This window comes from Syzygium oleosum, unplaced genomic scaffold (genome assembly GCF_021117445.2).
Source record: "Syzygium oleosum isolate NSW1041296 unplaced genomic scaffold, Sole_v2.1 Sole_v2.15, whole genome shotgun sequence".
Classification (NCBI taxonomy): Eukaryota; Viridiplantae; Streptophyta; class Magnoliopsida; order Myrtales; family Myrtaceae; genus Syzygium; species Syzygium oleosum.
Window position 1 is genome coordinate 1500832 of NW_026607499.1, and position 61819 is coordinate 1562650.

At 40.3% G+C, this 61819-nt stretch overlaps 4 protein-coding genes across 4 annotated transcripts; 2 read left to right on the forward strand and 2 right to left on the reverse strand.

Moving 5' to 3' along the window:
• The first annotated feature begins 13642 nt into the window (after positions 1 to 13642).
• Positions 13643 to 17494, forward strand: LOC115687168 (LRR receptor-like serine/threonine-protein kinase GSO1). The gene is made up of 4 exons (XM_030612643.2): positions 13643 to 14320; positions 15123 to 15383; positions 15499 to 16359; positions 16756 to 17494. The coding sequence occupies exons 1-4, from the start codon at positions 13873 to 13875 to the stop codon at positions 17235 to 17237; spliced, it is 2052 nt and encodes a 683-aa protein (XP_030468503.2). The 5' UTR covers positions 13643 to 13872; the 3' UTR covers positions 17238 to 17494.
• A 1891-nt stretch (positions 17495 to 19385) lies between these two features.
• Positions 19386 to 21758, reverse strand: LOC115687170 (pentatricopeptide repeat-containing protein At2g45350, chloroplastic). The gene has a single exon (XM_030612644.2). It carries the CDS (start codon positions 21641 to 21643, stop codon positions 19730 to 19732), a length of 1914 nt encoding a protein of 637 aa, XP_030468504.2. The 5' UTR covers positions 21644 to 21758; the 3' UTR covers positions 19386 to 19729.
• Positions 21759 to 22958: 1200 nt separating this feature from the next.
• LOC115687171 (probable protein S-acyltransferase 14) lies at positions 22959 to 27984 on the reverse strand. The gene is made up of 7 exons (XM_030612645.2): positions 27501 to 27984; positions 26796 to 27015; positions 26609 to 26700; positions 24964 to 25087; positions 24801 to 24886; positions 24310 to 24375; positions 22959 to 23537 (listed from the first exon to the last, which is right to left on the reverse strand). The coding sequence occupies exons 1-7, from the start codon at positions 27708 to 27710 to the stop codon at positions 23412 to 23414; spliced, it is 924 nt and encodes a 307-aa protein (XP_030468505.1). The 5' UTR covers positions 27711 to 27984; the 3' UTR covers positions 22959 to 23411.
• A 2118-nt stretch (positions 27985 to 30102) lies between these two features.
• LOC115687201 (vestitone reductase-like) lies at positions 30103 to 32105 on the forward strand. Its single transcript, XM_030612680.2, has 4 exons — positions 30103 to 30342; positions 30458 to 30991; positions 31548 to 31743; positions 31867 to 32105. The coding sequence occupies exons 1-4, from the start codon at positions 30216 to 30218 to the stop codon at positions 32006 to 32008; spliced, it is 999 nt and encodes a 332-aa protein (XP_030468540.2). The 5' UTR covers positions 30103 to 30215; the 3' UTR covers positions 32009 to 32105.
• Positions 32106 to 61819: the final 29714 nt, after the last annotated feature.

Genomic DNA, 61819 nt, shown 5'->3' on the forward strand with positions numbered 1-61819 from the left:
AGACTTGCACTAAAACATTAGTACTCCCAAGAGAATTGATTGTCCCGATCAACCTCTAGGTTCTACAAGCCATAATTGACATCTAGCAATATGTCATGGCTACCCAGACAATGTGAATGTTTTAAGAACATAATGAACCTGTCAGCTTTGGTTACAGTGTAATTCAATCCCTCTGCCTTACTATGTCCCGATCGAACAAAGACCATGGAATATTTGTCAAGTCACCAATTCGATCATATGCACAAATCTAATTGACATGCACTTTATATGAGACATGAACAGTTCATTCTCGGTTACAACCCCGGCCGAGGATTTCAATGCAATGTTAAGATTAGATTGCATAGGACATCATTATTGTACCTTGCATATAACAAGGAGACAGATTCCATTTTGCGCACACGTGTAACTTCGTATGTGAACGAACTATGGCCATCAAGTACAGAGACGAATCAACGAAGCGGCAATATGCGCACCTGTGAACCATAGCCATCCAACATACAAGTCAACACTGTACCTCAGGTCTAAGGATTATCCATACAAGACCAGAGCACGAACGATTAGACATTGACCACGCTAAAAGTTTCCATGTTGCCAATCGTTCTATGCATGTCACGTTCAGTGAACTTGTTTGATACAAGCACCTGTGTTCTAACTCGGGTATCGCAATATCCAATGACCCGTGACTCGTCATTCCCTTAAGTATCCAATACTTATTGGTGAAGTTACGAACACACCGGTCTCAACAGGATCATTAATATCCACTCAATGATCCATCGACCAAGAACAATTTAAAGATTCAGTCTAACTGTGAACCTGTCACACATATTCTTAACGTCTCAAGAATAGATCCAGTCACAATTGATCTTATGAAATCATTCATATATTTAAATAATTGGACAAATGAATGAAAGCGTCCTTGCCATTAAATAAATAATGTAATTGAAAGTACAACTTAAATCCCTAACATGTAACTATTACATGGTAACTTTAGGGCATACATCTAACAGGCCGACCTCGCCGTCGCGACCGACGGCGAGGCTCGGCCTCACCCGATCTAGGCGAGGCCGCCTCGCCCTCGCCGGCGAGGGCGACCCTCGCCTCCGCCGGCAGCCGGCGAGGGCCGTGACGCCCTCGCCGGCCCTGGGCTGTGGTTTCCGGCCGCCGGTCGCCGGCGACCGGCCATGGCCAAAGAAGAAAATGGGTAGAAAGAAAAAAAAAATTTAACAATTCGAAATATTATTAAAATATTATTTGGGAACAGAAATTTTGTGTTGTTACCAAACGCATTTCTGTTCTTTTCTACTCTAGGAATAGAAATTTTGGACAGTTTATCAAACGCCTTCAAATACTCAGAAATTGTTTCCGGGCACAGAATAAAAAAAAATCATTTCTGTTCAGAAATAGTTTCCGGACACATAATGGTATTCATGCGCACCCTAAGTAACTAAATTAATCTTTAATAAGAGCCCGAACTCACCGATAAGCGCTATTTTATGCCCAAAGGATATATTCCCAACAGTGTTCATCTTAGACATCCGGAACTCGAGCACTGATTTATGCACAAAAGGGTTTTTTTGATTTTTTGGGTTTTGGCCGTTCTTCAATTGATCAGCACAAACACTAGCTTCAATTTCGGTAACAAAATTGCACTTACTCTAGCCACCGGAACAAGTCGACCGGTGAAGATTTGGCTAGCCGGCAAATTTGGGCTCTTATTTAAGGTTAACATGATCATTTCGGACTATTATTTGAGATGAGGTCCACTTTAGACCTTCTTTTAAAATAACAACTCTATTTCATATCTTTATTTGCAATTTTCCCTTACATGTGAAGTCGTGTGGCAATATTTATATATTGACAATTTCAACTATTTCGAATATAAAAAAATCGAATTAAGAAGAAATAGAAAATAAAATCCCGACTGGCCGAAAGTCCTATGGGGAAGGAAAGGCCAAAATTACGTATAGCTGCCAAAAGGCCCCAAGGTTTTGGGCCACAAACTCCACCATGCAAGCATGAAAAGCTTTGAGCACCCAATAGTAGGACCACAAGAAATGACATCATAGTGATTTTGAGCTAATGCGTGATAGAGTTAAATATGAGTTAGGGGCACATGGTAGAAATATGAGTTTGGAGGACATAGGGTTTATGCATCGACGTGAATTGCGATTAATGATATTGCATTACGTAGTAAAAAGATTGGTATACAATCGGATGGGTATGCTAGCCAAGCATCACCACGTCGACTACAAGTGGGACAGTTGTGTGGGTGAAAATGGACGGAATGTTAATGAAGGGTAAATTTGGGATGGTGGTATCATTTTGGGGGTTTCTATGGGTTGAAAAATAGTTTGGGTAAATATATCTGAATGATATTAGCCCCAAATAAAAATGTACTAACATGATGAATTGCTCGAGCCAATTCAACATGATAAGAATTCGAATATCGTTTTGATAAAGGACATATTCGAACTTTTGACTCTACCAATTCCTATAGATACAAACAAGCTACCTCATCCATACGCATCGTGCACAGCTCTACCAATATTGGGCGGCGTACGTGGCCCACAAGGTCAAGATTACTTTAAATGGGAGACACCATGATTTGAACACGAGATCTACTATCCCTAAACCAGGCGTGCAACCACTTAATCAACTTATTGAAGATGGGTTTGCTGCGTTGATGTGGCCATGGCGAGCTTTCATGCGCCTCGACTAGTCCAACTTTGCAAATGATCTTAAGGGTGCACTCCGCTACATTGATCCGGTACCTTCAAAATTTTACTCTTGGAGCACTCTCAACAAGGCTTAAAACCAAGATCACAAAGAGAGGAGCATATTCTCTTGCCATCTAGGTCAAAGTTACAATGACATTAGTATGGATGTCATGTCTCCGTAATGTTCTTATGAACGAGAGTGAAATCAGTCGACGTCCAAGACATATAACTGGTAGAGCACCCTCCTTAAAGCCAAAGACTTCCAAAGCTTGTTGCACAAAAACATCATCATATCCTGCAAAATATACTTCAGCCTCGCCAGGATTTAACTTCAATCCAAACATGCCAAAAAACCTGGAAATAAGCTGAAGAAGGCCCCTAACAACAGCAATACCACCCTTAGAAAACACTAACACACCATCGGCAAAGCATAAATGTGTTAGCTTAAGTATAGAGCACAAAGGGTAATAAGAGAGCAATTTCTTCTCAGCAGCATCATCCAACATCTTGCACAGAACATTAATAACCAAAACGAAAAGATTAAGGTGACAAAGGGTCTCCTTCTCATAAACCTTTCTCTCCTTAAAAGTTAAAACAGCCTTCAAGTCCACCGTTAATCATAACAGAGAACAATGGTGAGGCGATACACAGCTTTATCCACTGAATGAACAACCTGAGAAAATTAAGATCCTCGAGTACATTTAACAAAATGTTCCAATTCGCCGGATAAAAACCTCTATGATAAAGAGAAGCTATTGCATGATCTATAAACCATGTGGACCAAAACCATCGTGATCATTAATTATGTGGGTCTCATCGCAAGACTCACATGATCAGCTATTAAGATGGACTCGATCGGTATTATCTATTGACTAAAGATTTGATTTTTAGAAGTAAGTGATTTGCATCAACTAAGAAGAGAAGTGTAAAATTATGTGTTTTTGCAACTATTCTTTCGGTAGACCTTCAAAATTACAGTACATGAGACATATTTTACTCGACCTTTCACTCATAAAAAGACAGTCCCTAGGTCTGCCTTATTAATTAATTCAGCTTATCTTGCTTAAAAAAGAAAAGTAATTTCCCTGTTAACCTAGGGCTCAAGCGAGCTTTTGACCTTTTATGACTGTAGTCTTTCCCTTGGACTTTATAAAGCCTTCCGTTTTAACCTAGGGCTCAAGCGAGCTTTTGACCTTTTATGACTGTAGTCTTTCCCTTGGACTTTATAAAGCCATAGTCTCTCCTACAAAACCCTGGAAACGACATCCTCGAGAACCAACACGATCACACGAAAATCAACTTGGCGGTATCCCCATTTCTTTTTCATGGATACGAGCGACAACGGTCAGAACAAATGGCATCTTTAAGTCCCTTATTTGTCGGGTTTTCCTACAGATTTGCGTGCTTCACGAGCTGTTGCGCATGGAAGAACCAGGTAGGTTTCCAAAATAATCATCGTCGGTCTTAGCGGTACAGAGATGTTCCCTTGAAGAGACGGGATTTCACAAGTGCCTATTTCTAAGCGCTTTCTTTCTGTAGCAAGAAGTTTGCCTCATACGAGACATGAATCTCGAACCTATGAAATAATTTATAAAATCTTATGAACCATATAAGACGGGATCCAACTCTCGGGTGGTGGTCCATATATGAAATTATTTACATTTAATAGCACGACAAATTGAACCTTTCCTGTATGTTTAATTCACACACACTACAGTCCACACTAACCACTTAGTCCACCCTATATGATTAAAAGAACTCAAGGTTCGCGCAATCAGTTGAGGCATCAGGGAATTTTTAGTTTAGGACCTGGAGGTTACATGTTCAAATCCCACAAATCGAGTGCAAATTTCTCCGAGTTAAGGCCACCAATGTAGGCCAAGGGCGACCAACTTCACCGGTTCATGGAATTTGCAAGGTATTCGATAAGTCTCCGAGTAGTCGAGCCTTTATATTTGTGCCTTTAGATTATCAAATAAAAAATGATTAAAAGAGGATGAATAAAGGTCCTAACCTAGGTCGAACCGATGACATCTTGATAAGTATGACGAGTTTATTTGTTAAGGTTATCTCGAACGCGCCCTTTCTCAAATAAGTGTTTTTAAATTTGTGTACTATCAATGCTGCGTATGGGTTGTTGCAACAAGTTATTCATTTTATTTATCCGTCAATATTTCCTTTCATCTGTTTTTTCATTTACATCACTTAAGAAAAATTAGCTTAATTTGTTCTAAAGGACTTCTAACACTAATCCCCTTACTAATAGGAGCGGCCAAATGAAAGTATTAACAATCTCTCAATGCCGGAAAAGAAACAAGGCATCATGCATCACGAGATGGAAAGAGAAAAAAATATAAAGTATTTAAAGCAACTTGTCAGATTCTCTAGCTGGAATTCTCGAAATGATGAAGAAAGAGTTAGTCATTTTTCATCTGCTGCATTGAGTGTCGCGCAGACACTCGAGTGTAGTTTATTTAGACAGTACTAACATCATTTCTTTCTGATCTTCCACTCCATGATGAAAGAAAGCAAGGAATCATTGTTTCTTTTCTTCAATCAACAACTTAATCATATGCTTGGTGCTCAATATGTTCATGTCCATATACTCATTTCAAAATTACCATATGCTAATTTTCGTTAGGGCAACTTTTTCCTTTTTGGGGCGTACTTGAACAAGAGAAAACGGAAGAAATCATGAATTTACTTGAACTTTACACTCATCTGGATGATGATGGGATTAGGAGAGAAATGGAAAGGATTAGGGTGATGATCTCGGGAGTTAAAGGGGACACGATTAGATTTTATCATTATTTTCATGCTTACGAAAGAAAAAGAAAGGAAAGGAGAAAGGACAGGAATGGAATTTTTGACTTTTTATGTTTGGCTGAACAAGAGAAAAGAAGGGAAAGGAACTTAATTACATCTTCATTATCATTTTGTCCTTGTACTTCTTTATAGATAAAGGTTCGGTATCATCAACAATTAACTCATGTCATATTTGTTTGGAAAATCATCCGGACCATATAGCATGCCCTTTGAATGAAAAAAGTTTGCATCCTTTCACTTTATCAGAAACACATACATCACGAACATAAGTTTAGAAAAGCATGTCGTATTTACAAACTAAAAAAACATAGAAAAAATACTTTAAAAAACGAAACAAATGAAGAAGGAGAATAAAGTGGCAGAGATGCACTCTTCACGGCAATGAACATAGATTGCCAACAAGACAAATAAAAAGAAGAAAATACATATAAAAAAATGAAAAATCAACAAGAAAATGTGTGTTTTGCCCATTAAAAGAGAACAAAGGTTCGCATGGCAAGTTACTAAAGACAATTAATTTTATAAATTATTGTTAGGTTCACTGCTAGTATAAAAGCATTCTTATTCATTCATCATTGGATGAGTGCCAAATGTTTTTAGAGTTAGCATTGTGACTAAATCATTCCACATGTAATTATGTTAGTGGTGAATGCGTAAAACATATTCTACAATAGTAGTGGAGTTAATGAATAATCATTTATTTATTTATAGTCAAAAGAAGGGGCATACACGGATCAGGGAGAAAAATATGTGTGGGTTTCCCAAAATCCCAAAATTTAAAGTGATTTGAGAAGATTAAATAAAGTAAAAAAAACAATATGAGATTGTAATCTTTCCAAATGTCGAGAACTCAGTCTCTCCTATCAAAAAAGGAATTCTTATTTTTTAATTTTTTTTTATCTTCCTCTCTATTCCCTCTATATCACTCCGTCAAGCTAAGATGTTAGTTTCATTTCAAATAATAAACAATTTATTCTGAAAATGAAGAAGATAAGATTTTAGACTAATATAGTTGGATGGCATCATCGATCGTGAATAATTTCATAAAAGTTTTTCTTTCACAATCCGAAGTTGTTTTGTACACTTTCCCACCCACCACCCCCCACTAGGAGTGAGCGGTTCTCGGTCCGCTCCGGTCCAACCCAAGAATCGGGAACCGGACCGGGAGAACCGGTTCCAGTTTCTAAGACCGGAGACCGGACTGGCTAGTCTTGGGACCGTAGACCGGATCGAATCATCGGTCTGATCCGGTTTCAATGGGACTAATATTAAATATTATTTGTTAACCGGGAATCAATTGTTCCGTTCTTTTCTTTGTAGTTCTGATTTGATCCCATAAGGCCATGAAAAAAATTGGATAAATATATATAATATATGAAAAAATTGAACAATCGGTTTCAATGGGATCAATATTAAATATTTTTCATATATAAATATATTATATATTATATATATGAAAAAATTAGAAAAATATATATTTATCAGTCATGTCCGGTCTGGCCTGGTTCCCACCCTACAACTAAAAATCGGACTGCCTGAAAACCGATTCCACTTTTAGGAACCGGAAACCGGACCGATATTCCTGAGAACCGGACCAAACCAATCGATCTGGTCAAGTCTGGTCCGGTCCCGATTTGGACTGTCCATCTTGCTCACCCCTACCCTCGCACCCCCTCTCTCTCTATCTAATTTGGGGAAGCGACCATGGTTGTTTTAGGTCAAGGTTGTGCGACCCTAGTCTTACCAAGCACAAAAACCAAGCATAACAATATAATTTCATATGTTGTCTCATATTCGATGAGTGAGATGGGACATAAAAATATCGTAGATTGTTTCGTTTATGTCATATCACAACTCCTCGAATCAAATGATTTAGATGACTACAGATAGTAAGGTAGCGAATGATAACCATTCTGTTCGAATGAGTTCGAACAGTAAATAGATTTTTCTATTTTTGGTTCCTAGATGAGTTTCGAGAAAAAAACCCGTTTGATAATGACAAAAATTTCTATTTCTAGTAAACGAAACCCGTTTGATAACAAAGACAAAATTTCTATTTCCCGAAATAAAAACCCGTTTGATAAACAACGTAAAATTCTATTTCCATGAACAAAAATCCATTTTTTTAGAAATGGAATAAAAAATCCGAAAAATTCATAAAAATCTTTAAAAAAATTCAGAAAATCCCAAAAAATTGAAAAATTCCAGAAAAAATAATCAAAATGTCGAGAAAATAAAAAAATTTAGATTTCGGAAAAATAGGAAATTTGTTGAATTTTTTCAAAAAAATCAAGAAATCAAAAATTTCAAAACTTCACTGAATTGCTTAGAATACTGTGCCACCCACTTTAGTGAAATTTAAATTTTTTAGGTGCCCCAAAAAATCAAAAATCAAAATTTCAAAACTCACAGAATAGTTTAGAATACATGTGGCCACCCACTTTGAGTGAAATTTAAATTTTTAAGGTGCCCAAAAAATTCAAAAACTCAAAAATTTCAAAACTTTACAAATGGCTTAGAATACTGGCCACCCACTTTGAGTGAAATTTTAATTTTTGGAGCTGAAAAAAAGAAAAAATCAAAAATTTCAAAACTTCACAGAATGACTTAGAATACATGTGGCCATCCACTTTGAGTGAAATTTAAATTTTTTAGGTGAAAAAAAACATAAAAATCAAAAATTTCAAAACTTCATGAATGACTTACAATACCTCTAGCCACCCACTTTGAGTAAAATTTAATTTTTTAGATGCCCAAATGGTATTTTTTTTTTTTTATTTTTTTTGGTTCCTAAAGAAAATTAAATTTCACTCAAAGTGGATGGCCACATGTATTCTAAGCCACTCTGTGAAGTTTTGAAAATTTTTCTTTTTGCTTATTTTTATTTTTTTTTCGATACCTAAAAAAATTAAATTTCACTCAAAGTGGGTGGCCACAGTATTCTAAGCAATTATGTGAAGTTTTTATTTTTTCGGCACCTAAAAAATTTAAATTTCGCTTAAAGTGGATGGCCACAGGTATTCTAAGCCATTTTGTGAAGTTTTTTATTTTTTTCAACACCTAAAAAAATTTAAATTTCACTTAAAGTGGATGGCCACAGGTATTCTAAGCCATTTTGTGAAGTTTTGAAATTTTTTATTTTTTTATTTTTTTTTTATTTTTTTCGGCACCTAAAAAAATAAAATTTCTCTCAAAGTGGGTGGCCATAGGTGTTTTAAGCCATTCTGTAAAGTTTTGAAATTTTTACTTTTTTACTTATTTTTATTTTTTTTGGCATATAAAAAATATAAATTTCACTCAAAGTGGTGACATGTATTTTAAGCTATTCTCATGAAGTTTTGAAATTTTTATTTTTTATTTTTTTCGGCACCTAAAAAATTTAAATTTCACTCAAAGTGGATGGCCACAAGTATTCTAAGCCATTCTGTGAAGTTTTGAAAGTTTTGATTTTTGCTTTTTTTTTTTTTTTCTGACCTAAAAAATAAAATTTCGCTCAAATCGGTGCAAGAGTATTCTAAGATATTCTCGAAGTTTTAAATTTTAGAATTTTTCTTTTTTTGGCAACTAAAAAAATTAAATTTTGCTAAAAGTGGGTGGCCATAGGTTTTCTAAGCCATTTTGTGAAATTTTTATTTTTTATTTTTATTTTTTCGTACCTAAAAAATTTAAATTTCATCGAAGTGGGTAGCCACTGATTCTAAACCATTTTGTTAAGTTTTGAAATTTTTGATTTTTTACTTTTTTTTCTCACCTCAAAGATCGTGACTTCCATATGAATATGTGTGTTGAAGAAAATGAATTCCTTAGAAATGGTTTTCACTTTTTGTTCAAATGAAAACCAACTTTTTTGGTTCTCATTTTACGGTTTTGAATCGTTTTGGAAGCAAACTTGTCCCGGAAATAGAAAATGAAATTGCGTTACTAAACGGTTTCCGTCCAAAATCGATTTGGAACAAAAACCGGCTTCTGACGTAACCAGAATGGTTTTCATGCAAAGACCTAAGGCACATATTAGTTAGATTTTATCGACATTTATCCGATTCGAAGTGCCTCACAGAACACCGAACTAAGTATGTAGGAACAAGGGGTGAGCAGTTCCAGGTTCCACTTGAAATCTGAACCTACCTTCAGGTATAGGTTTTTCATTTTTTGGAATCTGGAACCTACCCCTCGGAACTTGAAACCTGAAATCTACCCTATCACAGGTTCTAGGGTAGATTCCAAGGTCTAATAGGTTCTTTTTTATTTTATTTCGTTATGAAAATGAACACAACAATACTGAACAAACTTGTCATTCATCGAAGAGAATACAAAAGACTAATTTTCCTAGCATTGCGGTTCAAATAAATATAATTAAAATGAGAAGTCCTTGCGTTAATCGATATTAGGGGTGATCAGTTCTATGTTCCGTATAAGTTCCACCTAGAACCTACTAATGATAATAGGTTCCTCATTTTTTAGAACTTGGAACCTACCATATCACAAGTTCAAGAGTCGGTTCCAAAGTTTATCCAAGTTTCACCTGTATTATTAATTGAACAATTACAATGAATCATCACATTTAATGATCACCACTTGTTACTATGATTCACTTACCACAACTTATATTCACACACGAAAAATATGAAATATTAACAAGTAATAAAATGAAAAGCTTAGACTAGTGGTTTCAGATTATGCACTTATCATCTAACATCATGAAATATTATAAGATCACGCAAAGATTTATATCAAGAAAAAATACAAAAAATTATTTTATGTTTTAGATTTAAGGTTCCACTTATCTGGAACCTACTCATCAAAATAGCTATTCTAATTTTTGGAATCTGAAATTTATCCAACGTATCTTCAAATTTGAAACTTACAAATTTTCACCAATTAAGTTTTCAAATTTTAAATTTTATCATGAAATCATGTTCATCCCTAATTGAAACTCGTCGTACGAATGAAAACTCCTTTTATATTACATTCGGGCAGGGGCGGTACCGTAGATGTGGTCTTGTCTGAATTCAAATTCTGATGATTGACTCTAAATTCAAAATGCTCGATATCTGACACACGTCCAATAATAATCCTCCTCCTCCCCCGACAACGCTGCAGACCAAATTCAGTGAAGAAAGAGGGAAAAAGAAATATTTATTACAGGGGGCGAAAAAGCACATTGCGTGCCGTATCCGTCATTTTTGCTCCGCCCTTTCATAACGCTTTCTTATCACCCCTTCGCAAAAATATTAATGATGCGCTACTATTCGACCCCCAAAATAATAATAATGATAATTATATTCTAAATGATACTCGAAGCAGAGAAAAGCATGTGTTAATGACGACGCAGTTTGATGAGTTAATTATATGTCAATAAAGAAGTATTTGTCCCCTCTTGGTGTGTCCTTAAACTATTTGTGTTGCGACCCATATAGAAAATATAATAACTACGCTGTTAATAAGTGCCTCGGAATACACCCTCATTAAGTACACCGGAAATTTCGTAGTATTATTTGTGAATGACATGAGAATGAGAGCAATCAATGGATTGAAACCCAAAATTTTTTTATGGTGGTTGCCTAGCAAGTGCAACGAGTCGCTTGTTAACAAAATCTATGTGACGAAGAGATAAAAAAAACTCTATGTTGGCCTTCCATAGGGTTCTAGTTTGTGGTCCTTTCTATTAAATAGTCCGATGGAAAAAAGTTGAACTCAGGGGTGAACTCGGGGGTCAACGGCATATATACAAAAATGGATTGAACCTCATGTTCACGTGAACATGAATTGCCATCCTTTCTAACGACAACCCATAAAATTGAAATCATTGTGTACAACTTGATTATCCCGGAATGCTGATCGTTTCAGAATCTCTTGCTTGGAGGTCACGTGTTTGAGTCCCACCGTAAAATACATTAACTGATTTGAGCATCGAAAGGTCCCCAACAAAGCTGACCTCGAGGGCGCTTCTTTTGTTTGTGTTGTGCAAGACGATGGGCAAGTCGGAGAAGCTTAATCTCTGAGTCCAAGAGACCTGGAACAAAACCATGGAGCTTTAAGGCTAAACCAGAAAATCTGAATCCGAACAAGGTCGAGTTACACCAGTAGCACCAGGAGATATTACTCCTATACAGATTCATAAGAGTTTTTTTCTCATCTTGATACCTTCTCAAGATAGTACAATCGATCAAAAGCATCATAACTAAGCTTGACCAATGGGCCGTGGTTCGGGTGGAGTCGAGATATCTTTCCTTCTCGGGTGTTTGCCCTCCCATGGTTGCCGGGTCGCTGCATTCATTGTCGCCGGAAAAATTGTGATGGCTACAATTGCACGCTCAATGTCATCTCAGTGAAGATGGTTGCAATTGTAATTGGTAGTTTGGTAATGGATTGGTAAGATGAGTTTTTTCTACAATAGATAATCAAGACAGATTATGTGGATATGATGGAGAATGCAATGTTAAGAGCGTGATGACAAAAATTGATTGGATAATGATCGTAAAGAAGGATAGTTGAAGTAGCTCGGGTAGTTTGTCGAGTCAATTTCGTGCCAAAAAGTACTTGGCTCGATGACAAAAATTAATTGTCTCATTTTTTTCATAGATTCTTATTTATTTAGTTGTTTTGGTGATAGATAATATTAAATATACTTATAATCTTAATTTTACTATGTAATTATACTTTCAACCTTTAACGTAATATTTGACACAAACAAAAAGGATAAGTGCAAGTATTTCGAGCTGAGTCGAGTTCGATTGAATTGGAGAAAATTGAGTGTATTGAGTTTTATATGCTTAAATTGAATTAAGCTCGGGTATGTCGAGTTTTATATTGAGCTGTGTTTGAGCAAGGGGAAAAGTACTTAATCAAGTTTTTGTTAAGATGCATATGTGAATTGTGTTAGAAATATCCCACATTTGAGAATTGATGTGGTTTGGAGTAGTTAATATATTATAGTTGGTCTATAACTCATTTGACTTTAAGTTTTTGAGGGTAGGTAGGTCCAATTCTATATGTTGATGGACTCAAACATAAGCTTTCTCTTGATGATTTCGCTGGATGAAGGTATCATATTTTTGTTGTGCCTTCCCAATAGTTTCACATGAGCTTCGAGTTTCAAGTTTATGAATCAAGTTAAGCTTGAGCATACCATAGTGTCGGTTCGATTGACTTGTAACCCTAATTCATGTCGTTTGATTCGAAAAGAATGTGATTTGGGGCACAGTATTTTCGAGCATTTAAAAATAATAAGGCTAGGCCAACCCATACGACCCATGGGCCTAGGTCGACCTAAGCCACTTCCGACCCCTCCCTAGCATGGCCTCGAGAGGAAAAGAGTCAGCCCTACATGACCCATTTCTTTAGCAGGCCGTCTAGCATGGTCCACTAACATGATGAGATGCGCCGTGTCATGCCGTGCTCATATCAGTCTGTCCAGGCTTTGTCATTTAAGGGTGCGTTTATTTCACTAAAAAATGATGAATTCAAAATGTTATTTATGAAATTTGGTGATTTAGAAAAAGTGACCTGCTTCTAATTAGAAGGGGAAGTTATTTTTCCCCAATCTACATTAGTTGTTTTCTCCTTGAGAAAATTTTTCTTGATTAGTTTTTCATTATTGGAAAATGTTCAAAAAGTCGAAAAATAATTTTTTGAAAATAATTTTAACTTTGCGTAATATAATAGCTGGGTGGGGGAAAGATATAGGTGAGACCCAGACACTGTAGTCTAGTCATGGAACACTGACAAAGATCCTCCTTTCCTAAAGCACCGGCTGACAAAGATCATCTTGATTTACTGCAGAGCATCGGTCAAGCTGGCATTATGCAAATCGACATGCCATCCAACTGTTGCCCCCGTTTCAATTTGAACGATGATTATGGAACTAATGCAAAGACCCGCAAAGACTCTCTCACCCCACAAATCATCTGAATCTATCTCCATCAGGATTTGCGCGAACACATGCTCACGTTCCCCGCAACTCTCGCTTTTGAAAGCACGCTTTCCCTGCAAACTTTTTCTCGACCACTTCCTCGCACTTCCCCTCCAACCAAACACCCCCCAAGCCCAAAACCTCCGCTTTTTACCTTAAGATTCTCTGTGTCTCTGTCTCTCTCTCTCATTTTGCTTCACACTAACCAGTCCTCCTCCCACTCCAGACAAAGAAAGCTCGCATTTTTCTTCTGCTTCTTCACTCTCTCTCTCTGCCCATCCCCGAGAAAGTTCCTCGCTTTCTCGGCCATTTTCCTCCGCTTTGCCTTCAACCTGACGACTGTCCAGACGCCGGAAACTTCACGTTTTCCCGCATTTGCCCGCTACTTTCCTTGGTGTTCTTCCATTCTCGGAAAGCATGCCTCCTCTCCTTCTTATCTTCTCTCTCCTCCATGCCCTCCTCCTCCTCCTCCTCCTCCTCCTCCCGCATTCTTTCGCCGTACTCACTTCCGAGCTCGCCGCCCTCATGGCCATGAAGTCGTCCCTCGACCCGGAGGGCCGGGTCTTGACCTCGTGGGCGCTCGGCTCGGACCCGTGCGGCGACGGGTCGTTCGAGGGCGTGGCGTGCGACGAGCGGGGCCGCGTGGCGAACATCTCCCTCGTGGGGAAGAGGCTGACCGGGAGGTTACCGGCCGCGGTCGGCGGGCTCCGGGGCTTGACGGGGCTGTACTTGCATTTCAACGGGTTGAGTGGAGAGGTACCGAAGGAGATTGGGGGGTTGCGCTCGCTCAGCGACCTGTATCTCAACGTCAACAACCTCTCTGGGGAGATTCCTCCTGAGATTGGCAGCTTGTCGAATCTTCAAGGTTCGTTCTTGTTTTCCTTCCTTCTTTTTTTCTGTATCTAAAGATTTTTGGTATCAGGAGCGCGAAAGTTGTTTATTTGGTGAGACTGTTAATTTCCATTTATTGATTTGCCTTTCTCTTTTGGGGGGGCCAAAGGACTTTTCCTTTGTTTGACAAATTTATCTTTTCTTTTTTGAGTTTTGTGGGGTCTCATTGTAAAAGAATGTGTTTTTCCCCTGGCCGGAGAAGACCTAAGATTGTTTGAGCACCCTTTAGATTTTTAACTCTTTTTAGTTGAAAGTTTGAACCTTTGTATGTGTGTGTGTTCCCCTGTTTACAAGTTGAAAGCTTTCTATGACTGTACGTCAATGTGCGTATGATCCTTAGAATCTGGCCTAAAATGCTATGATCTTGGTCATTCATGGGCTGGCTCAGAGAGTTCTCCTCAATTTAGTAGCATAATCAATCTTAATGACTGATCTAGGTACTCAGTGGAATTTTTTCAGTTAAACTTTGAAGATGAAAACTACGTGGGGTTTGTTTTTGTATATAGCATATGTAGGGTTTATCTGATGCATCGGGTATATAGCGGAAAGATAGGTTTCATTTTACCTAGAAAAAGGAAAAGAAGGAATGCTGATCATGCCAGATACAGCAGAATGTATGCAGTTGTTGCTTCAGATGTAATCTCACAAGTCATTTGTTTTTTTCTTTTGGTTACAATTTATTCACTTATTTTGTTTGAAGTGATGAGTAGAGATAAAAAGAATTATTTCTAGAAGGATGACCACCTGACTGAGGGAACATGTGTTTTTCTGTGCAGTTCTGCAGCTGTGCTACAACAAATTGGCGGGGAGTCTACCGACACAGCTGGGATCTCTGAAGAAGCTTAGTGTACTCGCATTGCAATATAACCAGCTAGCCGGTGCGATTCCTGCGACCTTGGGGGATTTGGAGAATTTAACGAGGTTGGACATGAGCTTCAACAATCTTTTCGGTTCCATTCCCACTAGATTGGCTGATGTTCCCCTGCTCGAGTTTTTGGACATCAGAAACAATAGCCTTTCGGGCAATGTCCCTCCAGGTAATTTTTAGCCTCTCTGGCTGAGTGCAGTTTAGCGCTGGTTATTTGGCCTTTGTTTTGTTAGAAACACGTAAATGGAATTTCGTTTTGACTTTTTTCCATTGTGAACTGGCAGCTTTGAAGAGGCTCAATGGCGGCTTCCGATATGAGAACAACCACGGACTGTGTGGAAATGGTTTTTCTGACTTGGAAATCTGTAATTCGCCCGACCTTATAAATCCTAACAGACCTGAAGCGTTCGGACTAAAGAATCTTACTACTAAAGACATTCCGGAGTCTGCAAAAGTACCGTCAAATTGCAGTGAAGCGCGCTGTTCTAATCCTTCCAAAAGCCCGCGAGCCGGTTTAGTTGTTGGGGTGATTGGAACTATTGTTGCATTCACAGTAATTGGACTTTTTGGTTTCTCTGTTTACCGTCGCCAGAAGCAGAAAATTGGAAGTACTTTCGATACTTCGGATAGCCGTCTTAGCACTGATCAGGTGAAGGAGGCTTACAGAAGAAGTGCCTCTCCTCTCATCAGCTTGGAGTATTCGAGTGGATGGGACCCGCTGGCTAAAGGCGGAACTGGTTTCTCTCAAGAAGTATTTGAGAGCTTTATGTTCAACTTGGAAGATGTGGAACGTGCGACTCACTGCTTCTCTGAGACAAACTTACTGGGGAAGAGTAATTTCTCTGCCATTTATAAGGGGATACTGAGAGATGGGTCGGTTGTTGCTGTGAAGTGCATTGCCAAGACAAGTTGCCGGACTGACGAAGCCGAGTTTCTCAAGGGCCTGAAGCTACTGACGTCGCTAAAGCACACAAATCTGGTTAGGTTGAGGGGCTTTTGCTGTTCGAAAGGAAGAGGTGAATGTTTTCTGATCTATGAATCTGTTGCAAACGGAAACTTACTTCAATATCTCGATCTGAACAAAGGAAGCAACAAAGTGCTTGAATGGTCCACGAGGGTTTCCATCATCAATGGCATCGCTGAAGGTAGCATCTATAACTCTTTTTGCCATCTAATTGCCATTCTTGAAAATTAATCGTAAACATGTGCATAAGTGTTGGTTGTTCACATTGCTAGGCACGATCTGTTCTCTACGATATAGCGTTGTGAAAGATTTGTTTGATCAAAACATTGCTGCAATGAACATGATTCAGTCATGAGTGGGTAGTTCTCCGGAAAGCAGTGTGTATACATTATCCTCAGCATTAAAGCTTTAATATATTCTCCGCTAAATGATACTCTTTCCTTCTATATGTATTTACCTGAAATGGTGACCTCTTACTTTTATTTTAGCCTAAGTACTCATGGATAGTTCTAAAACAACTCGGCTTCATGCCTTTGCTTAGCTCAGCAATGCTTAAACGTTATGTTCCATTTTTCAGGCATCAAATACATACATGCAATTAAAGGGAAAAAGCCTGCTCTTGTTCACCAGAACATATCCGCGGAGAAAGTCCTTATTGACCACTGGAACAATCCCCTGTTATCTGATTCGGGCCTTCATAAACTTCTTGCGGATGATATTGTATTCTCGACGCTCAAAGCCAGTGCCGCTATGGGATATCTTGCTCCTGAGTACACCATTACTGGCCGCTTCACTGAAAAGAGCGACATATATGCGTTCGGCAAACTTGTCTTCCAAATCATCACGGGTAAGTGCAACATCACCCCCGGCATGTGGCAAGGAGCGGAAAACTGTAAATTCGAAGATTTCGTGGATCCGAATCTTGAGGGCAATTATTCAGAACAGGAGGCAGCCAAGCTAGCGGCTATTGCTTTGCGTTGCATCCAGGAGTCTCCATACTGCAGACCGTCGATGGAGAATGTCGTTCAAGAATTGAATAGATTGAGCGGAAGATCTTGACTCCTAGATGGAATTAATTCTGGCCTCAATTTTTCCGATGATCTGAGACAAGCTGAGTTCCATTTCTAATTTCTCTCTCTAAATGGTGAAGCTGTAGGCGGCTTGTATGTATGCCATTCTGCACTGTCCTTTAATCAGTCATCTCTTTTACTGTGACTTGTGTACTAGTGTATTGTAATGTAGATGAAGTACCTTAAGATGCAATTATTGGGGAATTAGGCCTTTGTTTAAGAAGTATTTTGCTTAAGTTGACTGCATTCATGTTGGCTTTGAGTCCGTATTTAGAGTTGTAGCTAGTATCTAGTGCCTGCTTAGATCATGGAGATCCCTGGAAAGGGATTGAATTCTCACCTGGGTTGCTTCCAGTCTTCATCCATTGCTTGGCCTTTCCGCGGTGGCAAATAACTTTGAATTCTATCTGGGATGCCAGAGATTGACGTTGCAAAGACCTTTTCTGGCAATGTCGATGAAAATGGTGTTGGCCGGTGCACTGGTGAAACATGTTGCACGATTATTGTTTTAAGTACCTGTCAAATCAGGTCTTTCCTTCTGCACAAATCAGGAATGTTTACCATCCAGGCCAATCGTGTATTACAGCGTGATTGCGCAGCGGCAATAACTTACTAAGAACCATCTCATGCTTGGTGTATAGAATCAAGCTTGCGGTTTCCTTGATTATGATCACTTCTTAGGAGCTACTTGACAGCACGATTTGGGTTTCTAGCCTTTACCATGACCGCTTCCTCTCCTGCGACACCATCAATTTATGGTGATTTGACTCCGTCATTAGGGGTGAGCGGTTTTCGGTCCGGTCCGGTCCCACCCAAGAACCGGAAACCGGACCGGGAGGACCGATTCCCATTTTTTAGGATTGAGGACCGGACCGGCTAGTCCTAGGACCGTGGACCGGACCGGACCGATGATCCGGTCCGATTCTAATGGAACCAATCACGTATTTTTAAATTAGGCTTTCTATTTTAAATAAATAAATGTATTTATTTTTCTATTTTCAAATGGAACTAATTACGTTCCGATGGAATCAATGGAACCAATCCTTAAAAAAATTGGTAAAGGCAAAAGGGAATAGATTAGGCTTTCTTGTTTTCTTCAAAAAATTTAAAAAGTAAATATGTATATATTTATCGGTCCGGTCCGGTCCGGTCTGGTCCGGTCCGGTCCGATTCCCACCCTAGAACCGGGAACTAGACCGCCCGGAAACCGTTCCACTTTTAGGAACCGGGAACCGGACCGATACTCTCGAGAACCGGACCAAACCGGCCGGTCCGGTCCGGTCCCGATTCGGGCGGTCCATCATGCTCACCCCTATCCGTCATCAAGAACTAATCTTCATGCACCTTTTTTCGGCACCGTCATTGTATCATCTAATTGTGTGAAGGTCCTCCGTTATCCATCTCTGCACTGAACTGCTTGCCTCTCGATGAGTAAAAGTAGACTCCACTATGAACAGCTCCACACTGAAACCTCAATACCATGATGCTTTATTTTATAATTTATCAATTTCCTTCTTGACATAATGAGGAGCAGCCATTGCGTCACAGTCTGAATTCTTCACCAGCAGACACGTGCAACTCGCCAATTACTCACAGTATTGATTGTGGAGCCTGTGTACATCCCCCTGCTATTTTTCCTAGAATTCTTGCGAGAGGTTTCTCTTTGTTGCGCTTCAAGAAGTCGATTCAAAGTATGTTCGCAGAAACACGGTTTTGTTCTTGGTGAGAGGGTTCTGTTCTATTCAAGACGAAGATGATTTCTTTAATTTCTCGGGGGCAAAGGATCCATCATGAAAAAACTGCGATTTCCCTTCGATAAATCAACTAGGCAGGTTTAGCGACGGCTTGTGAGTGCACTTTAACTAAAAATATCATGATTCTCTGGCAGTTTTGATTTGCCTCATAGTTGAAACTGAAAGGCACGGGGAACCTCATTAGCAACTCTACAATGTGAAAATTATGAAGGACGACAAACTAAATCACACCAGACATCGTGTGCTTGTACTGGGTCTGATACTGCGCGTTGCACGCCCCTTATTGAAGGGTAGTTCTTCAAGCCAGAGTCATCTCAAATTTCCAGCGGAAGGCTGCATCTGACTCCAGCTCGCCCTGCCTAACCAAAACGAAGATATGAAGAAACACATCATAAATGCTCGACCCTTTTCATATAGCGAACACCAGAGAAAGATACAGGTCATATAGCGAACACCAGACAAAGAGACGCGAGACAAAGTGCGCACTATTTAGATTCAAAAGAGATGCTAATTACAGTGTGCTTTTCATAGCTAGAGTTAAGTTAATAACTCGTATGTACAATTGAATTGAAGAGACCTCCCAAAAACAAGGATACCGAGAAGCTATCGCAAATTGGGGTGCTTTCCATTTTCCCACAAATTGGGAAGATGAATCGATCCATTATTTTCTCAGGTAGAAGAAAGAATTCTCCATAAAATTCTAACTTAACAACTAATTCCTAGCAAGTTACTTCTGAATTGGAATCAATGGAGTGCCCAACATCAAATAAATCTCTGCAACTTGTGAATGGGACCTATCATCCACAGAAAACTCATGAACGATTCCGTTGAGTTCAATCCAACTGCATCCTCGAAGTTTTGGAATTCTCCTCTCTTTCATTACTTCTCTAACACTTCTAGCCTGCTTCCACAGGCCAAGACCCGCATACATGTGAGAGAGAAGAACATAAGAAGTTGAATTGCATGAAGCCTGCCTAAATAGAGAATTAGCAACTGGCAGCCCAATATTGTAGTTCTCTTGAATCTTACAAGCACTAAGCAGGGTCCTCTGAATAATGTCATTTGGCTCGACTGGCATTTCTTCGATGAATTTCTTTGCCTCATTTAAATAACCTGCCCGACAGAGGATGTCAACCATGCAACCATAGTGTTGAATTCTTGGATTGATCATGTAAACTCTTCTCATAAGCTCAAAACAGATGAGACCTTCCTTCACCAAGCCGGAATGGCCACAAGCGTGCAACACTCCAATGAACGTGATATCATCCGGTTTCACGGAGAGTCTTTCCATCTCCATCAACATATCAAAAGCACATTCTCCTAGACCATGAATAGCCAACCCACCTATAATTGCATTCCAGTGATCGACATCTTTTTCAGGCAACACATCAAATACTGACTTGGCATTCTGTATGGATCCGCATTTTGAGTACATGTCTATTAGAGCAACACCAAGTTTTCCACCTAACGAGAAACCAATATCTTTTATATAGCGATGCACTGCAATTCCTTCATTAAGCTGTCCTAATTGAGCAATAGCAGAAAGTACAATCAATAAAGTGGTAATATCAGGCGACAAATTCCTCTCAATCTTCATAGAATAGAAGATCTCCAAAGCTTCTGCATGGAGACCATTTTGAACGCATCCAGCCATCATTGCATTGCAAGCGACAACATCTTGCTCGGGTATTTCAGAAAAGAAATCTCTCGCAATATCCACACATCCTATCTTGGCATAGCCATCTATCATGTTAGCCCAAGTGACCACATCCTTTTCAGGCATCGCATTAAACAGTCCATGAGCATCTCCCATCTTCCCACACCTGACATACGCATGAATCACGGTGTTCCACGAAATCAAGTCCCTCTCAGGCATTTCCTCAAAAAGCTTCCGAGCAGGGATAAGCCCATCTTCTGATTGGGAATACCCGCTCAGCATGGAGTTCCAAGAAATTAGATTCTTCTCCTCGACCGGCATCGAGTCGAACAATTCGCGCGCCGACTCAATCATCCCACATTTAACGTAACCATCTATCATGCAATTGTAAGATACGGAATCACGAGCAGCCATTCTATCAAACACCTGGCGCGCATCGCCAAGACACCCGCACCGCAAGTACCACCCCATCAAGCAATTCTGCAAGTACAAGTCCGACGCCATTTCCAGTTTCCACAGCAACCCGTGAACCTGCAGCCCTCCCTTCAACGAACCCAGCCGCGAGCACGCTTTCAAGACCAGAGAGAACGAGAACCTGTCCCCCAGAATCCCGTTCTCGGCCATCAGACGGAACACGGGCAACGCTCCCTCGGGCTCAACTCCGTGGGAATAGGACTTGAGGATCGCGTTCCAAAGAAAAGGGTCCTCCCCGCTGCCGCTCCCGCTCCCGCGGCGGCCCGAGAAGGGGCGGCGGCGGCGGCGGGCGAAGAAGGCGCGGCGGGCGAACTCGGCCACCGGCGGGTACGGGGAGGAGCACAAGGCGAGGACGAGATCGGAGGCGAGGGAAGCGTCGCGGATGAGGCCGGTGGTGATCATCCTCGCGTGGATTTGGTCCACGTCGCGGGGGGTCCGGCAGTTCCGGAGGTGACCGAGCGTGGGCTGCGTCGAGTTCCATGGCTGGTTCGGGCTCGAGACGAGGAGCATCGCGGTCCGCCGACTGCGCCCGAAGCTTCTCTGATGCTCTCTCTGTTCTTGACCAAGACGAACTGGTATCGTGTGGGGGAGCTAAGCCGTTCGTACGTTGAAAGCTCCTGTTATCCTGGAGTTCGGTCGCAAGGACGCTTTCCCTGAATATCACCGGAAAAAAAATCTCGATTTTTCCGCTTGTTCCGCCAAAAAAAAAAACAAATCGACGATTTAAAATGGATTATTTGTATCGCTCGTTTAAATGATCAACGAAAAATATTTTCATCGCTTTAGAAGATGTTTAAACATAAATTATTATTGGTAATATAAACATTTTTCATTGAATAATTATGTCAAGCGATATAAGCAGTTATTTTTAGAAAAATATTATCAAAATCATTTATTTTACGCGAAACAAACGGAGTTATAGTAACACGCATATTTCTTTCTTGATTTCGATATCTTTGCAACATGTACACACATGAAAAAGAAAACGAAAAATTGTCACTTTTAAGTCGCAAGGCACCGGGTGAGCACAACGTGTTATAAGTGGAAGTCAAAGGTTGTCTCATCGAAAAAATCTTGAATTGGTATATTTGTCCGTGGCACATTTCTCCAAAACTAATTTTCATGTCACAGAAAACCTTAAACCAGTATCCTGTGATAAATTTACCAAAATTTTTTAAATTGGTATATTTATGATAAATCTATCAAAACCTTAAGGCAAATTTAAAAGAAAATCATCACGGGTACATCGATTTGTGATTTCTTGTGACACAAAAATAATTTAGAGTAAATTTGACACCGAGCTTACAAGTTTTTGATTTGAGGTAAAACATGACATGAATGTACCCGTTTGGAATTTTTTTACGGTACTTCCTACATATTTTATATTGTGCTCCCATAATGTGATCCATCCATTTAATCTCTTCATTTTAATCACAAGGTTACTAGAGATGGAGACACTTATTCGCATGAATACACTACGCCAAACGCATTGAGTTGAGTTGTATGACCAAAAAATAAAAAAAAACGCATTGAATTATATAAGTAATTTGTTTTCTCTCATTATCGGATGCTCACGACCTTATAACATAACACTAACGTCCGTTTAAATGGGTATTTTACTTCTTGCATTAGACAAAATCCTAACTTTTAATTTAAGATACTCAGAAACTTTCGTAAAAAAAATGCAAGTGTCGATACGTCGATTAAATAAAATGTTAGTATTTTGGATTTTAATGGAAGAGTAAAAATAAAAGAAATCAACAAATTCACAATGGATATGATTATCGTCGAGTAAATTGCGTCGTTCAGTTGCAGCGAGCACGAATTGCAGGAAGACGTTTGAGGTCAGATATTATTTGTGTAGTAGTAGTACTTAAACAACTCAGGCATCACTCAACAGCCCTCTAATCCACCAGAACTGAATCTACGCTTCAGTGAGACTGAACAGAACATCTCGACATTGACCGAACAAATTGTGCACTGGGGTTCCTTACCTCGCAATCTTCCGAATCTACTCAACCTTATGTACAGATCATATGCTCGACCCATCTTGCTCTGCTCGGCACGACTCCTCGATTCACACGAGGCAAGCCACCCCCTTTCCCGCTTGCTCTCTTCTTCTAAATTAAGTTATCCAGGAAACACGAATCATGGAGCCAAATTTAGCAGCAGCCTCCTTTTAGTGATGGAAAGGACGCAGTTGTCAAAGAGATCCATCTCCCAAGATTTATGAGGCACATTTCTGGATCCTCCTGGGAAATGAACAGTGAGATGGTTCCTAGAATGCTTCTGAACCAAATTCGGGTCTCACTGGGTAGTCAAGACCGTGCAGAGATGGCATTCGCTTCTTATCTTCCTCCAGATAAGCTGGAACGAACCAGTATAGTTTATCTGTTCCAAACACCTAGCGCACAAAAGAGAGATCCATTATTAATAAGAAACCAGTATGGGAAAATTAAGAAAATTAGAATCCAACTTCAGTAATCTTCACTTCTTGTTTTATTGTGCAATCATCCATTTACACCAACTGCAGACGATGAAAATTGCGAAACGATACAGAATCAGAGAAAACAGAATAGGGTGCTGTCCATTTATGACACTCTGGTGAAATGCTGACAGAAAATTGTTTTCCCCATACTAACAGTGAACTCTTTAAATACAACTTCAACTAGTTTACAGGACTTATTTATATTGTACCATAACTTATACTTTATACTCTTTCCTTAATGTAGACTCCTGAAGATAAACCACAAGTAACCAACAGTCTGGCAGGGGGGTCAACTACATGCACTTACAAAAATGTCGTTGGTTCTGGTGTAGACGTAATGAAATCTTCTAACTTCAATCTTTTTGCGACACATGAAATTTTAGGTTAACCACCTTTCGGATCAACTAACAACTAGCACATATTTAACAATCATAATGCTACTCTCCCTCAATTACCATCTTCAATCACATTACTGTTCTTGGAGCTCCTGCTCATTGCGGAAATCCAATAACATATGAAATACTTTTGGCATATCAAGACTAGGAAAAGGGAAACAAGAGTAGTTGTGAGAAAAGCATTTTGAACTTCATATTACAGAAGGTTTTCTTGCATTTTGTTAGAAAAGATTATTTCGGGACTTTCAAGAAAGATTAATGAACATGATCAATGAAATTTCAAAAGATGCTACCTGCTCAAAATTTCTTTTCCGTCCAAGGTCATAACGCCATCTGGGAGTGGTCTTCTTCTCATAAGCCTGATCACAAGAGCAGAAACCACAGGAAACAATGAAGAACAAAGAAGAAATTTTTACGACTTTGGCATTAATTCATCCATGCAGAAATACAGAGTTCTTTCAGCAAATACATGTTTAGCATAAAAGGGATACTTCTTTTCTCAATTTCATATCAAGCTATGGAAGCTTGCTCAGGAATACTTCTTTAGGTCATATAGGCATTATTTTGCTAAAACTAAATAAGCAATGACTGTCTAAAGTCACCATCAACAAGTTCGTTGTTTCGAAGTATAATCAGCAGATAATGCACATAAAGTATCTCCAAGATTTCTAAAGCAAAATAATAACACTCCACATGCAAAATTTACCAAATAGGAAGGGAAAAGTCGTGAGCAAACCACTTGACGTTCAAACAACATGCTTAGAATCAGAAGTGAAGGTAATACCTCGATTGTGGTGGTGTTGGCAGCAACCAAAGATATATGCAAGATCAGGAAGCCCAATACGCTCAATGCAAATGCCAAATTCAAAACTAATGACCAACAGAAAAACATTATTAATAGGAAAAAAGATGCAAGAGAAGGTCACAAACGGTTATGTTGACCTTACCGAAAGAAAGAAAAGTCGTTGCAAGAGTGCCAGGGGTTCCAGGTATCTCTCCATCAGTAAAGAATGCTATGAAGTGTGGAAGTAAGGCCAAAGTAACGACACTTGTCTCAAGGAAGGTATAGAACTGCATTCAAATTCAGAAAAGGACCAACTAAAACCTTAGCCGTTGTCCAGTCAAAAAATTTGCCTAAAAAACAAAAAAACTATTCTTTATGAGTAAATCGCGGATAACCAAAAGTATTCACACAGTCAAATACCAAGGATAACTGCAAATGTCATACATGCCGAAATTATGAGCATATGAGAGATATGGAGAGAAAAATGGACAATATTCCATATGAGCAAGAGCACATGTTTGAAGCACAAAAATGACCGCTGAATTATGATTGATTGCATCATGTGGAACAAAATAATGTTTCTAGCTTCAACAGGACCAACAAAGAGTTAAACACAAAGTGGACTGCCTAAGTCCATGCATTGAAATTCCGACCAAAACAAAAAAGTCTATGCATTGATATCACATAACCATCATAGTAAACCAAAAAAAATAAATGTTCATGAATCTAGGACAGAATAGGCTAAGCCTTGGAGGGAAGTAAATCACACAGAAACAATCTTAAAGGAAAACATCATCAGCAAGAATCACGGAACAGAACCGTCTAATCACAGATTCCACTTTTTTCTACTATAATAAAAACGATAACCGTCATTATAATCAACATTCAATTTCTGTGTTCCTTTGTCTTTTCCTCATTATTTTTTGTCCTTTTCTTTTCTTTAGGGAGAAAGGAAAGCGGGACAGGGAGGGGGGTACATATTTATACAGGTATGCAAAATCTGGGGAGGGATAACATGTATACTGCCTAACAAACTTGGCGTGCTGAACTGAAGAGCAATGACCCCTGGACCACAATGGCAAGTGCAGATTAACAAATTTTTTCTTGCCCGGGGTGCTGTGTGATATCACTCATTCACAAAATATAAACAAGCTTGCAACATATACGAAAACAAAAAACCAGTTTTTCAAAATATGAAGAATACAAGATAAACGAATTTCTAGAAGCTACAGTAAAGCTAAACAGATGATGGACAGTTAAATTTTAAAGTCACGTTTCAGGTCTCTCTGTCTCTCTGTCTCTCTCTCTCTCTCTCTCTCTCTCTCTCTCTCTCTGTCCCTCTCTCTCTCTCTCTCTCTCAATATGTGCAGATCATTTCATACTTAAACCTCAAAGTGCATTTCCAAAATGTGAAGATAAAGCAGCAAGACACTAGGAAAAGGCCCAATCGGAGGTCGAAAATGAATGTTTCAGAAAGGAGAAGATAAAAAAATTCAACATGCCAGACCTTGAAAAGGCACAGAAGCCAAACCAATTTTCTCAGTTCTTTTAGAACACCTTAAAATTTTGTAATGCTTTTTCATCATTTCGAACTCAGTGTCGGACCTAGAAATTCTACAACAAGCATCAAATAAATTATTCTAGACATACCAAAAGCATAAGTGAGAAGACTACATGATTTCAGCATTTCAGAATAGATAAGGCTAAGGCAGATAGTACATGAACAGTGACATGTCATAATAATGTAAAGACCTAAAACCATACATACCAAAATCCAACTTAACATCCCAGGCAAGGTGTAAACTTACCAGAAAAAGAAGGAAATATTTGTAATTTAATGCTCCAACACAGTTGACAACCCATACACAATGATGATCCATTTTGAGCACACAGCTTCCACCTAAAACAAGTTACAGGCTATCTGTCAGCAGCCTAGAACGCAAAAAGGTAGACATAAAATAATAGAATTGAAAAAAACAGTTTAGTAGAACTTACAAACAGAACAATGATGACAGCGAGGCGGCTTGAAATGGTTACACTTTCGACAATAACGGATTCTTTGATTGGATGGATCGGATTGCAAACCACTCAAGTCAGGTAAAGTGAGCGGATCAGACTCCCCTCTCTCCTCATCAATACTAGGCCTCCAATTGGGTGGAACACCACCAGGGTCGGTGAACACAACCGAGAAGTAACTCCACAGCAGCATCACCAACTGCATTATATCAAATTTCCATTATTTCAGTCTTCTTTCAGACAAAAAAAAATAAAATTCCAATAGCCAACAAGCTCTAGTAAATTTGGGCAATCGTCAGCAAGAAAATGGCACGCAGGAGCAACAACAGGAAATTAGCCTCCTCATAAAAGTACTCATTTTTCGCGAATCCAGGACAAAGAACTTCAGAAGGAACTTCCAATTGCTCGAAACTTGCAGACACAACAATTGTGTGCACACATTGAAATGATACTCTATATATACATCCAAGAATTTCGTCCAGCAAACAATAAGCCAATGCAAACTCTAATAAATCCTAGGAAAGACCCCCTCCAAAAAACAAACCCATTTAAAGAAACCAAGCATTGGACTTTCCGCATTTAAATTTTAAAGCACACCTCAAGATAGACTTTTTTTTATTCTCTTCCACATTCAGATCAAGAGAGAAATCGACAAAAACCAGGCAAGGAATTCGGGAAGCTCACGAGGCCGTGGAACAAGACCAGGACGGCCAGGGCGGCCAACGCCCCGACGCCACCGGCGAGCAGGGCGGGGCCGTAGCTGGTCACGACGACGGCGTAGTAGGTGACGCCGACGACGCCGAGCACGAGCAGGATCATGATGGAGCCGAGGCCCCGGAGGGCGGTGCAGAACTTGAACACGTTCCACGCCATCGCGACCCCGGATCCGCGCATGCCAGAGCCGACGCGCCGGCCGCCGCCGCGGAGGGATCGGGTGGTCGGGAGCTCGATCTCGCCGTCCAGCCCCGGTCGCCGCCGGTCCTCGATTTCACCCCCCGGTGGTGGTGGGGGGGTCGCCGCCCCGATCGAGACGAGATTCGGGGGCGGAGGAGGTGCGTGGAAATCGAGGGTTTTGGGAATTTGGAGGTGAGAGGGAGAGGGAGAGGGAGAGGGAGAGGGAGATTCGGGCTCTTCAAGTAAAGTCGGCAGAGACGAGCTATTTGTTGACCCGTTCTTGTTCTTCTTCTTCTTTTTACATATTTTAACTTATGATTTCCATTTCGATCAATCAAAAAGGAAGAAACTTATGGTTTTCTGTAATAGTAGACAGGGAGAAATTTTCGAATGAGGCTACGAAGCGGTGCCGTGTTTTCTCGGAAAGAAAGGGGGCCCTGAGGTGGACTTTGTCTCGGGTAAAGGGCCGGGAGTGCCCGAGTTAGTCTCGAATAAGGGGCTTGAATTCGCCGACCGACCAAATCTTCGCCGGTCGGCAAGTTCCGATAATTTAATCGTAAATCTTTTGATAATTTGCATCTAGTCAATTTTGAATGTAAATCGTTGACGTGGCGGTTCAGTTAACGCCGGTCGTCCTACATGACGGATTTGGTTGTGTTACATAGGATAGTCAGCACTTACATAGATAATTTTAAAAAAAAATTAATTTTTTTTATTTTTTCTTTACTTTTTCTTTTTTTCTGACCCTAGGCCAGAGAGGTAGTGGGTCGACCCTCGCTGGTTGGCCGGTGAGAGCCGCGCCCTTGGCTGGTCTTAGCAAGGGCCAACGCCCTCACCTGTGGCCAACAAGACTGTTGAGGCCGTTGCCCCTGGTTGGCGAGGGTCGCCGGCCCTTGCCTGTGGCCGACGAGAATCACTAAGCTAGGGTTAGGAAAAAAAGAGAAAAGAAAAGAAGAAAAAAAATAAAAAAATCCAGAATTTTTTTTTAAAAACTTAAAAAATTATTCACGTTAGTGATGCTCACGCCACATAAGACAGTCAATGTTGACTAGATCGCCACGTCAGCGATTTGTGGCCAAAATTGGTTGGAAGATTAAATTGGCAAATCGCCAAAAGGTAAATTGGCACGATTGAAATATTTAGGACTGAATTAGCAAATCGTCAAAAGTCATATGACTAAATTGATCAAATTAAAAGATTTAGGATTTAATTGACACGAATTCAATAGGTTTAGAACTTTTTCGATAATTTTCCCGTTTCGTGTTGATTTGTTTTGACGAGACTAAACTGATATTTCTTCACTATAGAGGGGAGCAATGGTGACGAATTTGTGCTTCATCGGGCTTGGTCTCTCAGTGACGGCCAAATTTGTGTTTCGCCGCCATTGCTTGGCCTGTGCGATAGCGTTTGTTTTTGTCAAAGGAGGGTATCCATGGCGATAAAGTTATTTTCGGTCGCATGAGCCTGATTTTTTGTGGTGGTTGGTAAGTTAATTAGGAAAAATATTAATAAGTCACTCAAATAAAAGTGGGTATTTTTTTGGAAAAGTTGTAAGTTTCAAGCGTTGGTAAGTTAGGTAAGTAAGGTTGATAATTTATTATAAAAATTGGTAATTTACAAACAATTAAATAACTCTATAAATCTTCAAACAATCAAATAAAAGTGGTACTTTTTAATAGCGTTGGTACTTACCAACAGGTCCTTAGAAGAAAAAGTAATCCAAAATATTTGGAGATATGTTCGCTAGAAATCATAAAACATGTGGCGAAACTATAATTGAGTCCCAGGCTTAGGCCAAGGAGGATCCGGCCTAGCGAGGGTTGTCGGCCCTTTTTTTTTAGCCTTTTTAGGTTTTTAATTTAATTTAAATAAGATTTGAATAGTAAAATAATAAAAAATGCCACGTCAGCATTTTCCATTAGACTAATTGACGGTGTTAACTTTAAGATTTTGATTAAATCAATTCGACTAGTTTTAGGACTTGATTGCACTTTTTGAAAGTTTTAGGATTCAATTGCATTTTCGCGATAAGTTTTAAAACTTCTACTCAACATATCTTTTTATTTACCTACATTTCTTGACACAGCCAAACAAAGTAGCTTAACAAGGAGAACTATTAGTTTGAGAAAATGCCACACACAACACTACATCAGACTCCATTATAGAAGCTAGAAATATTATTCCCAAACCAATCATTACTTATTAGCATACCCCTCCAAATAAAAGATCGCATCATATGAATCGTATAAAGTATACCTCCCCCCCCCAAAAAAAATCAAATTATATAGTCTCTGTCTTGTACACGACACAAGAAATTACTTCAATTTCGACCTTGTCTTTCCATCGGTTTCCTTCCAATCACTTTCAGAATTACCAAGTTACATGAAAAAAAACCACATATTAAAGCACCGGTTTTACCTTGTTTCCATCGCCCCATGATGTGTAGAAAAGCTATGACAGGTTCATATATGGCAAAGCACACAGAAAATTCATCGAGAGAAAGAGATGGGAGATGATAAAGAGGTGGTGTTGGTAACGGGTGGAACAGGATTCATAGCATCATGGATGATCATGAGGCTGCTTCAACAAGGTTACACTGTCCGGACTACTATCAGACCAAGATCTGATCCAGGTGATGATTTCTCAGTGTTTACAGATCAGTTCTACATCTATTGTGTTTTGTCAGATCCTTGCTACGTTTGACTAAATCGAATCCAAGCAAATTTCGTTGTCTCAATGCTTATCAGGGATTCCTGGCAGCAAGAAGGACATCAGCTTCCTGACCAACTTGCCGGGAGCCTCCGAAAACCTACACATCTTCGATGCGGACTTGAACGAACCGGATAGTTTCGAGCCGGCTGTTGATGGATGCACCGGCGTCTTCCACGTCGCTCACCCGATGGACTGGATCGGCAAAGACCCGGAAGAGGTCGTCGTCCAAAGATCCATCCGAGGGACCTTGGGGATCCTCGGAGCGTGCCTCAAGTCCAAGACTGTGAAGCGCGTGATATACACTTCGAGCGCCGCGGCCGTCATGTTCTCGGGCAACGGCGAAGACACGGCGGACGAGAGCTCGTGGAGCGACGTCGAGTACTACAAGTCTCTGTTGCGTTTCGGCAATTCGTACATGGCGGCGAAGACGAGGACCGAGAAGGCGGCCATCGAATTCGCGGAAGAGAACGGTTTGGATCTGGTGACTGTGATCCCTTCTCTTGTTGTTGGTCCATTCCTATGTCCCGGTGCTCCAGGCTCCGTTCATATGGCATTGGCCTTGATCTTGGGTATGTTTCTTTCTGTCTCTTTCTCCCGTTTTTCTCTTCTTGCCAAAGATTCGTTATCACTTCGCATTTATTTGATTTAGAGAAATGCACTGTGAAATCGAATTTGAGTGATGTTAGGATTTCATTGATTCTACTACGTTACCGTTTCTTCTAAGCTTGAAGCATGAAATTGATAGCAATATGACACCACGAGCATTCATAAGCACTTAGGTTGTGCTTGGAGTGGGCCTTGTATCGTTCGCAAAAAATGCATAATTTGGAAAATAAATTTCCTAAAAAAGTTTATTTGCATTGCTTGAAATAATTAGTTAATGCAAAATATTTTCGTTACCGATAATAAATTATGTCTAAATATTTTCATAGACGATGGAAATATTTTTTCGTTCGTTCATTTTTGTAAACGATACAAGGAATTATTTTTAGGAATATATTTTTAAAATTTTTTATTTTTTTCGAAAGAAACGGAGCCTACGTTCTTGTCATACATGAAAGGACTTCACGAGAAAAGTTACTCTCTTGGCATCGTGGTGATCTCTCGGGGCTTCTTTTTTCACAGGCAACAGCGCCCAGTACAGAATCCTGCGGAGAGCAAACATGGTTCACGTCGATGACGTCGCAAGCGCGCACATCTTCTTGCTCAACCATCCTGATGCAAAAGGAAGGTACATCTGTTCATCAACTCAAGTATCGCTCCATGAATTATCCGATTTTCTCTCCGCGAAGTACCCGAACTTCCAGATCCCGACCCGAGAGTGAGTTCATACGACTTTTACACTTCTAGCTTGATTTAACAGAAATCGTTGTGTTCGAGAACTGTACAGCACATGAACATGCTTCTTCGCTTTCTATTTTGCCTTTCCCCCCGCCTTCTACAGAGACCTAAAGGATGTCGAAGGTCATGACGTATCTGGGCTCTCGTCGAAGAAGCTGTTGAGTTGTGGATTCGAATACAAGTGTGGCCTGGACGAGATGTTTGACGATGCGGTTCAGTCATATAGAGAAAGAGGCCTCCTTTGATCCGTGCTTGGCTTTGTTATATTTGTACTGTGTGTAACGTACCTGTGGATGATTTAATACAGAGAGTTGATAATATGTTGCGACGTGCTTATGGTTTTGAGCTGTGCAATGACTGAACTGTCTAGTGGTTGGCACCAGCAAAATTGCAGATCTATATGGTTCCATGCAGAAAAAGAGAAAAAAAAGTCCATGCTGGTAAATTTCAAGAGTGACACCAAGTGTCAAGAAAATATTGACAATAAAAATAATTAACTATGACTATTTTCTGGTTAGTTATTTGTTGGTAATACCAACACATTCATGAAACTCTTTTATAGTCTACAACTTGCCAATTTTTTTTTACTGGTTTACCCACTTTCGTTTGCATTGTTTACTAACACCTACACCTCAAATTCACTAACTCTTACACGGTATTACCAACCTAAGTTAGAGCAACTCACCAATTTTTGTCTAATGAAATTACTAACTAGTTTTGGATTACCAACTCTTACTTTCCCACCAACATTTAAGCTTTTGTTTTAGTTTATCAACTTTTTGATTAAGTTATTAACTTTTATTTGTTTTATTTAGGAGCCCCTTACATTTACCAATTCTTTTAGAGATCACCAACCAAAATTAGTGTGAGTCGCCAACTTTTCTCTTGTATTACCATATAATAATATTGGGTTCTAACTTTTATTTAAGTTAGTCATCGGCATTTATTTTATTGTTTAAAAATTGTACATTTTGAAAGTTTTAGGACTTAATTGAACTTTTGTGACAAGTTTTAGAAGTTGATTGTATTTTTTGAAAGTTTTAGGAATCAATTGCACTTTCATGACAAGTTTTAGGTCTTTCAGTGCACTTATAATTTTTTCTTAAGTACAACTCTTACATGAAATTATTAGCTTTAATTTAAGCGACTTATAAACTTTTCTTCGATTAAGTTTTTAACTAATTTTTTGTGACCAGCTTTTATTTGACTCGGCCACCATTGTTTTTTTTAATTTTATTTCCCATACTTTTCTAAATAGAAAATTTGTAAGTCACTCAAATGAAGGTCGGTAGATAAGACAGGTAAATAAAAGTTGGTAAAATATATGAAAAATGTTTAAGATGAGAGAAGCTTGTAATTTAAAAAACCAAATAAAGTTTGTAATTAATATGAGAGTTAGTAATGCAAAATTTAATTGGTAACTAATTGTAGAAAATGGTTGGTAAACAAGGTAAATAATAGTTGGAAATCCAATAAAAAAGTTGGTAAATTGAAATAAAACAAATAAACGTTAGTATCAACTCAAATGATAATTGTAACCCAAAATTAATTGGAGACAAGATGGTAAATCGCACAAAAGACATTTAAACCATTTGTTTTAAAGGTATTGGTAAAAGATATGATAAGTCTTTCTGTCAGAGAAGTTGAAAATAAACGTTGATAACTAACTTAAATAAGAGAGTTGATGATACAAAACTAGTTAGTAACTTAATTGGAAAAAAGTCAATAATTACTCTAATGGAGATTGGCAATTTCTAAAATCAATTTGTAAATTGAGAAAGTTGGTAAGTTCGGCAAATAAAAGTTGTAACTCAATAGTAAGTTATACAAATAAAGATTGGTAACTTCATAGAAAGTTAAATAAAAACTTGTAATAAGAATTTTTTTGTCAAAGATAGAGAAGTTGGTAATTTAGAAAATCCTAGTAAAAAATTGGCAATGAATTGTTGGCTCCTAAATTTTGACGACTCATCTAGTTATTCATGCATAGAAAATTAGGGATCAATACTGACCCTCAAACAAAAATATAGTTAAATTGTATTTGCATATTAGGGGGCGTTTTTCATTTAATAGTAATAGGCCCATATAAATGCATTATAATCGGACTGATGCAGGGAGGTTCTAAGCCTAACTGAATTAATTAGGTTAAGCCCACAATATTGTCAAATTTGGCCAAAACCCATTGGCTATGTAATGGCCGAAACTACATATGCTATGGGAATTTCAAATTAAGAAATATTATTCCGTTGAAGCAAACTTAGAGAGCAATTTAACTCTAAATGAAATTTTGATTAGAGAAGGAAGAAAATGGGGGTATTTTTGTTTTTGGTCGAACAAAAATGAGTGCCTTTGCATGTTCGAAAAGTGAGTTTTTTACGTAAGAAAAGAGGAGGTATTCTTCTTCGTGGTCTCGGCTTCACACGACTCCTCCCACTGCAACACCGTGTACTCCCACCAGCTTCAATGGTTTCCGTCGCTCAACCGACGACGTCGATGAGTTCACACTGCTTGCAATCAATTCTCGACAAACGGCTGCAACTCCCAGACGTCTTAAGCCTTCGCCGCCACCTCCAGCTCTTGCCGTTGCTTTGCCTGGATTTACAGCAGCGAGTACAACGTTCGCTAGCTCTCGTGCGCATCTCTTCAGCCACCAACGAGATCAACACTTTCTGCAGGTGATCTTGTCATCGCTGGTGGGAGTACCCGGTGTTGCAGTGGGAGGAGTTGACACAGCTTGCAATCAAGATACCCGAGAAGACCCGCCTTCATTGCCGTGATCTTGTCATCGCTGCTCCTCGGCATAACCACGTTCGGAACAATCCCTCCTCGCCGTCACCTACCCAAGATCGTTGGCCACACGTCTTCTTCTTTTGTGAATTTCGGCTAAGGCCGGTGCATGGGCTAGCCGAATTCTTGCTCATTTGTGGGCTCAATTAATGACAAGCTTGATCCTTTCGGGGATTATTTTAATTAAGCTTAAAGCCTTTAACTTGGACCGGCTAAACCCAACTCAAATAAAGCTCAACACTTTGTCTTTTTCACTTTTGAATTTCGGCCTTCTCATCTCCAAGCCTACTGTGGCTGATTCAGGTCCATTCACCGTCGACAATCTGATTAAGATGCAATGAATGATCCTAAACTATATGCAGCTTCTTTTATTCAAGTTAACTAATATTTTTGCTAGGGGCCGGGATCGGTCCTTAATCTTCTATGTAATAAATTCTTAAATGACTAGCCAAAATTTAGGTGTCAATAGGACAAAACAACAAAATCATATGATAAACTACGATGTTAAACAAGTAGATAGGATGAGTAGAAAAAGAGACTTTTAGGTTGGTTCAATTAGTCCTAAGTCGAGATCAGATATTTGGATCTATTTGAAGCATTGACAGGAGGTTGAGATGTCGTTTCACCGAAATGTGTCGACAAAGCACCTTTCGAAATGTGAATCAATATGGAAATTGACAGAGGATGTGATGGGTTCTTTGTTAATTCTTGGAGAGGAAAGATGGATTGATGAGAAAATTAAAGGTATGAAGACTTGAAGTAATTGTGGCCAACCGTGTAAAAGGATAGTGGAATGTAAAAATAACAAGAAGATAAAATTGATCAACTTGTATTCATTGATTGATTGGTGGTCCCTTACTTGAATTACAATCCTAATATTTATAACTATGCCATCAACAATTAACAACAGTTAGAAAGAAAGCAAATAACATCCTACATAACTTTTTAGAATTCATCAACATGTATTATAAATGGTTACCAGAAGACCCGCTATTCGACCATCATGACTTCATCACTTGCCCCACATCGACAGTTTCTTCCATAGCTTGCAACCCCTCTTCCTGACGGGTTATAATAGCCCATGTTTCTCGGTCATTATCATTCATGACTTTCGAGATTTGCAGCTTTTACGAACTAATGATTGTATTGGCTTTGCGTCCGAAATCGTTGGCTTCATGACCTGACACTCATCTCATTCTTGATTCATCAATCTTCACTTCAACTCCTGTTCTTTCGTTGACTAAACTGAACTTCACTCCGGACACTCGATTTAGTAATTTTCCTTCATGCCTGCTGTAGGTAATTGCTAATCACCTTGGCGATTACCCATGTTTGCCGACTAGAAACTCCCAGCACTTTGCGGATTCTAGCTCCGCCATGTCTTGCTTGGTCTTTTCTAATCTGAGTCGACAGTTAAAAGACTTGAGTAATTTTGAGTGTCAAACTTATAATTAAAGAAAAGAGATGAAACGTGAGAAGCATGTGTTTGAACCGCTAAAATGCCAAACCTTAATGTCAAAGAGCTAAAGTCATGAATAAGCAATTGGTGCCATTCACTTAGCGTACTTTGGCTTTATGTTTAGTATAAGTCGATGAGGAAGTGTTGGGACCAGCAAAACAAAAGGGAAAGTCAGAAGTCGAGTCGTATTGGTAAGGCGGGCCGTCGACTATAGGGAGTAACGATCTATCAACCCGTTGTGAGTGAACGCTAGCAAATGATTATGTCGATTAATCCCATCTTTAGACGGGGCACGATGACAATATCCACTGGATCTAGGGACTGAGGTGCATGGCATGCACATGTACCCCATGGTCGAAGGCAGATTGCTGATGTAGGTATTTTAATCACGAGCTCAAAGGACCCAAACCAACCTTAATGGGGCCAAACGATTATATCATTGTTTAAGAGGACCTCAATCCTCATCAAGAGCCCTATTATTGGACAACCAAGAATCGACATTGGACCCGACATATTGTAGATTATCTTATGATCTCCATATATAATATGCAGATAATACAAACCCACTCAAGATCCAATTGGGCGATGCTTCAAGATGCTTGGAGGAAAAGGACATCAAAGACCACAACCATGCTTAGGGTTAAAAGATAGATTTCCCAAATGGGTAAGGGTAGGATTTGAGCCAATCGTATGCATTTTTTTACCTTATGACATATAAGATTGGCCCAAACTCGAGATTGGAGTTATATGATAATGTAATCCTTCATTAGTCGGAAGGGGATAAGAATTTAGAACATGTGTAGTTCGTGAAGAGAGCTGAAACTCCATAGTCAACATCGACATTAGCTAACAAAATACAGTTATGATTCGACTAGCTGTCAACAAGGATGAATTTGTCCTAACAATTTTGCATTTGATCACTTCTGTGAAATGTCATTTAGTTATTATGAATGAATGAAATCTGTGATATAAGAATGCAAAAGTTGATGGATCTTGCAATTCAATGTCAAACGCAAGAAAATGAAATTAGTAGAGAAATCGATCACTACAAAAAAACATGTAATTTGCGACGGAAATTTACGACGAAATTTGCGACGGATTATATTTTCCGTCGCAAATTAGCGACGGTTTATTTCCGTTGCAAATTTGTGACAGAATTTGCGACGGATGAAAAATCCGCAATTTTTATCCGTCGCAAATTTGCGACGGAAATAAAAAACCGTCACTAATTCCGTCGCAAATTTGCGACGGAAAAAAGTTCGACGCAAATTTCCGACTGAAAAAGAAACCGTCGCAAAATCCGTCGCAAATTTGCGACGGAAAGAAGTTCGTCGCAAATTTGCAACGGAAAATAAATCCGTCGCAAAAAAGTTCGTCGCAAATTTCCGACGGAAAAAAAAACCGTCGCCAAATCCGTCGCAAATTTGCGACGAAAACGAACGTCCGTCGCAAATTTGTAGTTTATCAGCCCGTGATATTCCAACCCTATCTCTCTCTCTCGCTCTCTCTCGCTTTTCTCCCTCTTTCATATGTCTGAAATCAGCAAAATCCGCGCACGCACATATTAATCTCGGTGAAGCTTTTGTACCGGTAAGTATCATAGCTAGCTTCGTGACTATTCATCGTTGAATTGTAATTTCTTTTATTTTATATATGTTTATGTTTGTTTTTTTTTCGTATCTGCATTACCGGTTTAACGACCGGCGACCGGCGACACCTCGCCGGCCTTTGGATGAGGCCGAACGGCCACGCCGTTTTGCGACGGAAATAGTTTCCGTCACAAATTTGCGACGAATAAATGAAAATTCCGTTGCAAATTTGCGACGGAATTAACTTTCCGTCGCAAATTTGCGAGGGATGAATTCCGTTTCCATCGCACATTAAAAATTATTAAAAAATAATTCTTAAGTGATTATTCTTTTTGGGTATGTGTCTAATTGAAGGTCTCGCAATCCAAGTGGACGTTGCAATTCTCATCAAATTGACCACTTTCTCCTACCAATATTTCAGTCAAATATTTGGGTAAGTCTTCTTTACATGGTAATTTTTTCTATTTTTGCAATTTCATATTAATTGTTGCGTGAATAACAAAAATTATAATTTCCAAAATTTTATGGTTTTAATTAAGAACAATAGATATGATATTTTAAATATTTTACCAAAATTTTTTATTTTAATACAAACACAATACAAAGAGAAAGGGCTTGGACGTATAATAAGAACTTACCTGGACGTCAAGGATTGACAGATGAGTTTCGCACTGGGTTGGAACTGTTTTTAGACTTTGCTAGTAGTAAATATGAGTTCATGAATGGAAATAAGTTAAGGTGTCCGTGTAAAAAGTGCGGTAATGGTAAATTTCTTGTGTGTGATCAAGTTAGAGAACACCTTACTAGATTTGGGTTTAGTCCAAACTATTATAATTGGACTTCCCATGGTGAACCATTTATATCTGATGAAGGATATGGAAGAAGTGACCAATTTTCAGTTAGGGAAGAATGTGGCTATTATGAGCAATTGAACCCATACGAGAGGATGGTGATTGATGCAGCTAGTTATAATTTTGTCACAGAATCAAATCATGCAAGTACTAGTTTTACTCCTACACGTGAACAAGTGGGTACTAGTCACGCTTCACAATTGGAAGATATAGGAGTAACGGGTTTTGATGAGAATGTCTATAATGAAACTTTTCAATCTAATCAGTTGTGAGATGTGTTGAAAGCAGCAGATGAACCTTTATGGGCAGATTGTGAGGACCACACTAAGTTATCGGTGACAGCCCGACTATTAAATATCAAGGCAGAGCATAATGTGTCTGCAGATTGCTTCAACTCTTTTGTTGAAGTAATGCGGGAATCATTGCATCGTGATAACATCATGCCAAGTGATTTTTATGATATGAAAAAGCTAGTGGATAACTTAGGTCTTCCGGTTGTAAGGATTGATGTATGTAGTAGGGGTTGTATGATATATTGGAGAGATGATGAAAATGCAGAATCTTGCAAATTCTGTAGCCAACCTAGGTACAAGATTAACAGGAGGCCGGGTCGTAATCAGAAACGTAGACCATGCAAGCAAATGTTTTATCTGCCTTTAATCCCCAGATTGCAAAGGCTTTATGCGTCTAAAGCCACTGCTGAATACATGACTTGGCATGCAAATCATGAAAGAGAAGAGGGTCTAATGTGTCATCCTTCAGATGCGGAGGCATGGCAATATTTTGATAGAACATACCCTGAGTTTGCGATGGAGCCTCGGAACATGATGTTAGGTCTCTGTGCCGTTGGATTTGCTCCATTTGGGAAAACAGGAAAAAGTTATTCATGTTGGCCAGTTATCTTAACGCCGTACAATCTTCCACCTGGTATGTACATGAAGACACCTTATATGTTTTTGACATTGATCGTGACAGGGCCGCAAAATCCGAAAAAGTTGATAGATGTTTATATGCAACCATGGATTGAGGAGTTACAACGGTTATGGGTTGAAGGTGTCCCTACGTATGACGTTTCTACCGATCAAACATTTGTAATGAAGGCTGCCTTTCTTTGGACGATAAATGAATTTCCAGCTTACGGAATGTTATCTGGATGGAGTACAGCTGGGATCTTAGGATGTCCGATATGTTTGGAGAGGTCAAAGTCATTTAGATTAAAACATGGAAAGAAGCCCAGCTATTTTGACTGTCACAGACAATTTTTACCGCCAAGTCATCCTTTCAGAAGGAATAAGAAAGAGTTCACCAAGAATAGGACTGAAAGAACGCGTCCATCATTGAGGTTGACCAGCGATCAAATTTGGGAGCATGTGCAGGACTTTCCAATTGTTGTTGAGAACCCGCACGGCATGACTTTTGCGTACGGAAGTACACATAAGTGGACAAAACGCAGTATATTTTGGGATCTACCATATTAGAAGGCCCATCTTATTCATCATAATCTTGACGTCATGCACATAGAAAAGAATGTTTTCGACAATGTCATAAATACTGTGATGGATGTCGCCGGAAAAACAAAAGACAACTTGAACGCAAGAAAAGATATGAGAGATATTTGCGATCGGCCAATACTAGCTGTGGATGCAAGCAGCAGGGGACCAAAATCGAAAGCAGTTTATACATTGGATAAGGAGCAGAGGCGAGTTGTTTGTCAATGGTTGAAATCTGTGCGGTTTCCTGATGGATATGCTTCAAACCTCGGGAGATGTGTTGATTTGAATGAATGCAAGTTCACAGGTTTGAAGAGTCATGATTGTCACATCCTGATGGAAAGACTAATTCCAATAGCTTTGAAGGAAGTTCTACCGAACTTTGTATGGGGCGCCATTACAGAGTTAAGCAATTTCCTCCATGATATTTGCTCGACAGTGTTAAAAGCATCGCACATGGAAAAACTAGAAAGAGATATTCCAATTATTCTTTGCAACTTCAAAATGATATTTCCTCCAGCATTTTTTGATTCGATGGAGCATCTCTTAGTTCACTTGCCTTATGAGGCCAAAGTTGCAGGTCCCGTCCAATTTCGATGGATGTATCCATTTGAGAGGTAATGTTTTTTTTAAAATACAGTTCAAATTAGTTTATCATATAATATGTTCCGATAAGCTTCTTTCTATTTCAACTAGATTCTTATATCATTTGAAGAAAAAAGTAAAGAATAAGGCACGTGTTGAAGCTTCAATTTGTAATGCATATATTGTGGAAGAAGTGACAACATTTGCATCATACTATTTTGAGCCGCACGGTCAGTGTAAGAGGCGGAGAGCAGGCAGAAAATGATAAGGGCCCCATTGATCCCAATTGCACAGCATTCTCTATTTTTAATTATCTGGGTCGACCAAGCGGCGCATGTCAGTTTCATTACTTATCAGGCGAAGAATTTCATGCAGCCTATACTTATATTTTACTGAATTGCCCAGAAGTCGAGCCATACTTCAAGTAAGTGTAAATTTGCAAATATATGTTTTGTGTGTCAAATATTTGCTAATATTTATATGGTTTTTAATATTAGGATTTTCCAAACTTCAATGTTTGGACTACAACCAAATGAGTTTGACCGTTTGTGCGATGAACAATTTGCAGCATGGTTCAAGACATATGTAAGTTGCCTATGGACCAAAACCAAGTTATTAAAATTATATACATCATTTAGTATAATATATATTATTGACTTTGCATGTGTAACCTTAGGTTCACAGTAATTATGATGAAATTGTAGGGCAATGATTGCTATATCATCTGTCATGGGGTCCACAGTTAAGAGTTCGAAGTTGGCCAGCATATTTCATAAATGGATATAATTTTCATACTCAAGAATATGGAATGGGAAAATCCACAATGAATAGTGGTGTGTCTGTTCGGTCATCCAATGGTGGCGGTTCAGAAGATGATTTTTATGACTTGTTGGATGAAATCATAGAGATAGAGTACCCTGGACCATTAATGATGCGGGTTGTGTTATTTAAGTGCACGTGGTTCGACCCGTCAAAGGAATGAAGGTGCATACGAAGTTCAATTTGGTTGAAATAAATCACAAGAAAAGGTATATGAATTATGAACCATTTGTCTTGGCACAACAAGCAATTCAAGTATGTTATGCATCATATCCTAGTTTGAAACGTGACAAAACTGATTGGTGGGCTGTATGTAAAATCAAAGCACGAAGGAAAATCGAGGAACACTGGAAGGATAGAGCCTACTAATAAGAGGAAGTGTGTAACACGGTTGAAATTGAGGAATATAACATACCAACTTTACGAGATCCGTGTGGAGCAATGATAGATGTGGATCCAACTGAAATTTGCGAATTAAATGTACACGAATGTTCAAAATCTGATTTTCAGACAGATGACGAAGACGAGGACGAAGACGAAGACGAAGATTAAAATTTTTGTCACAAAACACTATAGATGTGTAATTATTAATGCTACAAGTGCTATTTTGGTTGTTATCATTATTGTTATTGTTATTATTGTTATTGTGCTTTTTTATTATTGTTATTGTCGATTATTCTTTTTATTTTAATTGATCGTCCGAAATTTTGTCCCTAAATGCCGACAAGTCAAATATTATTAACGTGCCCTAACATTTCCGATATTCTAATTTCCATTGCAAAATTTGAGATGCCAAAATTTTGGAGTGAAAAAAAGACGTAGCAAATTTAGGACCCAAATAAATGAGATGCTAAATTTTTGACCGAAAAAAAGACGTCACAAATTTACAACGATCATGTAATATGTCCATATTTGCGACGGACTCAACCTGTCCGTCGCAAATTTTGCGAGGGAATTTTTACCGTTCGAAATTTGCGACAGATAATTTAATCCGTCACAAATTTGCAATGGATTTTTTTTACGTCGCAAATTTGCGACGGATTTTTATTTCCGTCGGAAATTTTTTGTCGGTCGAAAATTTCCGACGGACATAGAAAGTCCGTCGCAAATTTGCGACGGACTCAACCTGTCCATCGCATATTTTGCGAGAGAATTTTTACCGTTCGAAATTTGCGACGGATTTTTATTTCCAATAAAAATTTCTTGTCGGTTGAAAATTTGCGCGACGGAAAGTGGAGTTCCGTCGCAAATTTGCGACATTATTACCCCCTCCTCCTCCTCCCCACCTTCCCCGACGCCGCCCAAGCCCGATCTGCGTAGCTCCCCCGCCGCCGTCGCCGTCAAAGCCGTCACCGTCGCCGCCCAGCCTCGCAGCCGCCTCGCAGCTCCCCCGCCCGTCGCCGGTCGCCCCGCGAGCCCCCGCCCATCGGCGGTCGTGGGTCAACCGCCCCAGCCCCCACGCCTCGTCGCCCGCCCCCCGCCCGGCGGGTTGCGCCTCGCCGTCGCAGCCCATCGCCGTCGCCGCCCGGCCTCGCAGCCCACCCCGTAGCTCCCCCGCCCGTCGCCGGTCGCCCCGCAGCCCCCGCCCGTCGCCGGTCGTGGGCCGGCCGCCCCGCTGCCCCGCCCGTCTCCCGCCCCCGAAGGTCGCGCCCTCGCCCGCCCCGCCTCGCCTCGCCTCGCCGCCTCGCCACGTCCGGGAGCGGCGGCCCGAAGCCCGCCGCCGCCGACCCGCCAGCACCGATGCCGTCGCCGCCCAGCCTCGCCGCCCTTGCCCGCCCGCCAGGAGCCGCCCCACGCCGTCGGCTCGCGGCCGCTCGCCGTCGCCGTCGCCGCCCACCATCGCATGCCGAGGCTCTTGTAGGAGCAGCCCCCGCCCGTTGCCGCCCTCCCCGGAAGCACGGCCACCGTCGCCGCCGGCCAGGCCCAGTGCCGCCGCCGACCTGCCGCTGCATCGCCGTCGTCGCCGCTCTTGTTGCGCCGCCGCGCTACCGGCCACCCGCCTCCTGGGCTTTGCCGGCCGACGCCCCGTGCCGCTGAGCGCCGCAGACGCAGTGCCGCCGCCGACCGACATCAAGTCGCGCCGACCGACATCGTCGCCGCCAAGCTCCGCCGTCGTTCGCCCGGTCGTGGCCGAGCACCTGACCGATTAGTCACCATTTGGGCCCACGCCCGCGCCGGGACCGCCATTGTTCAATTGGCCGATTTTTTTTGTCTTTGAACCAAGTAAGCAACTCCCTAAACCCTAATTAGTATAATTAGGTAATTAGTCAGACTTGTTTAGGGATTATTTAGGATCACTTTTCGTTGGCTAAGTTACGGGTCGATTTCAGGATTGCATGTGGCTTTGATCGATGGTCGACTGGTTAATTTGTCTATTATGTGGATGATTAAGCGTTAAATGACGATAGGGTGATTGATTAAGCGTTTTCACAGAAAATGCTTGAAAATTGAACAATTCTATAAAAAATCATGAAAAACTACGGAAAATTAAAAAAACGGTATATGTTGGCAACAAATATGAAATTTGACCGTAAAAGTTTTTTAAAATTTTTAAAAAACTAAAATTTCATAATATCACAAAATGGCAAAAATTAATAGTGACCACCCATTTTGAGTGAAATTTAGATTTTTTAACGTTCCGGGAAAAATAATATTAAAAAATTAAAAATTTTCATAACCTTATAAAATTGCTTAAAATAAATGTGGTCACCCATTGTGAGGGAAATTTTTATTTTTTTGGGTGAAAAATTTTTTTTTTTAAAATTAAAAAAATATAAAATTTCAAAACTGCCAGAATTGCCTAGAAAACACGTTGCCATCAACTTGCAGTGAAATTTAAATCTTTTTAGATGGCCAAAAAAAATTAGAATTTAAAAATTTTCAAAACTTCACGGAATGGCTTATAATACCTGTGGCCACCCACTTTTAGTTATATTTAATTTTTTTAACGTGCCCTAAAAATTATTAAAATAAAGAAGGACAAAAATTTTGGAAACTTTACCTAATAGCTTAGACTACCTGTGGCCACCCAATTTTAGTATGGACAATTTTTTTTTATTTCACGGAAAAAAATTTATATTAAAAAATAATAATTTAAAAATTCTAAAAATTTTTAAATTTCAAAACTTTACAGAATGTCTTAGAATATCGGTGGCCACCAACTTTTAGTGAATTTTTTTTTTTAGGTCCCAAAAAAAATTTAACAATAATAACAATTTTTCTCTTACAAAACTTTACAGAATGACTTAGAATACCTGTGGCCACCCACTTTCAGTGAAATTTAAATTTTTGTACGTGGTCAAAAAAAATTTAATCAAAATGAATGCGATTCATATAGTGATGTTTGATACCTGTGGCCACCCATATCGTGCTCATATATTGATGTTTCATATCAAAATAAATGGGATTCATAGTATATTTGTTCGTAGGAAATTGCACGTCATAAACACTCGACATTGGCTCATTTCAAGGAAATATTTTCTCAGTCTTTCCATCAAAATGGTAAGCTTCGTCATGTACATCATTATGTGTCCGTAATACGTGTCAATAGTTCTTTACATATTCGCATAACCTTCCTACTTGTCGGTATAAACGTGGAGGTCATTCGTATAGAAGACAAGCCTCTTCCTCGTCCTCGTCCCCGTCCCTTTCCTTTTCCCCTGTCCCGTCATCTAACCCTCAACCACAATATGGTCCGTCACAATATGGACATGTTGGCCCTTCCTCCAACACTCAACAATATGTTATGGGACTTGGCCACATGCGAACTGAATCTCCTCCAGTTCAATCTTCTTTAGCTCCCTTTCCGTCCGTTCCACCCCATTATTCGGCGGAACAATCGAATATTGACGGAAACACAGGTCAAGAAGATAACCGATTCTTCATATGCCCATTTGGAGATTCGTAAGTACTTCATTTTTATTTTAGTATATGTAATATTTAGGGCTTTAGATATTGATGTCAACTGAATTGTCGATGTTGCACAATATCCGTATGATTACAGATTCACGGATGCTCCGTCTGTTGTGAGGGAATTTAACAAAATAGTAAGAAACTTTTGGATGGGAGAGTATATTACTTACAGAAGTGTTCCACAAGAAGTGAAAAGAAATGTGGTGGAATGAGTTCAAGGTAAGTTTTACATATTTTATTTTCTCACCAATTAAGTTTGGTGTAGTATATTGATGGTCAAGAATGATGTAAAGGGACTAGAACAACTTTGTAGTTTTCGATACCTAAAGGACCAGATATTTTCCCCGACATGAACTTTACAAAATCTATCTATATTTGTCTGGTGCAGGGTTATGGATATGTGATCATCATAATAACTTTCAATTTGTGTTTTTATTCATTGCAGCGGAAGTTCAAGTGGGAGGAAGCGGAAGACAATGAAGTGAGAAGAATTTTCGATAAGAAAATCGGTGATTTTATGCGAAATGTCATGAATAGAGCGAAGATCAAGCAAGTGAAGCCGTCTTTCTTTACAGCCGACAATTGAGCGGCAATTAACGATTTTGGGCATCCGAAGCAGTCGGCAACTCGTGAGCGGAATAAGAAGAATCGATCTTCTAGTTCTAGTGATGGGTCACCACATATGCTGGGGCTCTATCAACATTGCGGAGCATCGCAAACGACTGGTAAGTCTGTTAAATGAGTTATAAGTTAATTTAATTCAATTACTCATGTTTACATTTTGTAGGCACAAGAATTGGGGACGGAACCGACATTTGCAGCTACATTTGAACGCACATTTCAAAAGAAAGATAAGACATGGACTGGCGATCGAGCAAAAGCTGTTAAGGTATGTAAGGTTGTACTTTGGCTTATATGTAAACTATAATGAAAACTGTGAATGCTTTCAATATTTATGGTAGATATATATATATATATATATAGTGATTTTATTTTCATCTACATTGTTAATGTAGGAAAAATATGATGAATTTTTAATGAGCAGTGCTAGTGGTAGTGATGATTGTCCTGAGTCCGGACCATCAGTTGATAATATGGCATTATGGATGGAGGCAACGAATGGGGTGAAAAAAAGGAAAATATTTGGGATGGGATCGTTGTCAAGGATGTACATGCTGAATAATCCTGGAAGTTCATCATCCACTGCGACTGGTCGAAGGAGGTCACGACAAGACGAGCAATTGACCCAAGAAGTGCATCGTCTGAATAATTTACTTGTTCATAAGGACGAACAAATAAATAACTTGGAACAACAAATGAGACTCGTTATGCGATACCTTAACCTCAATCGCTATGACGATCCTCCTGTACCTCTAGCCAATCCAATAGGTGATGGGCACAATGATGACCAACACATTGATGCCGAGAATGCTGATGATGATGATGATGATGATGATTTTCTCCAGACTTTCTAGTTAAAATTCTCAAAATCGGGGGTAAGCTTGCTTCATAATCTTGGTTTTTCATAATTTCACTCATATTCATATGTAAGAACATTTATGTTCGTCCTGAAACGTATTTTTGTTAACCTTCTTGTTATTTTACACCTAGTTCCACATCCATGCATAAACGCTTCTTTTATATTCTGGATTGATTTATGTATCGATATTTCCTCAGGTCTCGACAAAAGTGACTACTTTTGGTGTCCTGCCATCGTACCAAAGCTGCGTCTTCTTGTGTATAGTTTTTCTGCATCTTCTATGGTTGTCCCGTCTCTTAGTTCATGTTTTGAATGTATTGTAAGATTGGATATCAAATAGCATCATGTCAGACTCTGCAACTTTCCTTCAATTATTTGTTTCAATTATTTGTCATTGTGGCTGGTTTGTCAGAATCTATGGTTTGTTCGTTTTTCTGTTTCAATTATATGTCATTGTCTCCTTTGTTTGATATGGACAAGAATTTATGGCCGAAATGATGTAAAAATAACGACGAATATTTTAAGCCGAATTTTGCGATCATTACAGTTCGTCGCTAATTTGCAACGAATTTCGTGTCGAAATTTACGACGAATTTTGCGACGAATTTTGCGACGAAATTTGCGATGAATTTTGCGACGACGATTTTGCGACGAAATTTGCGACGAAATTTGCGACGAATTTTGCGACGGATAGCGTTCGTCGCAAATTTGCAACGAAATATTTGCGACGAATTTTGCGACGGATTGTATTCGTGGCTAATTTGCGACTAATTTTGCGACGAATTTATTTTTGTTGCGATGAACTTTTAAATTTTCCGTTGCAAAATTTTGTGACGACCTAGTAGCGACGGAATTTTTTCCGTCGCAAAATTCGTCGCAAATTCGATTTGCGACGGATTTTTCCAAATTTTCCGTCGCAAATTTCGTCGCTAATCCGGTGTTTTTTTGTAGTGGATAAGAAATAATAACACTAAGGGCATGTTTAGTAACACTCATATTTCTCTATTTTTTTGTTCTTTATTATCTGGAATAGAAAAAGAACTTAAATCCATTTAGTAACGTCAGTTAATTTTTCTATTCCTCGAAATAGAAAAGTGGCCAGTGAATAGATTTGGAACAGAAATAAGAAGTAAAAAAAATCTACTTTTTTGTTTTCGGGAACAGTTTCTAAAACAATGTCATTTTCTTTTTCTCATTTCTTTCTTTCCTTCCTTTTTCTTTCTCCTCTAGCTGGTCACCAAGCCTCAGTAATGGCCGGCAACTGGCCGGAGACAAGGGTTGGTGAGGCTCGCCTGTTGGCCTTAGTGACCGGCTAGAGGAGGAAGAAGAAGGGAGGAAAAAAAGAAATGAAAAAAAGAAAAAATTTTAAAAATTAGAAAAATCTCAGAAAATTAATAAAAACCTAAAAAAAAGTACACATCACAAAAAAAATTAAAGGTCGTTCAAACACTTTTTTGTTCTTTTTTTATTCCGAGAATATAAATTTTGTGCAGTTATAGAATAGTTCATCTGAGAAACTCGTTTAGGAAATAGAAATAAAAAAACTATTTCTGAAAAAAAATTATTCTCGGCCCTTGCTGATGATCTCTTTTGCCCGGCAAAAAAGAATGGGCTATAGATGTTTGGGGTGTCAATGATTCGGTTCGGTTCGGATTTTTAGAAAAATCGAATCTAACTGAACCATTTTGATGTTTGCTTGCTCTGAACCGAAAGGCGACACGAACCAATTGGATTCGAACTGAAAAATGTAGTTCGATTCGGATTGGTTCGGTTCAGTTTTCGGTTTTCCTCTTTTCATTTTTTCTGCGCTTCCACTTCCTCTGTAACGATCTGTCCAATGTTCAATTCCCCTCTCTCTCTCTAGGTAGATTCTTCACTAGTTGAGTAGCGAAATTTGCAGCTTTTGAACCGAATCTCGTCTGATTTATCGAGTGAGTCGAGTCTTGCGAGAAATGGGTGCCGGAGCTTCTTGCTCATCAAGTCCAGATTCGGAGTCCACGGCGAGGCTCCTAGGGTCGACGACGATCGGGGAGGTCAGGCTATACGGCGCCGATCCGGTGATAATCAGGTGCTGGCCGACACCGGCGTCAGGATCGTGATTGGGGCGGCCAATGGCGACATACCGTCATTGGCCTCCGATCCCGGCCCGGCCGCTCGGTGGGTCAGCTCCAACATCCTCCCGTTTTGTCCCGCCAGCAACATCAATCTCGTCACGGGGGCCTCGGACGTGGGAGACGGTGGCGGGGACGGGGGGAGGCGGCGGGGTCGTGGGGAGACGGGGCGGAAGCCGGCGGGGTGGTTGCCGCGGTCGGGGAAGGCGACGGGGACGCCTTGGGCAAGGCTGAGGGTGAAGGCGACTTGGACGGGGTGTGGGTTGGCGATGGTGCCACCGCCAAGCCGACGAGGAGGACCGCCATTGTGGCCAGAGTGAGCAACGCGCTCGAGCCAGCCATGGGAGAAGAGCGAGAGAGAGAGAGAGAGAGAGAGAAGAGTGAGTGAGAAGAGAGAGGATAGATCAGAAAAGGAAAAGAGAGAAAAAAGTGGGTGAGGGAAGAGAGAGTGCACGAGAAGGGACGAAAAAGGAAAAAGAAATCGAATCCAATCCGAACTGAAACCGAATCATCAATAAATCAAATTTTTTTTTTATAATCCAAACCAAAATCGAAAATACAAATTTTCGGTTCCGGTTCAGTTCGGTTTCAGTTTTGATTCGATTTTCGATTCGATTTTTGACACCCCTAATAGATGTAAACACCCTCCGTTGACTTTGCATGTTGTTTTTTTAGTTTGTCTTAATTCTAATTCCTTTCTCACTCTTAGACTTTTCCTCTACTTTGCGGGAGTCAAACTTTGCAACTGTAATACAAGCGTCCCCACCACCTAATTCCTATACCAGTAGGGCCGCATGCCTATTGGCGACTTTGCATGTTGAAGTTGTACAATATTCCCATTCTCCAAATGTGAACAGATGCTCCTTGCAAAAAGGACAGCCTCGCGAACCTGGACAGTGGACAGACAACACCGCATTCGGCATCCTGCATCCAATATTCACTGCCATCATTCATTAAACAAATTCTACGAAACGACGGTTGTTCCGCAAGTAGTCCAAACCTGGTCGATCTATATAGATGGACTCACCATGCTGTCTTGTATTCGTCACTCCAAGTTATGCACAGAGAGAGAGATGGAAGGCGAAGGCCCGGTGTGTGTAACAGGAGGAACTAGATACGTTGCGTCCTGGCTCATCAAGAAGGGCTACACCGTCCGGACTACAGTTCGTCCGAGTACTGCTGGTATGAGGTTATGCACCTGATGCTTCCTTCTCATTTCATCCCAACAATATGAACAAGCTCTTATATGGGACTCTCTTCCTTTTCTTTTGGGTTAATACCATGAAAAATCCTAAACTGATATACTTATGATAATTTTACCCCGAACTATTTTTTTGACCACAAAAAATCCTAAACTGGTACACCTATGATAATTTTACCTTGAACTATTTTTTTGACTACCAAAAATCCCAAACTGGTACACCTGCGACAATTTTATACCGAACTAATTTTTAAATATTATTTTTTTATTTTTTCAATTTTTTTATTTTATTTCTTTTTCCTTTTTTTTTTTCCTTCATCTTCTTTATCTTCAACCCATGGCCGGCAAGGTCGGCCCCGCTTGTTGGGCGAGGCCGACCTCGCCGGCAATTGGCGAGGTCGGCCCTGCCCACCCTTGGCGAGGGGTCGTCCTCGCCGTCGCTAGCGAGGCTCGGCCCTGCCAGCAATTGGCGAGGTCGGCCTCGCTTAGAAGCGGCGAGGTTGAGTCTCGCCAGCGACAGCGAGGATGACTCCTCGCGGACAATTGGCGAGGTCGAACCTCGCCAGGGGTGGGCAAGGCCCACCTCGCCAATTGCCGGCGTGGGGTCGTCCTCGCTGTCGCTGGCAAGGTCGCCTCGCTAGTTGCCAGCGGGGCGGAGCCTCGCCAGCGATGGTGAGGACAACCCCTCGCTAGGGGTGGGCAAGGCCGACCTCGCCAGTTGCTGGTGAGGTTGTTCTCGCCTAGCAATGGCGAGGTCGGCCTTGCCAGCAGTCGGCGAGGCCAACCTCGCCGGCCCTCGCCTCTGGCCAGTCGCCGAACCGGCGACCGGCCATAGGTTGAAGATAAAGAAGATGAAGGAAAAAAAAAAAAGAAAAGGAAAGGAAAAAAGAAAAGAAAATATTTTGAAAAAATAAAAAAATTAGTTCTGGGTAAAATTGTCGTAAGTGTACCAGTTTGAGATTTTTGGTAGTCAAAAATATAGTTCGGGATAAAATTGTCATAAATGTATCAGTTTTGGGTTCTTTGTGGTAAAAAAAATAGTTTGAGGTAAAGTTGTCACATGTGTACCAATTTAGGGTTTTTCGTGATATTAACCCTATTTTTATATAGAGATACGTACTGTGCACATGTTTTTCCAAAGAAAAGAGTTTAAATTTTTTTTGTCCGTCTAAATCAAGTATATATGCCAGGCAGCTAAGACAGTTCTACGATGAGAATCCATATTACTTTGAATGGAACACACGTTATGCCGTCGTGTTGTTGAAAAATAATTGGTTTCATCTTGCATGACACAAACAGCTGCATAAAATAGTTCATGCTCTTCGGCAATATGTGTATTAACCCAAAACCAAATCATATCCATGTTCAAGCAGATATTAACTAGGACAAACTTCAACACGATCAACAGAAGTACCGAAGTTTAACCCAAAAACAGGTGTCATCACATAATTCTGGACAAGCATCATGACTTGTCAGTACGTTAGAGAGAGAGAGAGAGAACCTGCAGCAGCAGCAGCTACCCTGTCTTGTTCCGAGTCTCTTACGTTGAGGACGAGCTTGGTCCTCTAGGAAGGGTTTGAACTATGAAAGTCAGAGACATGATAATGCAACTCAATCCCATCTGACCACCCCAAGTCTTCAGATCAAGAACCAACCCAATGTTCACTGGGATTTTCGTGAGGGCCATCGAGACGTGAGGGTCACCCATGAAGGTTGGAGGAATCATTGAAACGAGTTTTGGGAAATGGCAAGTGTATGTGTGCGCTCGAGAGAGAGACTTGGAGGATATGATGCCGATGACAACGTATTTATAGGGGCTTCCAATAGTAAGACAAATTGATCTTCGGTAGTACCGACAGTTCATGGTTTTTTCTTGTTTTGGAATAACCGAAAAGTTCTTTAACCCTAGAATTGTTTTTTCCATCCATTTTTGTTTCCTCCTATTGCCTTCTCTTTTAGAGAACGGACGACTAAACTTCGTTCGAGAGTTGATATGTCTCGAATTTGAGCTAAGAAACTTAGCGTCCTCCGATCTAATGTTTATGCAAGCATCATCTATTGATTATTTATCAAATTTCTAATTCCAATATGGAGAATTTGCCTTCGATTAGTGACTGCTTAGGGTGGAGTTGACTATTATGCAAAAGCTCGTGGAAGCTGCAACATGATCGTGCACAAACTTTGTGAAATTCAACTAATTTCAAAATGAACACGGTTATAAACAATTTTAGAAGTATATGAGTCGCGCAAGCATACGTTCCAATGTCATATTGGCAGTCCATGTCTGCTAGAGATTATCGTGAAATTTCCAAGATTTGTTTAATCTGCTAATTACAAGGAATGAAAATATTATTAATCGACAAGGAACTATCTTTAGTATACATTGAAACGCCATGGGTTTGTAATTGTAACTGGACGGTCATATCAAGTAGGAATCGAGCTTGTTCTTTGTCTTTTTCATGCAACTTCTAGGAAATAGCATGATCATAGAACAAAGTGGATATCTATCGTTAATGACGGATCCGAAAATGACATTATTAATCAATGAATGCAAAATTCACTCGAACTCACAAATTATTTGATCAAATAGGACCAATAAAACTAAATGTCTTTCTAGTTTTCATTTTAGTGAGATAAGTAAAGGAGATGGTGGTATGCTGAAAACTTCTTATTGTCCTATTTTCTTTCCCCGTATCTTTATCGTAATTTATTGAAGATTGACATGAAGAATATTATGAGATGGCTTGTCATACACACTATTTTGTTGTTGTGCTTTAATAATCACACTTCCGACCACATCTCCATCAGTGCTTTGCCTTCTCAACCTCTGTCAATCCTCCCTCAACTCTTCCCACTACGATAATGCTCTATCTTTTAATTTAGGCTTGTTGACACCTATTTCTAATTGCCCAATTAGATTAATTGCACAAAAATTAGGAGTTAAATTTTTAACCCCTAAAGAAAAAATATTTTCATTTAATTACATGGCATGTAGACATTAGGTGCATTTTACATTAATAGGACTAAAAAACTAATAATTGTTTAAAAAAAAGAAAAAAAATAAAGAAGAAGAAGAAAAACCGGGCTGAGGAAGGCCCGGCCCGGCCCGGCCTCCCTTTACCTTTCCCTTTCCCCCTTCATCTCTCCCTCGCTGGGCCTGGCCCAGCCCGCTTTCTCTCTCTTCCTGGCCCGGCCTCCTTCCCTCTCTCTTCCTTCCCTTTCCTCCTTCCCCACGCTAGTTGACTGAAGTGGTGGATGCTCCGCAGCCGAGCAAAGGGCAGAACGCTCCACAACCAAGCAGAAGAGACGTAGAGCAGAAGGAGAGCAGGCGGAGTAGGTGGCCGGCCGCCATAAAAACCGAGAGAGATAGAGAGAGAAAGGGGGGACTTTTGAGGGGTTTTCGGAAAAAAAGTAAACAGAAAGTAAGAGAGGGATCTGGAGAGAGATTTTTTGGGCTAGCCAAGGGGAGAGACGTCTAGTGTGAACCTCCCCAGTACCCACCGTGCCGAAACCGTGACCGACAAGCCGCCGCCACGCCCTTTTTCCAGCTTCGAAGCCACGCTTTTTAGGTGTTCGAAAGAATGCCCAAGTAAGTAGCCAGAGGAGTCCATCAGCAAAGAGGCAAAGCGAGAGTGAGAGGGAGCCTCGGTCGATGCCTCGGCAGCTCGCAAGCCCCGTCCGACGATCTGAACTCCGGTCGACGTCGATAAGCATGAACCGGTAAGCCCCTGTTTTGGCCGAGAGTCCGTTGGGCTCTGTTTATGGGCATCTCGGGTCGGAGGTCGCAGCCGTTCCATTCGCACGAACTCCAACTCACGCCGCTTCCACGCCGAGTCCCCACGACCTCATACGTCGTGTGTCAAGAGTCCCGGTTGGGAGCTGCGCCCCCGTGGAGCGGAGAATGCTCTGTTCTTGAAGCGCCCTCCACCCGTTTGTTGAAATGCCTGAGTGAGATCCGTAAGCAAGTTCTCTGAGTTTGGGTTGTTGCTGGATTTTTGTTCATTTGTTTTGCTTGTTCTTTGCTCGTGCCTCGTTAGGTTTCGTGGAGGGGCGACGCTCGTGAAGGCTCGAGGCCGGCTTGGCCGGACGTGACTCCGCCACTTGTCCGCGGCCGCGTAGGCCGACGCCATTGCAGCGGAGTGCTCGACCAGAGGAAGGGTCGATTTTGCCGTGGTTTGAAGTAAAAGTCGGGCCTGTCGTTAGCCGTCTTGAGGAGCTCACGGTCGCCAGAGCTCGCGCGTGAACTGGCCGAGACGAGCGACGCCGCTCGTCTTGGCCAATCCCGTCATGGCTACGCAGGAGACCGTCACGGTGGCGTTGAGGTTGACCTAGTCAGGTCTGTCGAGTGGGAGGGTCGGAGCCCGGATCGGGCGAAGGGACCAGGCCAATTTCCAGTTGTTTCTCTGGGCTAGGCTAGATAATTAGAGAATAGGTTTGGGCTGGGCTTGTTTTTTAAAAAAAAATAGAAAAGTGGGCTGGCCTTTCTTTTTTATTTTTTAGGACTCGCCGGACTTGGCTCATTTATTGAGCCCAGTCCAGTCGTGGACCCGGGTCGTTGCCTCTGGGACAGTCCTGACCCGGTCCGGATCCGTCTATATTGTTATAATAATATAATATAATATTATTATTTTAAGATGAAAAATAATTTTTAAAAATTTAAAATATTAAAAAAATAATCAACTTCGAAAATTTTAAAAAATGGAAATTGAGCTTTGCAATTGCCTTTTCTTGCTTTCTTATGTGATTAATGCCACGTTTAATTGCACGTTGGTTGATTTGCGTGTTTGAATTGTGTATTTAATTCGACCTTGCATGTGTCTAATTAGAGATGTTAGGCCTTTGTTTGCACACTTCCAATGTATTAATTATCGTTTCCTTAGCATGATTAAGGTTAGAACCCTAGGATCCACAATTGATAGGAAGACTGCACAAACACCTTCAAATGATGTTTGAATAGGATTGGGTATCGAAATGACATTAGTTGTCTAACTAGTGTAATCAAGTTTTCAGACTCATTGAATCTCTGGTTCACAGGAGCAAGGTGATTCTCCTATTGCCTTATTTAGGTTTCTAATCGACTAATCTTAAACTGATTAGTGATGACTCTTAAATAAAATTAATTTGCATGTTAATAACTTAAATCTTAAGTCGCGAGTTGGTATGGGCTTGAAAGCACTTGAGTTAAGTCCCCAAGTTTAAACTTAGCAATCCATTAGCCTCTCGTCAGACCTTTGTCGACCTTTCGAGGGGCCGTGTCATGGGGAGGTCGTGACAAGGATTTACTAGCTTCATCAAATCATTTACGCCGCGATCATAAATTGGATTTTCATGATGATCTCTGCCACACCAACCATCATGTCTGTCATAATTTTTACGATTTCCATAGTGATCACAAACACTGCGGTCGTGCACAATGCCTGTGTCCCATCTTCATCAGTAGGACAGTTGCTTCCAATGTCATCAATACCAGACATGACTCTCCTCTCCAGCGATCTTGCCAACTCTTAGACCAATAGATGCAATAACCGGGGAAAATACCAAATTTTTTTTAAACATATTGCATTGAAATCAATTCAGTCATAAATATTTTGATTTGACCAATTTAGTCCTAAACATGCTAGATTCTGCCAATTGAGTCCATCCAGCCTATTTTCTTCAAAAATTGCTGACCTGGATGCTGCCTGTTTTACGTGGCGCGGTAGCGTTGACGTGAACATTTTAAATGATATTTTCATAATTTTTTGAATTTTTTATACTTTTTTTGTTTTTGTCTTTCTTTTTTTCCTTTCATTTTGGCCGGTGAGGGTCACGGACCTCGTTCAATCCCTTGCTAGATCTGAGTAGGGCCTTTGCGACCGGCAAGGTCATCGCGGCTCGCAAGGTCACGAAGACCCTAGGGGAGGGCTTTCACGCCCTCGTCCAAGACTAGTGAGGATGCCCTCGCCCAAATCTGGTGAGGGCTGCGATCCTCGCAAGCATTTGACGAGGGCTTGCAAGCCCCCGCTAGCCAAAACGAAAGGAACAAAAAGAAAGAAAAAAAGATAAAAATAATTAAAATTTCAATTTTTTTAAAATTGTCAATATCAGTGTCGGTCATACCACTTAGAACGATTAGTATTCATGTTAGCGATTTCCAACAAAATTGGCCGGATGGACTTAATTTGCACAAATACAAAAAGTTTAGGACTAAATTGGCTCAATTTAAAAGTTTAAAACTGAAATTGTTTAAATACAATAGGTTTATGATTTTTTGGTACTTTTTCCTATAATAAAGTGATAGAAAAACACGAAGAGATCCACAAACACACACTTAGGTGCACACTCTCATGGGCCGAACTATAAAGAGAAATCTCTTTTCTTGTATTCTAGAAAATATGATGAAAGCAATCTGATACATCAAAAATATCAAATAAATATCATGCTAACCTTAGGTGACAAATTCGAAAATAAACTTAAACAGTAAATTATTCGGAAAAAGATAAAGAAAAATCTAAAATAACACGGAGAAAATACATAAAAAAGAAACGTGCCCTTAATATGCCTAAACAATAGATTTTGAGGTGCAAAACACTTGCAAACGGTATAGCAAATTTGGGAAAAAAGATCTTTAAAAGTGTCATAATTTTTGTACGGTGTTCACTTTGGTATTATAATTTTTCAATCGATCACTTAAGTGACATAAGTTTTAAAAAACGTTTGCTGAGTGCCAATGGTGAATTTCTTGGCAAAAAACCTAATGTGGCATTAAAATATATGGCACTGCTTGATCTTTTATAGAAAGTGTGAAACTCAAGTGATCGATTAACAATTTGTAATGCTCAAGTGATGGATTAGAAAGTTCTGGAACCAAAATGGGATTCGTTTCAAAGATATGGCACTTTGGTATCCATTTTACCATACTTGTTCGGAATTAGCTTTCTTAATTAGCATTATGGGCTACATAACTCTTCCTATATCAAAAGTTATTGTCATTTTTTCGTGCACTACGCAGATTGTGGTCCTGGACCCACCTATTGGACTTATGTTTGTCCGAGTGCTAGCCATTAGCAGCCACCGTCTGCATCAATTTTATTAGATTCCTTCTGAACTAATCTACTACGAAAAAAAATCTTTGCCCCCTTCCATACCCACCTTCCATCCCCCTCGGATGATTTCATTCAATGAGGCTTCCTGAAATTATAAAACCTCCTAAACTTAACATCATGCAAGTTCTATAATCTGTAGAAGAAAATGTACCGGAATTGCTAACTAAATTCATCACTGTCTAAGTCCAGTTCAGAATCTGAATTTCTCGTCATGGAAGCATAAATTTCTTAAGAGAAGTCTTGATGGCTCGTCATCTCTTTCACGTAGGTATCAATTTGGTGTAATGAGTTCATTGCTTCCATCATCTCCTTCAAGTATGTAAATTCCAGGAAACAGTTTGCTTAATTTCACAAAGAAAATATCAAAAAAACAATTTGTTTGATTGCACATTGAGTTTTGACACAAATATGAAATCAACATATAGAAACGGTCTCTCTCTTTAGTTTTAGATCATACACTTCCGTCCTAAAATTAGTGAACAATGTGCAATATTCAGTAGCAGACTAGGCCTATGTGAACTTTTTTCCTTATTTTCTCTCTCCTAAATGGCTTGCGATACTTACCATGCTACCAACACATCGTATTGAAGGAGTTTTGAGATTGCGATTGGTGCAGCTGAAGCGGAAGTTTGACATCAGAGATTGTTCAGGGAAATGTTTGATCAAAGGAGAGCTCAAATTTACTATTGCCTGAAATTCGTCAGAGAAATAGTGAAGTGAATTGAACTTCTAGGAATTTCGTTATGTACAATCTATACTTAAATGGAAGGCCTATATAATTGGTGTAAATGTTACGAGGCCACCTAAAGGAAGGCAGATTCCATAATAACTTAGAGTTATCATTTAGTCAAGCAAATAAAGTTATAATACGATATATACAGATGATTACTCTGGTAAAAACCATTGGAATACAAATGTCTAGTTGTGAGTTTATGTTTAGATTTCCCTGTAGTAATCTGATTGAGTTAATCGAGAAAATTATGAGTATGGACAAGATATAATTCATACTATAGAACAAGAGAGAGACGAGAAGATCATAATAAAAAGGAAATGACGTGTCTAGTCCAGGACTATAGGTCTGCTCAAGATAGGAAAAATGGGTTAGACGTGGCCCACAAGAAAAATCTAGCGTGACATTCAAATTGAGGGACATTTCCTCATTCTAAGGAGAAAGTTCTAAAATAGAAGTATATACCATGCATATATAAATTGTTGCAATATATAATGCTAGAGATATTAATCCTAGAGTTTAATTTTAACTTAAAAAAAATAATAGCAACAATTTTGTTAAGTATTGAATATGATCCATTTTTAAATGCCAATTTATGATTCGACACATCACTTTGTAAACTAATAATCTAAATTATTGGTCTTTTTATCTCCAGTAACACTAAAAATTGTAGTTCCAAAACCCATATTTCCTCATTTAACGCATACAGAATTAGGACCAATATTTAGGTAATGAAGGTCAACTACCATAAAATGAACACTTATATCTAACACCATTAAGTTATTGAAGTGAATTTCGCATATTGGAATTACGTAATTTAGACCCATTACTGCCTATGTGGAATTCATAAGTCCAATATAGAGTATAACGTTATTAGTACATAGTTTCTTTTTGTTCTTCTTTGTTGACACCTACATTTTAATTGCCCAATTAAATTAATTACACAAAATTTAGGAATTAAAATTTTCAACTCCTAAGAAAAAAATATTTTCTATTTAATTGCATGGCATATAGACATTAAATGCATTTTGCATTATTAGAATATATTTTCTTTAAAAAAAATTTAATTTCGGATCTGACCAGGCGACTTGGCCCTCTCCTTTCCTACCCAGGGCCCAGCCCTTCTCTTTTTCTTTCCCCCTGGCCCGACCCTCTCTCTCTCTCTCTCTCTCTCTCTCTCTCTCTCTCTCTCTCTCTCTCTCTCTCTCTCCCTACTCCTTCCTCCTTGTGCACTGGACGCTCCACAGCCAAGGGATGGCCGCCCCGCCTCAGCCAAACGATTTGCACGACCAGGGAGAAGTCAAGTGGAGCAGACATTAAGCGGCTCAGAATGAGAGAGCAGGTGGTCGCCGGCCGCCATAAAAGCCGAAGAAAGAGAGAGTTTGAGGGGGATTCGATTTAGTGAGAAATCGAAAAAAAACGAGAGGGAGAGTGAGCTGAGAGATAGAGAGCGTGAGAGAGAAAATAGGAAGATAGAATGTGCCTCGACCAGCGCTTCAGCTGCACGCGAACTCTATCCGGCCACTCTCGGCCGATGCCTTCGAGCTCCGAATCGATAAACCCTTGTTACATGCCTTATTTTGGGCTCGCTAGACCAGACTTTGTTGCCGTCCGGTTCGTGAGAGCCCTAGCCCCCATTCATGTGTCCGTGACTACTTTAGGTTGATGTTCATCAATTGTTGGTTCCGACCCGAGCCCCAATCGACCCTGTTTTGCTCTCCCGGCCAGCGCCTATTATGTGTTCAACAAAATACCTGAACGAGATCCGGTTTCAGCTTGTTTGTTTTGGCCGGCGTTGAGTCGTCCGACCACCATCTCGTCTAGTTGAGGTGTCCTGGTAGTGTTTATCATTCTTGGGTGTCGGCCATTTGGCCGTTTCAACGCATCCCCGCCACCACTGTTTTGCTCGGGGTTTAATCGAGGAGGACACCCTCGGCCGATGATGGCGATTGTGGTGGCTAGCTAGGCTATAGCCGGTCAGGAGACAGGCGAGCCCTCAGCACAGGTAGGAGGAGGCGTAGCCAGGCCGAGACGCTTCTATGTCGCGGCGAGGTAGCGCGGCCACAAGGAGCTAGGGCCGACAAGGAGATGTTGGGTCAGTCGGGTCGGAGCTGGGTCGGGCGAGGAGCCGGACCCGGTTCTCGGTAAAAGAACATTATAAGTGTCATAAGTTGTGTACAGAGGTCACTTTGGTGCCATAACTTATTTTGGATCACTTTGGTGCCAAGTCGAAGGAAAAGAGATCACTTTAGTGACTCCGGCTAAAATTCCCGTCAAAAAGCTGACTTGGCGTTTTTCATTTACAAAAAGAGCGTGACGTAGATATTCTGTTCAAAATTTGATTTCCACGTGGACGAGCAAAACGACGTCGCTCAATCAAAGGTCTTAGCATCGCGTCGTCGCTGTCATCTCGTCACTAGTCACACCCGCTCTTCTGCTTTGTCTCCCTCGTCCAGTCACCGTCGCCCGTCGCTCTTTGCTTGTGGCGCCCTTATCCCGTCGCCGTCACCGTCGCGCGTCGCTCGTGGCGCCCTCATCCCGTTGCCATCGCCGTCTCTTGCCTTCCCTCCGTGTCTCTTGCCTTCCCTTCGTGGTCGGTCGGCGTCGCTCCCTCATCCCGTGGACTGAGCATCACTCGTCCCATCGGCGTCGGTCCCGTCTCCGTGGCAAATTACGAAGGTCAGTATTCAAATAAGGGCTGTTAATTTCTATTTTGCCGAATTGATCGACACCTTATGCCTCATTGTCCTATGTTTCACTCAATTAATTGGTAGATTAGGGCTGCCTTCGGGATATTAGGGTTTGAAGTCAGAAATCAGGGCTCGAACTTGGGAAATTAGGGCTCGAACTTGAAATTAGGTCTTGAACTTCTGAAATTAAAGCTTGAACTTAATAAATTATGGCTAGTTATTCGGATATTAGGGCTTGAAGTGGATTCAGTTGTGTTGGTGCCGGGCTGAGTATATGCTATAGACTGTGATCCATGTGGGGACCTCTGTCATTGTCACTCATGTGGTCTGATGGTGGCTTTTTCAATCTTGTCAACCATGTGGGGGACCTTCATGTGAAGCTGTGCTCTTTTTCCCACATGGTGTGGTCCCGAAAGTTAAAATATTGAATATTTTGGCTTTTTTCCTTCAATGCATGGTCGACATGGGGGATAAAGCCACAATTCTCGACATCATTGTTCGTTATGGAGGAGAATTTGTCATCAGCATTGACGAGTGGAATACTTTGGGGGACTTGAAGGTACTGTTTATTTCGATAGAAGAAAGCCAGCATATATTAATCTCGTGAGGGATATAGTTCAACATTTAAGATGCAAAATATGAAGTTTGCATTATTGTTGTCACGCTCCGTACCTTACGAGCACGTAACATCCCGCCACGGTCGTTAAGAATGCAACTCCCAGGATTCGTCGCCGACCCGTTACCATCGAATAAGAGAATATACGTGGAAGCCAAACGAACACTCCATTCAACAAATATTCAAACGGGATAATAGAGAGAGACAATTTAAATAAATCAACAAACCATTTTATAAACTTAACGTCACATACAGTGATAACATATACAAGCCTTCCTAAAGGCCACAAACTCAGACCACGCATACTCAAAAAGGGATAGGGTGGTCGATCTGCTTCACTACTCTATTCAAAAGAGGAGCTCCAAAAAGATAGGGATCTCTAACCCTATCAAAAACCTCCACAGCATCCTGGCGGTGCTCCTGGCGAAGTCAGGTCAGATGCCTCGCTATAAAAACCAGGCGGCAAGGCTCCGGTTCAGGGTCTGACTCCTCGGACCACGCCGGGGGTTCCGTAACCATCGGTTCGGACTCAGCATTAACAATAGCTCCATCAGGGGGATCAATCTCCATAAGATCCCACACTCCTAAGCCATCGTCAGGGGGAATATCAAATCCCCGGAGAGGACCAAGAGTCTGAGCTGTCAAGTACTG

Bases quoted from the DNA above. Each gene is read 5' to 3' on its own strand.
- LOC115687171 (XM_030612645.2), bottom strand. From the start codon at position 27,710: ATGCGCGGATCCGGGGTCGCGATGGCGTGGAACGTGTTCAAGTTCTGC. The intron at 27,016-27,500 runs GTGAGCTTCCCG...GATATAATGCAG, and splicing joins TGGTCTTGTTCCACGGCCTC to TTGGTGATGCTGCTGTGGAG. The intron at 25,088-26,608 runs GTAAGTTTACAC...ATTTGAATGCAG, and splicing joins AATATTTCCTTCTTTTTCTG to TTCTATACCTTCCTTGAGAC.
- LOC115687168 (XM_030612643.2), top strand. From the start codon at position 13,873: ATGCCTCCTCTCCTTCTTATCTTCTCTCTCCTCCATGCCCTCCTCCTC. The intron at 14,321-15,122 runs GTTCGTTCTTGT...TTTTCTGTGCAG, and splicing joins CAGCTTGTCGAATCTTCAAG to TTCTGCAGCTGTGCTACAAC. The intron at 15,384-15,498 runs GTAATTTTTAGC...GTGAACTGGCAG, and splicing joins TTCGGGCAATGTCCCTCCAG to CTTTGAAGAGGCTCAATGGC.
- LOC115687201 (XM_030612680.2), top strand. From the start codon at position 30,216: ATGGGAGATGATAAAGAGGTGGTGTTGGTAACGGGTGGAACAGGATTC. The intron at 30,343-30,457 runs GTGATGATTTCT...AATGCTTATCAG, and splicing joins CAGACCAAGATCTGATCCAG to GGATTCCTGGCAGCAAGAAG. The intron at 31,744-31,866 runs GTGAGTTCATAC...CGCCTTCTACAG, and splicing joins TTCCAGATCCCGACCCGAGA to AGACCTAAAGGATGTCGAAG.
- LOC115687170 (XM_030612644.2), bottom strand. From the start codon at position 21,643: ATGCTCCTCGTCTCGAGCCCGAACCAGCCATGGAACTCGACGCAGCCC.